Genomic DNA, 64,436 nt, shown 5'->3' with positions numbered 1-64,436 from the left:
TATTATCACCGCCGCTACCACCACCACCGCAACCAACCACCTCCACCATCATCGCAGCCACTGTCATCACCTCCACCACTACCACACTACTAGAAAAGTTGATTTTTTCGACGGAATTTTTCCGTCGAAAATGGTGATAATTCCGTCGAAAATTGTATTTTCGACGGAATTTTCGACAGAATTCAGGCCGTGGAATTTTCCTTCGTGGCTAACAAATTTTTCGACGGAATTAAAAATTCTGTCGAAAATTTTCGAAATTTTCTGAAAATTTTCGGAATTAAAAATTCTGTCGAAAATTTTCGACGAAAAATCCGTCGAAAAACATTGTCGAAAATTTTCAACGGAAAATGGATTCCGTTAAAAAATTTCGACGGAAAATCAATGAAATTCCGTCGAAAATTGTTGTAATGGTTTTCGACGGGAAATGAATACCGTCAAAAATTTTCGGCGGAAAATCAATGAAATTCCATCGAAAATTGTTGTAATTGTTTTTGACGAAAAATGAATTCCGTCAAAAATTTTCGACGGAAAATCAATGAAATTCCGTCAAAAATTGTTGTAATGGTTTTCGATGGAAAATGGATTCCGTCAAAAAATTTCGACAAAAAATCTATGAAATTTCGTCAAAAATTGTTGTAATTGTTTTCGACGGAAAATGAATTCCGTCGAAAAATTATAGATTTTTTTTTTAAATTCTCTTTACAAAATTAATACCAATTTCTATAATTTACTTGATAAAAAATATAATCAAAGTAAATAACATATCAAAATAAAATCTTCTTAAAAAATACAGTAAATGCACAAAAGTCCATATCATATATTAGGCTAAGTATCAAAAAAGACTTATACAATTAGCAAGTGGTGTACAATAAGTATATATTGTAACCTTAAAAAACTAACAAATAACAATTAACATATCAATACACAATGCAAAATTGACTTCATAATTGAATGAAATGGAGCCCAACTAGGAATGCCTTTTCTTCTCCTTGCATTTGAAGCAGGTGGAGGAGGCGTGGCCAAATACATGTCTTGTGTTGATCCAAAATGGGTCCAAGAGGTTTCTTAGGCAAATCTCACAAATATGAGCTACTGTTAATCACATATGTTTGAACTCCGGTTATGTCCAACACCTTCTGAATTTCTTCGACCCTCACTACACCGTGATACGAAGATCTTCTTATCTAATCAATATTAACAACACCACAGTTTAGATAGGAAAAATAAAATAAAAATGACCATATGTATAGAAATTGAATTATTATTCTCTAGAACATTATAAAATCAACCCCATTGTCTAAATGCATATCAAAACCCATAATAAGATATATGAGAAATGGAAAATAATTAAATGCTCGTGTATATATATATATATATATATATATATATATATATATATATATATATATATATATAATGGGCACCCAGTCCATTAATCAATACTTTATACTACTCGACCCACCTGAAAGACTTGATGACTTTTTCTTTTATTTTTAAAACAATGACTTGATGACCTTTGTGTCTTGAAGAACAACAATAAAACCAAAAAGCATCGCCATGGCAATCAAGGTAATGCATGTTACAATTTAAAAAATGAATGTATATTGTTCTCTCTTACCTATTATTAATATAAAAAAAGTTTCAATTTTATAAACCAATAAAACAGACTTTGGACCCTTGGATTAGCAAAGTTATTCTAGTTCTTTTTACTCCATTTTTAAAAAGCTTGTATCCAGGTGCAAAATCCTATCAATTCACTAGCCAGGTCCTGTAAACTTAGGCAAAATACACATTATAAACCGTTGTTTGCAAAATTAGAAGTCACTTAATTTCTACTCAAAAGTCAAACTTACTAGTCATGTTTGTAAAATAATCCACAACCATCATGCTTCTTTCCAATTCTCTTAATATAAATAGAAGAATATCCTAAGTCCTGCATGCTTCCTTTGTAAAAGCTATCAAACTCATCAACTTCCTGAAATGATTAATGATAACAAGAAAAAGATTATTCGAAAGAAAGTAATCAACAAACTGAAATGTAAGACACGTTTGAAGAGTCAAAAAATAATTTAAAAACATATGGTACCTGTAAGAAACAAATCAGCTATTTGGATACAAATCATTTAGGAAGTAATGAAAGGGATTTCTTAAAATAAATGGTAGCTGTAGGCAGAAAAAATCAGCTATTTAGATACAAATCATTTAGGAAGTAATCAAAGGGGTTTAAAATATATATATATATATATATATATATATATTCAAGGAATATAACTTATATTCATTATTAGGATGACAATAAAAGACAATAATGAATACATTATTATGATGACAATAAATATTAACGATATGCATATAAAACCGTACAAATAAAACTTAAGTTATTCATTGCTATACATATATATATATTTTGTGACTATACTAAAATAAAACAGCAATGAATTCTACAATTTATTTTGGCAAAACGTTTAAATTAAGAAACCATATATACATGGATATATAAAAGAAAAGGAAAATGCTTTCCACAATGATTTATCGCTGCACTATTCTACAGCCCAAAGGAAAATCAATTAACACATTCACTAAAAGACAAAACTCACATTCATATATAAATAAAACCAAAGCCAAATGCTTTACAGTAAGGTGAATTGATAGTTTTGTTTTTTCTTGGTTTAAGTACGTAGGCAGAGAATTCACATTACTCTTTTGCACTCCATTTAAGTTGAGTAACTCATTTTTCTTCTTGCATCATTGTCTTGATGTGTGTGCATGGTGGGTTTATTAATTTTAGTATTGATGGGTTTATTAATTTAAGGTGTTAATAATGCATGTTACAAAGTAAAGGTGGTAGGTTTGTTAATTTAAGGTGTTAATGAATGCATGTTACAAAGTAAAGGTGGTGGGTATGTTTTTTTTTTGTGTTTCACGGATGTTGTACAAATTTTACAATATTTTTATCTTGTTCCAAGTTAGTGTTGATACAAGTTTTATTATATATATATATTTGTGTCTTGTTCCTAGTTACTATTAACATGTAATAGTCAGTATGTCATCTTACAAGGATGTTCAAAATAGTGTAGGGAAAGTAAAAAGCAGAGTCAGACCACTTATCATATAAGCTTACATAAGATTTACTCGATAAATTTCATGTACAAGTCTTGTTACCATTTTTATTTGTTACAATCCTCATAAGGAAATTTATAAAACTATGTCTTCCCTTGAATAAAACAATGGCTTTAATTTCTGAAGTTGTAAAAAACTAGTAAAGAAACAACCCTAATTAGAAATAAAGAAGAACAGAAGAAAATATTGAAGATAATTCAATTAGAGTTAACATATCCAACACTGAGAAAAAGACAAATTTTACCAGGCCCAATGACCCCATGGCTGCTATTCCTAGGATTGATAATACATGTGCACATTATTCTCATATCCATAAATTTAATTATACAATATGATATTACCCTTAGTACTAATCAAAGAGTCCTAGTATATCAAGTTAATACATCACATAGTGGTCTTATGTAAAATTAATGTGCACTCCTCCTATTGCCTAGTTATATTAATTAACTCCTTCATACGATGAGTTTGAAGTAAATTTTAGTAATTGAATTAAATAAAAAAATTAAATGATAGGTTACAACAAGTACCAATGAAGACACCTCGTTAGCAGGCAATGCAGCATCATCAAGCAGATGGTTAAAAACATTGCACAAAGTAACTTCTCTTTCAGACAACAGACACATAAGACATGTAAACTAAAAAAACAAAAAAGATTAAAACCTCCTTCCCCATCCTTACTCGCTACAAAGGCGCAGATTCCTTGCAATGGCACTGAAGGAAGAACGAGATGCCTTTCCCATGAACCTAAATATATCAACCATGCAAGGATGAGATGAATCTCAATCCTCCAAAGCCCTGAAAAACAATTCAACCATAATCAACAATAGTAATGACTAATGAGGTTAGGCCAAACACCATACATCTCAAAGAAAATAATTTCTGATTATTAATAATAACTAACTAGAGAGAATCATAAGAGGTTTATAGTATACATTCCTCCCATGTGCGCTCTGATCAGAAAAACAACCTTGCACCTTCCAAGCCACAATGCATGAGATTAGTGTCTTCGATCCTTGCATCTATCTATGAAATTAAAAAAAAAATAGTTGTTTGTGTTGGGCTATGTGCTGGAGCAGAGAAGTAGCTCACAGACACAATCACAACAATGTAACAATGTCGCAGAAAGCCAAGTTATATGCCAAAGATAACATCTTAAAAACTTCACCAGTTCTTAAGTACTCAGGAGGGGTGAAAGCCAAGTTGGTGCTGTAACTCTTGCCATCTCTGCTGTTCTTCATGAGCCCGAAGCACGACAACCTAGGATTACCATCCCGTTGATACAACATAAGCACATATTTCACAAAAAGAAAGAAGCTAGGATTGATTAGAAAGGGAACTTCGAGCACATATTTCACAGAATTTTATGGGCTGTGCCTCCCCTGCACCAAATCAACCATAATTTTTTTTAATGGTGCACTGCGCATATGTTCGAATGTCGCAGGTTCTTAATTGTCTCAGGTTCTAACAATGTAACAATCCCCACAACAAAATACGTACATAAATAAAATAAATAAATAAATATAAAAATTAATAAATTAATTCAGTTTCATTTCTAATCTTCAAATGTGCAGGTTCTTAATTGTTCCCTGATACAATCGATGAGACTCCAAAAAAGATCTCAAATTTTTTATAATATCACGATTGGGTAAATAGTAAAACAAGAAATGAAGACAATTTTTCTTTCCATTTCATTTCCATTTTCCCATCTACCAAACCCTTGCGAGATAAAATTTAACCCAAAAAAAATAGGAGGGAGAGAGGGGAAAACCGTCTTCGGCATTATGTTGTATGGCCATAGCTCCAATTTCGCTAAAGCCAGACCAATCCATCCATGTAAGGCTGTTTCTGAACAGTATCAATGAACCCCACCAAAAAAGAAAAAGAAAAACACAATTAGAAAACAAAGCTGATCAGAAAAGTTGAGAGAGAGAGAAAAATCGAAAGGCATTGTACTACCTGGAGGCGAAGTGGTTGAAGGGGGATTGGGGTTTGGGAATGTCCATTGAGAGTTGAGAGAAACAGAGAGGAAGAAGATGATGAATGAGAATACTAAAGAGGAAGCAAGGGTGGATAACTTAGAAAAAAGCGGGATCTTTAGATTGTAAAAAATTGGTAGCGAGGGAAAGATTTGAGATAAGAAGGCAACGTACAAAGAGTAAAAAGTACCCAATAGAAACGCACACTTCAAAAAGACACAAATATATTTTTTTTTCATTTATTTGTTTAAAGATTTTCGACGGAATTCTTTTTCCGTCGAAAAGTCCGCAAAATATAATTTTTTTTTTTATTCAAAAGTTTTCGACAGAATCGAAATTTCGTCGAAAAGTCCATAAAATATAATTTCTTTCTCTTTTATTTTTTTCAAAAGTTTTCGACGGAATTACTTTTCCGTCGAAAAATCCAATAATTATAATTTCTTTTCCTTTTATTTTTTTTCAAAAGTTTTCGACGGAATTCTTTTTCCGTCGAAAAGTCCACAAAATATAATTTCATTTTCTTTTATTTTTTTCAAATGTTTTCGACGGAATCGAAATACCGTCGAAAAGTCCACAAAATATAATTTCTTTTCCTTTTATTTTTTTCAAAAGTTTTCGACGGAATCGAAATTCCGTCGAAAAGTGCACAAAATATAATTTCTTTTTCTTTTATTTTTTTCAAAAGTTTTCGACGGAATCGAAATTCCGTCGAAAAGTACACAAAATATAATTTATTTTTCTTTTATTTTTTCACAAGTTTTCGACGGAATTCCTTTTCCGTCGAAAATCTTCGACGGAATCGAAATTCCGTCGAAAAGTCCACAAAATATAATTTTTTTCTTTTATTTTTTCAAATGTTTTCGACGGAATCGAAATTCCGTCGAAAAGTCCACAAAATATAATTTATTTTTCTTTTATTTTTTCAAAAGTTTTCGACGGAATTCCTTTTCCGTCGAAAATCTTCGACGGAATTCCTTTTCCGTCGAAAATCATCGACGGAATCGAAATTCCGTCGAAAAGTCCACAAAATAAAATTTCTTTTTATTTTATTTTTTTTCAAAAGTTTTCGACGGACTCGAAATTCCGTCGAAAAGTCCACAAAATATAATTTTTTTTTCTTTTATTTTTTTCAAAAGTTTTCGACGGAATTGAAATTCCGTCGAAAAGTCCATAAAATATAATTTTTTTCTTTTATTTTTTCAAATGTTTTCGACGGAATCGAAATTCCGTCGAAAAGTCCACAAAATATAATTTATTTTTCTTTTTTTTCAAAAGTTTTCGACGGAATTCTTTTTCCGTCGAAAATCTTCGACGGAATTCCTTTTCCGTCGAAAATCATCGACAGAATCGAAATTCCGTCGAGAAGTCCACAAAATATAATTTCTTTTTCTTTTATTTTTTCAAATGTTTTCGACGGAATCTAAATTCCGTCGAAAAGTCCACAAAATATAATTTCTTTTTATTTTATTTTTTTCAAAAGTTTTCGACAGACTCGAAATTTCGTCGAAAAGTTCACAAAATATAATTTTTTTTTTCTTTTATTTTTTTCAAAAGTTTTCGACGGAATTTCAATTCCGTCGAAAAGTTCACAAAATATAATTTCTTTTTCTTTTATTTTTTCAAAAGTTTTCGACGGAATTTCTTTTCCGTCGAAAATCTTCGACGGAATCGAAATTCCGTCGAAAAGTCCACAAAATATAATTTCTTTTTCTTTTATTTTTTTCAAAAAATTTCGACGGAATTCCTTTTCCGTCGAAAATCTTCGACGGAATCGAAATTCCGTCGAAAAGTCCACAAAATATAATTTATTTTTATTTTTTTTTTCAAAAAATTTCGACGGAAGTCTTTTTCCGTGGAAAATCTTCGACGGAATATCTTTTTCCGTCATAAATTTTCGACGGAAAAGGAATTCGGTCGAAATTTTGGACGAAAAATAGATTCCGTGGAAAATTCCGTCAATAATTTCAACGGAATTTTTTTCCGTCAAAAAATTTCGTCGATAATAAAGACTTTTTTAACTGCCACTACCACCGCCACCACTACCACTACCACCATCATTGCTGCAGCCACTGCCGTTACCACCACCACCATGTCATCACCAACACCAACATCACCGCCACCATCATTGCTATCATTACCACCACCATCGCCGCAGCCACTGCCGTCAGTACCAGCTTAATAGGAATTATTTTTTATTATATTATTTGTTGTGTTATCAAACGCAATTTTCATTCTCAGAATAAAAATAGAACCTGTTATCAAACACATTTTTTTTTTCTCAGAAACTCTTCCAAGGCACAGAAATAAAAATTAATTGTTTCTTTTCAGAAACAGTGTCAGGGAACAGAATGGTTGTCATGCACACCCTGATAGACTGAAAATTAAAAGTGGACTTAATCAAGGGTCCACGTTTGATTACGACCTATGTATTATGTATGTATTAGTTTGAGAGCTCTTTAATGGCTTTCGTGTAAAATTTTGAAAAACGAATATGAATGATAAGGGAGATAAAAGTGCAAAAAGTAAAATAACTCCACTCCCTAGATGGAGCATTACAACCAATAGGTATATGACAGATGTTACATGAAGGATAGATCAATAATGGATTCAGATGTTTAGAAAGCTAGAGGGAAATATACACCATGCTTATGAGTTTTTGATAAACCTGAGGTTTATCTCCTTTTCTATTGATAAAATGTGATTTATTTCGATTTTCATGTGTTTAAATAGGAAAAAAGTGTGTATCATTTTAAAATACACAAACTTGTGTCATTTTACTTGAGAGAAATAGATAAATCATGAGAGAAAGAATGGGTGGAAAAAATTGTAAAGGTGTGGGTCTCACTTCTTTATGAGAGTGAAATGATATAAGGTGTGTCATTTACATATATTCATAATGTTTTTCTTCTTATTTTATTAAAAAAAAATTATAATTTACTCGTTTTTCCTTTTATTTTCATATCATGAATTTTCTTGGGATATAATGGACGTTGAATCGCGAGGCGAAAGGAGTGTTTTTATGCTAGCAAAGAAAATATATTACAATAACACACACATTATTCTCGTTTAAAAACATAACTAAGGAGACAAAAGAACATAGTATCAATTGGCTCATCTTGATATTGATCGTGTTCATGTGTATTCTAGAATTGAAGCAAGTGGACAAGGGATTGGAAACCAATCAATAGATGAGCCAATGGATGTTGGTTTAGAATCTTGATTGAATCAAGATTTAGTGAGTTGCCTAACTTTGGGTTTGATGTGGTTGAATCCATTAGTTGCTATGAATTTTATTAAGAGTGATTGATAGTAAGCTCACATAGTAATAGAGGTCACTGAACAGGACAAAAGCAGAAAGAATAGCTCAGATATTAAAACCACTTAAGAAAAAAAAAATTACATTTGGTTGCTGAGGATCTGATGAATAAGGACTAAGACAAATTGAAATCATCTGTTTGGATAGAGAAACCACGTACGTTGCACAGAACAAAATTTATAGACTAAAATCTGTTTCTCTGGTCCATATAGGAAGTAAACAACCAAATAACTTATGACTTGAATATTCTTTAATATTCCAAAAGTTTTCAGAAAACCAAAACACAATTTCAGGAAAAGCTTCGTAAAGAGAGTGAAAAATAACACTAAAATCCGTTCCTTCCCCAGGAAACTGAATTTATAAAACCAAGACAGTTGTTGTGTTTTAGTTACATAGCCCTTGTAACTTCAAACATTACAAGGCGAAGAGCCAATCTGACAAAGATAGATAGAAACATTTCAGACATGGATATTGGTAAGGGAAGTTGAAAAGACAATGCATTAATGTAGAAGTGTGGCAACAAAGACGGAGACGTTGAGAATGAGAGTTGAAAGACATTTAACCAACCAATGAGAGGAATTGAAAAGACAATGAAATTGAAGTTGAGAATGTTTAGATTTTACAGATGTGACTTTATGAGGAAGAGTTAACAAGGCAATTTGCTTCAGCTTATATACAACTAGAACACAACAAAGCTGTAAATTATGCTTATGTTTTAGGAGATTGGAAATTTACTGATGTACTTACTAGATTCCTGCTTATGGTTTGTGTTAGCTGGTATGGTTTTGATAATGGCAGTAGGCTCCCACTAATTTCATCCTTTGTATTTTATATGAAGTAAAAAGTCTGTTTTCTATTGTGAACATTTTGAGAATTGAAGTTATAATGTTCAGTTCAATATAATGTTAAACATTCTATTCTTCTCTTTACATGCATCCTAACTAGTAGGATAAATGAGAGAAGAAGGATATGGGTTTAAATAAATAGTCACATCACTTGCAACAATGAATCCCAACATATTGAGTTGTTCTGGAAATAGAAGATCGTAATTATACATATGATATGGTGTAATACTGTTTATATTACAACATTATTTAAGTACCGATCACAAGCATGCACGGAGGCCGCGGGAATCAAATGGATCGATTAAAAAATTACCAACTGTTCAAAATCTTTTTTTTTTAATGTAAATTGACAAACTTCAACATGCAAAACATTTAGATAGTAGATAACAGGAACATGAAAGTATATGAAACATCTGCTAGTACTACTTGATAGCTATAGTAAGGTGGCTCCTCTCCATCAAGTGTTGCGTGGTTGTAATGCAGTTGGCCTCCAAGGGAAGAATGTTTTGATCAAATTAAGTTCCTTGATGACATCAATCATATTCATTCTTTCCTTTGGTGATTCCATTGAACAAGCAAGTGCAATCCTAAAAAGAGAGAGTAAACATTTCTCTACATTAGGATGCGTAAAACCCAGGTTCTCATTTTCTAATTCATTGGGGTGAATAGTTGGGTCTACAATCTCCACAAAATTATTGGAAATTGTAACTTTAACATAATTGTGGAGAGTATGACCATCTTTAAACATTTCATCCGTGGGTCTCCTTGCAGTTAACATTTCTAAAATCAGAATTCCAAAACTATACATATCGCCTTCAATTGACATCTCAGAACCCATTCCATACTCTGAAATATAATATTGCAAATCCGTAAACGACATCACAGATATCAAAATATTAACCCAAAAGGAAGTAAAAGATCTAGAAACAAGAGCTAAAAATTAAAACTAAAATATTTAACAACTTAACAAAACAATATTAAGGTATACCTGGAGGAGCATAACCAATAGTTCCCTCTACTCCAATTGTGCTACTTTGCATCACAGAGACTCCAACACTTGAGAGCAATCTTGCTAGGCCAAAATCACTCACATGAGCTACCATGCAATCATCAAGAAGAACATTGCCAGGCTTCAAATCACAATGAATGAAAGCTTGCTCACATTCGTAGTGAAGATAATGAACTGCTGAAGCAACATCATTAATAATATTTAACCTTTCCTCAAGGTTCATTGATCTACGCTGATCTGCAATTTCTGTTGCAGGATGCAACCAACTTTCTAAGCTTCCATTTGTCATGTACTCAAAAACGAGAGCTTTAAATTCTTGACCTTTGAAATCTATGCTTGAACAACATGTTAAAATCTTAACCAGATTTCGATGCCTAACATTTTTGAGTGCATAACATTCAGCAATGAAACTCTTGTAAGCCCCCTTCTTTTGAAGATTTAGGACCTTTATAGCAACAATTGTGTCTTCTGACTCAATAGTTCCTTTGTACACAGAGCCAAAGCTTCCAGTTCCTATCAAGTTTCTTATTGAAAAACCATCGGTTCCATGGTGTAGATTTTGGTATGAAACATTGGCTAGCTGGTCAATTGTTAGTGAATCAGAAGATGGTTTCTTGCTTCTTTTCCTCGTCCAGCAGAAAGCGAGAATGAGTGACAATATGAGAAGAAAAGCAACTACACTAACTATTGCTGCTGCCAACCTGAAATTATGGTGTTTTGCATGTTGGTCACCTTTGATAGGGCATGGCGGTAGATGCAGCTCTGAAACACCTCCACAAAGCTTGTTGTTTCCAGTCACTACTAAGTCACTTGCATTTCGAAAGACACCTTTAGTTGGTACCTCACCATCCAACATATTAAATGATACATTTAAGTATTCTAAGAAAGCAATATTCTGCAAAACATCAGGAATTGATCCAAACAAATGATTTCGTGATAAGTCTAAATGTCGAAGACCTTTTAGTGAAGCCAAAGAGGATGGTATAATTCCATTGAAGGAATTCCCTTGTAAATAAAGGTACTCCAAGCTTAAGCATTCTCCAATAGTTCCGGGAATATTACCAGATAGATGATTCTCAGAGACATCCAGCTCATCAATATTTTTTAGTTGGCCCACTTCATCAGGTAGACTACCACTCAATGAGTTGTGTGACAAGTCTAGTAAACTTGTTAACGAAGAAATACTAAAAACCTCTAAAGGTATGATTCCTCTAAGATTGTTTCGGGAAAGATTTAAATATTGTAACTTTTGGCAGTTTCCTATACTTACAGGAATATTTCCTTCTAACAAATTTTCTTCTAAACCCAAATAATACAACATACTGAGGTTACCTATGTTGGATGGCATATCTCCTGACAACTTATTTCCATTCAAATCTAAAAGTTGCATATTCTGAAACTTTCCAAAAGTAGATGGAATATTCCCCTCAAAATGGTTATTTTCCATGGTCAAGAGAGTTAAGCTATTTAGATTTCCTAATTCTGCAGGAATGTGTCCTGATATTTGATTACCCCCAGCATATAGTTGACTGAGTTGGGTGGAAAAATTGCCCAAGTAATTTGGCAAACTACCTCCAAACTTATTGTGGTCTATACCTAATAGTTGCAACTTACTACAGTTTGTCAAGGATTTTAAAAACTCCAAATCCGTTGTTAAATTGTCACCTAGATTGTTCAAAGAAAAACTTAGTATCCGAAGACCTTGTAGGTTCCCTAGACTTGGAACTTGCCCTACAAAATGGTTTTCATTTATGTCAAATAATTGAAGGACAGAAGCATTTGAAATGGAAGTGGGGATTGGACCTGAGAGTTGATTCCCGCCAATTGCAAATACTTGGAGATTGGAAAGGGTGAGGAACATGTTGGGTGGAAGAGACCCATTAAATATATTTTGTGGAGCTGAGATTGCACTAAGAGATGACATATTATAAAAACAAGAAGGAAATATACCAGACAATTTATTTTCTCCCGCAGTTATAGCTGTCAAGTTTTTGAGACGACATATTTCTTGTGGAATATCTCCTCCTAAGTTATTATAAGTCATCCCAAGAAAAGTTAAGGATGAAAGATTCCCTATGAAGGGTGGGACTCCTCCAGTTAAATTGTTTTTTGTAACACTAAAATATTGAAGTTTTCGAAGAGAGGCAATTTCAATTGGTATTTTGCCAATAAGATTGTTCCCTGCCAATTGTAAGACTTTGAGATCAGAGCAACTTGTCAAGTTTGTAGGAATTACCCCAGTCAATGAGTTGTTGGTAAGATAGAGTTGTTGCAGTTGTAACAATCGACCCAATTCCTGCGGGATTTTTCCGTGAAAGCTGTTGTTTCCGAGGTTGAGGTTTATAAGAAAGGAGAGATTGCCAACTTGTGGAGATATGAGCCCATGCAATTGATAACCTTGTAGGTTCAACTTGGTAACTCTTTGGTGCATGGGACTGCATGTGATTCCACGCCAGTTGCAAAAGTGTGTAGAACTATTCCAAGAGGGCAAGATTCCATATGGGTCACTGGATATTGATTCTTTGAATCTGAGCAATGCCAAATGGTCAGTTTCGTTTCCTGATGGCGAGGCAGTGGTGTTTTGGCCAAACCAGAGTGAGTTCAAAGTAAAGAGAAGAAATAGGTGAAGGCATGTAGAGCAAAATGCAGGTAACATGAGATTGAGAGAAAAAGGCTCCATTTTTTGGTTGAGGAAGACGAGGTCACTGGAGTTTGATAATTGGGGGTGCAAACACAGAAGAGAGATATTACTTCCTTGTGTTACTCTATGCACTTAAATAATGGAGGCAATATAATTAACATATTAAGGTGACATCTTGAATTTGAATTTGATTGCCACTACCAGCCCTTAAAAATCAAGTCAACTGATCTGTCTCGTTTCCTAACACGCTAGAGGCTCTTATTATTTGGTCCAAACTACACCAGATTTTGTAATCAGGATAAGAATTGTCGGTGGACCAAGATGCGTTTGGCATGGAGTCAAAAGCGAAATCAAGGATATTTATTATGTGAAAATTTTAACTTCAAACTTCTTTCTATTTTGATCTACTCTAAGAAGATACTTTTTTTCGTGACCTTTCTGACAATGAACTTACTACCTATCTTTCTTTTATTTTTTTGTCCATGCAACATGACGGATGTGTGTCACTTGTTGATAACATCAACAAGGATTTGTAGTTTTCGTATAAAAAAAAAAAATTATCAATATCATGTTGTTTTATGAGGAGCAAACTTAACGTGGTCCGGGAGTAAAAGAAATTGGGTGGAACTGAGGTGTGAGAAAGAGAGAAAAGGTTCAGGAGAGAGAGAAAAGAAAAGAAAAAATTTAATTCGCGTGTCAATTTTTTAGTAAAAGGACCACGGTCGTCTTGGAGCATAATAAAAAATTCCTTTTATAAGATAAACATGAATTATTTTAATATATAACATATCATCATGTGTACATTGGTGGATAGTTCTTATCTAAAAAACATTGACAGATAATAATTAACAATGGGGTAGGTGTACTAATTTCAATAATGTGACTAACTCAACTTGACTATAATAGCAACTTGTATTAATTTATTTTTTTATTTCCTTTTCTTCACATCAACAGAGGCTGCTGCGAAATTTCCGTAGAGATTTATTTGGCATGTTATAAGGAAAAAAGAATAAATTAAATATGAATTTTGGAACATGCATGCGCCATCAATTTTCATTCAAGCAAAATAATCTTGTTCTTTTTTTTTTCATTTTCGCAATGATTCAATCAGCCTTATAACAATTATCCCGTGCATTTAGATATTTCTATAAAGTATAAATTAAACAATTAAGATAACATTAGTTTAATTAATAAATGATTATTTTATTATTGTAAAAAATTAATATTAGAAAATATAAGTGTTTGAAACTTTCAGCTTAGGAAAGTTCTACAAATTTGTTTAAACGATACAATATTGATTTACAGGTAATTTGTAAATATTTTATTATACCTAATGTTGACTGAAGAAACATGGGCATTGAGTACTGAAGAAATTAACGATTTTTAAGCATATATAAATAAAGAGACAGAGATGTTTATCTTTTTAAAAATTATTATATTTGGGATAATTAATTTAAGTTCAATTTAATAGTGATAAAAATATAATAAGAATAAAAAATTAAATAGGCAAACAACATAACCAGCCATATTATATATTTGGGATAAGTTATTCTGTCTACTCTTATTTTGCCTACTTTTGCCTACCTTTCTTAACACCATTAGATTACAAAAAAACGAAAACCACGAAAACCATAAAATATAACACCCCGTTCTAGAACCGGTTTGTTAACATTACTTTATGATATTAAGCGCGGTTACAATCACATTGGTTCAATTAGAAATTCAGATAAACTTTCTTTTTGAACAAAGCCGAATTTAAAACAACCAATTGCGTCACCATAACCATATGACATTGCAGAATAACTGAAACTAAGCTTAACATCATATTCTTATTTTATTAGACCACACGTTGTTAAGTGTCTTCATCTGTTTTATTATTATATAAATTATATACTTACTTTATAGTTCTCATCTCCTATTATATTATAGATTTCTTTGTTTGATTCGAGTGGGTTCAAACCGCACTCAAATCAGAGCTCTGTAGCTCGAGTTATGCCAGTTTTACTAAACTAAGTTTTTACTGATTTTTTGGGTTACGCGTTTTAGCGCCCACTTGAGCGTTTGAGCTCCAACTTGAGCGTTAAAACGTCCAAGGGCAGTGAATTTTTCTCCATTTCACGAACACAGCGCATTTTAGCGCCCTTATCAGCACTAAAACGCTCTCCAATTGGGCAACACATGCCCTCCCCTGTTTTCATGTAATTTCTTGAGGAAATTCCTCCCTCTTTCATCATTCTCTTAACACCTAATAAGCTAGGAATGACCAACAACATTCAACACATATTATGGCTCTTACATCCCTTCATTTATCTTTATTCCCTTAAATAATCCATGCACCAACCTATAAGTACAACAACATAATATCCTATTACATCAATGCTCTTCAAAATAATTACATGCCAAAGAACTTAGCTATCCAAAAACAAGATCATAGCGATTAGCCATATACACAAGACAATTACTATAACAATGATCATGGACTAAGTCCTTCATACTACATCACATGGCCTCAAAATAAATACATATAACAATTCTGAATGGCATGCAACTCAAAATATTCAGCTATCAGGTATAATCTACTCATGCTTCTTGCCTCAATCAACCTCACATCTACCAATACCTAAAATGATGCCCCACAATACGGGGTGAAATATACGAATATATCACAGTAAACCAGGGGTCCTTGGAGATCACTCCATCCTAAGGTTCACTTTCGGGGAACACATAATAATACCAACTTAACACATTCTTATCCATAAACATCACATGAACTTCCAAGGGAGATCCTCAAGGGTTATTTCTCTTAGGTGCTCACCACAAGGAGATCCGCATAGGGCTGTTTCCAAGGGAAGTCCACAATCTCACACTAAGGGCTTCCAAGAGAGATCCTCAAGGGCTGTTTCTCTTAGGCTCTTACCACATGGAGATCCACATAGGGCTGTTTTCAAGTGAAGTCCCTACCAATCATCCTCATCATAATACTAGCACTTCCAAGAGAGATCCACAACAGGGCTATCTTTCTTAGGCTCTCACCACAAGGAGATCCGCATAGGGCTGTTTCCAAGGGTAAGACAAACCACCTAAAGATCCTCATAGGGCTGTTTCCAGGGGAAGTCCTCATATCCATCATACTAGTTACATCCATTGGACTAATCCAAGGACTATTCAATCCCTTTTCTCATTCATCAGTTCCTACCTTATCTCGCAACTATCAACAAAACCTCAATCATAATGCTCAACCATTACCTCATTCATTATTTTTACATCTATCAACCATTCCTCAATTACTCTTAAACAATCAAACATCAATCAATAATCATTAATCAATCATAACATTTATCAATGCATGAGCATACAATTACTATCATCATTACATATCACACCTCATAACCATTCCTCCTCAGCGGAGTATGGTGGAACATTCAAGGGGATCAACTCCAAGGTCCAAAAGTTTACCTTGCTCTCGAACTTTCATCAAATCTTTCATTTCCTCAATTGAACACAACCACAAGGATTGGTCATTCCACTAGGTCCATTTGCTTCAATCCTAGCCATACAAGGGACACCATCAATCAAGGTTCAACAATGCAAGAAAACCCACACTTTCAAGCATAATTTCCCCCAAATAATGAAACTAAGCCAAATGACAAACTAACTTCATTTTTACCATTTAATTATCATTTTCAACAACTTTTACAAAGGGACAAAGCTTCAATCTTTCTCTAGCACACTCCATTGTTCATAAATTTCCTAAACAAAACCCCACATATGAGTTTCTTCAATCATACAACAAGGATTGGTATTCTTACCACAAATGCTACCTCAAAGGTGCAAGAAAGGATAATCAAGCCACCAAGTGAAGAGACTTCACTCCTAACTCTCTCCACACTCAAATTTTCGCCCCCAAAGCAAGGTGAGATCTCCCTCCACAATGGTTCCCAACAAGAATAGAGTAGTGGGCTTTGAAGAGGGATGAATTTAATGCAATATTGGCTTTGGAATGAGTTGATTTGGTGGAGAATCAAGGGAGTTAGGGTTTTGACTTCAATGGTTTTCTCTCCCTCTCACCCTCTCTGAAGCGTCGAAGAAGAAGAAGAAAAATGAGGAGACTTTTTCATGTTTTGCCACTTAAATAAGGAAGGTCATTTTAACTGGGTAAAAGTTTATCTATCTAATTAACTCTGTTCACTTCCAAACTTTACCCAAAGGTCTGGAATATTTTTCTAGAAATATTTTTACTTTTACCTTTATATTTTAGATACTTTTGCCTACACCCATTTTTATCCCTTAATTCTGAAGTGTCGAAAAAGAAGAAGAAAAATGAGAAGACTTTTTCATGTTTTGCCACTTAATTAAGGAAGGTCATTTTAACTGGATAAAAGTTTATCTATCTAATTAACTTTGTTCACTTTCAAACTTTACCCAAAGGTCTGGAATATTTTTTTAGAAATATTTTTACTTTTACCTTTATATTTTGGGTATTTTTGCCTACACCCCTTTTTATCCCTTAATTTTCACTGACTGCACTTTTTACCTAAAAAATAACCTTAATTCATTTCATTAGGTCTTTTACTTAATTCAACCCACTTATACTAGCTTAATTACTTAACTACATATAATTTACTAATTAATCAGGTTAGGGGTATTATAAAATGTTTAACGACTATGAAATAATAATAATAATTATTATTATTATTATTATTTTAGTGTTTAAAATTTCTAGTATAACATCGACAACCATAATTTATGATCTTTTGTTGTGTCCAGCCTTAAGCTTAAGTGTAAGATTCCTTTCCTCCACATCCTTCCTTCATTTTGTTGTGTGATTTTGCGCATTTTATGAAAAAAGTATTTCTCCAGTTACTGGAGATAAAATTATCTCCAGTAAGCTCAAAACGACGTAGTTTTAGGATTATAAAATTAAAAAATTATATAATAAAGACTAATATAACTCTGCAATATATTAAAATTACAAAAATACCTTGATTTTCGCTCCAAAATGATGTCATTTTGGGCTCACCGGAGATAACTTATCTCCATTGACCGGAGAAATCCTTTACCCTTCTACAAAATGATTCCAAGATATGAGATTATTAATTTGATCATAAAATAAAGGATATGCTTATCAAGTCATTTGATTAGTGATACCACAATAAAGATAGGTTCTAGCATTAAACAATGGGAAATGCTAATCTCGTTATAGAGAGAAACCACGTGGGACCCACCATTAAAAAAAAAAAAAAAAGAGTGAGTGAGATTTTTGAAGTTTACCTTAGTAAGATGAGAATAGTATTTCCCTTAAACAATTAACCTGCGTGTTAGAATCCAATTTTGTTTCCACATAAGTAGCTTTAATTTTTCATCATAAATCAAAATAAATACTAAATCTAATAATTAAAACTTGGAGCGGACATTTTAAAAATAATGGGTTTATATCAGATAATAATTAACTAAAGCATTTCACTTTTCATGTAACTAAAATCCAAAACTCCTAGACTACCTAATAATTTCCACAACCATGAGGAAAGGGAATGGGTAAAAAAGAAAACACTATTATTCTATCAAGATTTGCTCCTTTTGGAAAGACGCTGACTGAGGAGTTAAGAATGTTTAGATTTTATTTATGTGGCTTAAATACAAGGAACAAGGAAGAACTGACATGGCACCTCCAGAGTCCTGAGCTTGAGGAGAAATAAGAGAATTTCTCGGCAAGACAGTTATTGTGTTTTGAGTTATTTAGCCATTGTAACCTCATTCATGACAAAGATAGATAGAAACATTAAAGACATGGATAGTGGTAAGGGAAGTGAAAAGACAATGCATGAATGTAGAAATGTGGCAACAAAGCCAGAGATGTTGAGAATAAGAGTTCAAAGACATTTAACCAACCAATGAGAGGAATTGAAAAGACTACAAATGTGAAGTTAATAATGTTTAAATTCTGCTGATGTGACTTAAAAAAAAGATATGAGGAAGAGTTAACAGGGCAATTTGCTTCAGCTTATGTATATGTAATAGATCAGTAGAACTAGAATACAACAAACTGTAAATTATGCTTATGTTTTAGGAGATTGGAAATTGACTGATGTACTACCTGATTCCTGCTTATGATTTGAATTAGCTGGTATGGTTTTGATAATGACAGTAGGCTCCCACTAACTTCACCCTTTGTATTTTTTATGAAGTAAAAAGTCCATTTTCTATTGAATATTTTGAGAATTAAGTTATAGTGTTCAGTTTAATATAATGTTAAATATTCTATTGTTCTTTTTTCATGCATCCAAACTGGTAGGATGAATGGGAGAAGCAGAATACGAGTTTAAATAAATAGTCACATCACTTGACACAATTAGTCCCAGCATATTGGGTTTTTCTGGCAATAAAAAATGGGAATAATACACAGATGATGTGGAGTAATATTGTTTATATTGCAACATAATTTAAGTAACGATATCAAGCATGCAGGGAGGCTGGAATCAAATGGATATATTAAAAAATTATCAACTATTCAAGATCTATTTTTTTTAATGTAAATTGACAAACTTCTACATGAAAACATTCAGATAATAGATAACAAGAACAAGGACCTTACGAAACATCTGCTTGTATTAATTGATAGCAATATTAAGGTGGCTCCTCTCCATCATGTGTTTTGTGGTTGTAATGCAGCTTGCCTCCACTAAACCCCAGAAAGGAAGAAACTTTTGATCAAATTAAGCTCCTTGGTGACATCAATTATACTCATTCTTTCTTTTGGTGATTCCAATGAACAAGCAAGTGCAATCCTAAAAAGAGAGAGTAAACATTTCTCCATATTAGGATGTGTAAGATCAAGGTTCTTATTGTCAGTATCTCGTTCTAATTCATTCGGGAGAATAGTTGGGTCCACAATCTCCACAAGATTATTTGAAATTGAAATTTTAACATAATTGTGGAGAGTATGACCATCTTTAAACATTTCATTTGTGGGTCTTCTTCCAGTTAACATTTCTAAAACCAGAATTCCGAAGCTATACATATCACCTTCAATTGACAGCCCAAGACCCATTCCATACTCTGAAATACATAATGCAAATCAGTTAATGTTATTAAAGTGATCAAAATATTAACCCAAATGGAAATAAAACGTCCTAAGAAGAATTTCATAACTTAACCAAACAATATCATGTTATACCTGGAGGAGCATAACCAACAGTCCCCTTAATTCCAATTGTGCTACTTTGCATCAGAGAAACTCCAACACTTGGGAGCAATCTTGCTAGGCCAAAATCACTCACATGAGCTACCATGCAATCATCAAGAAGAACATTGCTAGGCTTCAAATCACAATGAATGACAGCTTGCTCACATTCGTAATGAAGATAATGAAATGCTGAAGCGACATCAATAATAATATTTAACCTTTCCTCTAAGTTCAGTGATCTAGGTTGATCTGCAACTTCTATTTCTGGATGCAACCAACTTTCTAAGCTTCTATTTGACATATACTCAAAAACTAGAGCTTTAAATTCTTGACCTTTGAAATCTGTGCTAGAACAACATGTTAATATCCTAATCAGATTTCGATGCCTAATATTTTTTAGTGCATTACATTCAGCAATAAAACTCTTATGAACTCCCTTCTTTTGTAGGTTTAGGACCTTTATGGCAACAACTCTGTCTTCTGGCTCAATAGTTCCTTTGTACACAGAGCCAAAACTTCCAGATCCTATCAAGTTTCTTGTTGAAAACCCATCAGTTCCACGGTGTAGGTTTTGGTATGAAACCTTGGCCAACTGGTCAATTGTTGGTGAATTAGAAGATGGTTTCTTGCTTTTTTTCCTCATCCGGTAGAAAGTGAGAATAGATGACAATATGAGAAGAAAAGCAACTACGCTAATTGTCGCTGCTATCAACTTGAAATTGTGATGTTTTGCATGTTTCTCACCTTTGACAGGGCATGGCGGTAGATGTAGCTCTGAAACACCTCCACAAAGCTTATTATTTCTTGTCAATGCTATCTGGCTTGGATTTCGAAAAACACCTTCAGTTGGTATCTCACCCTCCAACAGGTTAAAAGATACATTCAAGTATTCTAAGAAAGAAATATTCTGGAGACCTTTAGGAATGGATCCATACAAGCGGTTTCGTGATAAGTCTAAATGTCGAAGAACTTTTAGTGAAGGCAAAGAGGTGGGTATGATTCCATGAAAGAAATTTCCCTGCAAATAAAGGTACTCCAAACTTGTGCATTCTCCAATGGTTTCAGGAATATTGCCAGATAGATTATTCTCAGAGACATTCAATGCATCAATATTCTTTAGCAAACCCACTTCATCGGGTAGATTGCCACTCAAAGAGTTTTGTGACAAGTCTAGTAAGTTTGTTAAAGAGGAAAGGCTAAAAACCTCTAAGGGTATGGTTCCTGTAAGTTTGTTTTGAGAAAGGTCCAGGTATTGTAAATTTTGACAGTTTCCTATACTTGGATGAATATTTCCTTCTAATATATTGTGTCCTAAACGCAAATGAAACAACTGACTGAGGTTGCCTATGAAGGTTGGTATATTTCCTGACAGGTTGTTTCCATACAATTCTAAATATTGCAACTTTTGAAACTTTCCAAAAGCTGATGGAATAACCCCTTCAAAGTGGTTAAGTCCCATGCTCAAGAGAATTAAACTAACTAGATTTCCTAATTCCATAGGAATTTTCCCTGATATCTGATTACCCCCTAGATATAGTTGACTGAGTTGGGAGGATAAATTGCCCAAGGAATTTGGCAAACTACCTCCAAAATTATTGTTGGATATATCAAGCATATACAACTTACTACAGTTTGTCAATGATTTTAAAAACTCTAAATCCCTAGTTGAATTGTCACCTAGATTGTTGAGAGACGAACCTAGGAATTTAAGATCTTGTAACTTCCCCAAACTTGGAACTTGTCCCTTGAAATGGTTTCCCTGAATATCAAGTAATTGAAGGACAGAAGCATTTGCAACGGAAATGGGGATTGGACCTGAGATTTGATTGCCACCAATTAAAAATACTTGGAGATTTGGGAGGGTGTGAAACATGTAGGGTGGAAGAGAGCCATTAAATTGATTCCCATCAACAGAGATTATAGTGAGAGATGACATATTGTAAAGACAAGAGGGAAATGTACCAGATAGTTTGTTGACACCTACGGCTATCTTTGTCAAGTTTTTGAGACTGCATAATTCTTGTGGAATATCTCCCTCTAAGTTATTATAATTCGCTGAGAAACCAGTTAGGGATGAAAGATTCCCTATGAATGGTGGGATTCCTCCACTTAAATTGTTTCTCCCAATGGACAATTGCTGAAGTTTCTGGAGGGAGCCCATTTCAATTGGTATTTTGCCAATTAGATTGTTTCCTCGCAATTGTAAGCCTCTGAGATTAGTGCAACTTGTCAAGTTTGTAGGAATTTCCCCTGTCAACGAGTTATTGGTGAGAGAAAGTTGCTGCAGTTTTAACAATAGACCCAATTCTTGTGGGATTTTCCCGTAGAAGCTATTGTCTTCGAGATTGAGGTTTCTCAAAGAAGAGAGATTGCCAACTTGTGGAGATATGAATCCATACAAGTGATAACCTTGTAGGTTCAACTCAGTGACTCTTTGATACATGGGGCTGCATGTGATTCCATGCCAATTGCAGAAGTGGGTAGAACTATTCCAAGAAACCAAGATACCATATGGGTCATTGGATATTGATTCCTTGAATTTGAGCAATGCCAAATGATCAGTCTCATTTCCTGATGCAGAGGCAGTTGTGTTTGGGCTAAACCAGAGTGAGTTCAAATTAAAGAGAAGAAATAGGTGAAGGCATGTGGAGCAAAATTCATGTATCATGAGAAAGGTTTTCATTTTTTGGTTGAGGAAGACGAGGCCACTGGAGTTTGATAATTGGGTGGAAACATAGAAGAAGGATGTTACTTCCTTGTGTTACTCTATGCCCTTAAATACCAGAGGCAACATAATGGGAAACTAGCACCCCTTATAAGTCAAATCAATTGATCTACGCCCAGTCTATATTTGCTGCATTCACATAGACTTGGGTGTGAAGAGAAGAAAAAGGACAATAAAGATGCAAACAGATATGGGCCCGATCAATGGGAATTTAATAACCAACAACCCCTGAGTTGGTACATTGACAGGGATGACTTGTATTATTACGGTGGAATTTCTTCTAGATTGAAAAGCTATCTAATATCAAACGTTTAGATTAGATGCATTGTGAACAATTGAGTGACTTAGCAATTGAGAAAGTATCTGGTACAAACTCAGAGACTTCAAGTTGGAACATTTGGCTCAAAAGTAAGTAGAACATCACATGTTAATCAAATAATACAGCAATTCAATCAAAACATAGCATGTCACACAGGAATTAAATTAAGTTTATGTTCTCAAATTAATTTTATGATAATTTATTAAGTAGTTGAGTGTATTAATATGAAGATATATAAGAATTTCTTTATGTTTAATGAATAAAACTTGGCCTATTCTCTCTTCTGTCTTGATATCCCTCTGATTTTTTCCCTCTAGTTTTGGTTACTAGTCAGCGGTCAATGCTCCCAGTAAGAGTGTAAGGAAATTGAAGGGAGGGAGAGAGGAAAAAGATAGGAAGGAAAATAAAGAGTATTCCCTTTTCTATATTTGAGAATTAAAAATCCCCCTCAAACTACCTAAATTTGAAAAACTTTAATTTAAAGAATTTTGCAAAAATCTCCAACTATCTTCATCCATTTTTCTAAACTCGCGAATAAAAAGAACGGGTCAATAAAACATTTCTCTTCTTTCGCTATTCCCAAAAAGAAAAAAAGATGACTCTTACGAAGCATTTGATACACGATAATTTTTTTTACTGGAAAAAAAATATTACCGAAAAGTATGTGAAATTTTTTTTTATCGGATAAGTAACAAAAAAGTGTTTGGTTGACCAAAATTTTTCTGAGATTATTTGATTAAGTTTTCTGAGTTGATGTTTAGTTGATTGTAAAATAATAATAGGAATATGGGGTTATTTTACAAAAATAACCCCACCTTTACATTTTCATTCAAAAAGAGTTGTTCACAGATGATATAATCAAGAAGGTTATTTTGGTCCATTTTTTCGCACTTCATTTTTTACTTCCCTGGGCAACGTATCCCACACTATCGATGGACAACCTGGGTTGCATGCCGTACAGGATTTGTCACATAAAAACAAAAAATCAGATAGAAAGCTAGCTATTTTTTTGGTGTCAAACACAGCTTTTCCCTTTTCCCAATGTCGTTTTCCCTGGCACCCAAATAAAATCGGCGTACCAAACACACTCTTAAACAAAGCCCTAAATGTTTGTGCACGTCTGCTTCAACTTGACTAATATTTTGGGGAATAGATCCTATCATGTGAAAATGTGTTTATATGGTCATATTATTTGATCACAATCACTCATTTAAAAATTATACACTTTTCTCTCTCTTATCTCATCATCAATGAATGGTTGTGATCAAATAACATGATCTCAGGACCACTTTTTCATATGCCCAATATTTTATGTTTTTACCTTGATATTCATGTCTTTTGGGGTGGAAGACCGGAGAGAATTTATAGTGGATCGGGACTACCATTTTTTAGGTGGTCCCTTAGTGTAAATGGGAGGGTAAAATTGGAAAAGAAGAAAAATAGCAGGGGTAAAAAGTGAAAGAAAAATTAGTGTTGTGAGAGGGAGCACCAAATCATTGGATGGTCCTAGAGCATAATAAATATTTCTGGAAGATTGGGAAATATTTTATATGGTCCAGGACCACTGAATCTTTTGGTGCTCCCTCTCACAACATTAATTTTTTCTTTTCTTTTTTATCCTGTTATTTTTCCTCTTTTGCAATTTTACCCTCCTATTTACACTAAGAGACCACTTAAAAAATGATAGTCCTGGTTCACAATAAATAATCTCGAAGACCGGAAGGTAAAGTTTACTGTTCATGCTACGTAGACTAGCTAATTAATATTTCGGCGTTGGGAAGTCATTTATGTCATTATGTGGGCTCAAAGCATATTTGGTGGACTCATTTTTTTTTGGTATTTTACTTTGATTAGACAATCGTTTCTTTTTTTTTCTTTTTTTTTTGTAAATAACAATCGTTTCTTTTGGGGTTGTGGAAAATTGGAAGATGAGATTTTCTCATAATGCTATGTAAACCAACTGATATTGCTGTAGACTACAGAGAAGAGTCATTTATGTCATCATTTCTACGTTAGTGATTATCGAGCAATATTGACGAGCTTGTATTATGTGGCCATTGGCATAAAAACGGGGTGAAAATTTTGGTGCGTGCCGTGCATAACAAAATTGCTTACCGTCTGAGATAACATCTTCTAGTCGGAGCAAGTACAGCAATTCAATGAAGACATAGGAAGTCACACTGGAAAATTAAATAAAATTTATGTTGTCAAAATAATTTATTATAAAAGTTTAGTAGCTGAATGAATTAATATGAAAATGCATAAGAATTTCTTCGTGATTAATGAATAAAACTTGGCCTTTCTCACTCTTTGTAGAAAAATGGAACAGGTAGACTGATAATGTAAAAAAATGGAACATGCAAACTGATAACTCATCTGTATTTTACTTCCTTTGTACAGAAGTAATTATATACACTAATATTGGGTTTCAATCAAGCCACAAATCATGGATTTGATATCTCCTATCAATCAATTCTATTTACAATCAATTCCTATAATTGCTAACAAAATCAAAATCAGATTGATTACAAATACTATTAAATGTATACAACTCAACAGTAATCAAAGAGGAAATCTCTCTCTGTCAACACTCCAATCTTGCCTCTTTTATTTGAGGTAATCAGGGTGGAAATCTCTCCTTGTCAACACTCCCCCGCAAGTTGGGTCATATATGTCTATCATGCATAACTTGTCAATCATCATATGGAAGTTTCTTCCAGATATTTCCTTAGTGAGTATGCCAGCAAGTTGGTCTTCCGACTTCACGAATGGGAATTGAATTATTCGATGGTCCAACTTTTCCTTAATGAAATGACGATCTATTTCAACGTGTTTAGTGCGATCATGTTAAACCGGATTCTGAGCAATCTGTATGGCAACTTTGTTGTCATAGAATAAGTTCATGGATTCTTTGCATTCAATTCCTAGCTCTTCCAAGACTTTCTTTATCCACAGTAATTCACATAAGCCTTGTGTCATTCCTCGAAATTCTGCCTCTGCACTGGATCGAGCAATAACCTTCTGCCTTTTACTCCTCCAAGTAACCAGATTTCCTTCTACAAATGTAAGGTATCCAGAGGTGGATTTTCTTGTTGATTGATCTCCTCCCAATCTGTGTCGTTATATCCTTCTATGGTATAGGCTCCATTTTTGGTGTACAACAACCCTCATCATGGTGCGCTCTTTAGATACCTCAAGATTATGTAAACTGCGTTCTTATGTTCCTCATCTGGAGCATGCATAAATTGGCTAACCACACTTACTTTATATGCAATATATGGTCTGGTGTGAGTGAGATAGATAAATTTTCCTACTAGCCGCTGGTATCGACCTTTATCACACATACGTTCTCCGGTGGATATTCTAAGCTGATGGTTCATCTCCATTGGAGTTTCAACCTGTTTGTAGTCTAACATACTAGTTTCTGCTAACAAGTCTAACACATACTTTCGTTGAGAGAGTGAAATTCCCTGCTTGGATCGTGACACTTCGATGCCAAGGAAGTAGCGTAAATGTCTTATATATTTTATTTCAAACTTGGTTGCCACATATCGTTGCAAATTCTCCATTTCTTCCGAGTCATTTCTTGTTAGGATCATGTCATCTACATATACAATCAAAACTGTCACTTTCATGTCCCTGTGTTTGATGAATAAAGTATGATTAGAATTACTTTGCTTGTACCCAACTGACTTCATAGCCTCGGTGAACTTGCTAAAACAAGCTCTAGGAGATTGTTTCAATCCATACAGTGATTTCTTCAACTTACATATTTTTCCTTTATGTGCGAGACCTTGTTTAACCCCTGGAGGAATTTTCATTTACACCTCTTCTTCCAAGTCATTATTTAGGAAGGCATTTTTTACATCAAACTGTAGTAGCGGCCAGTCTCGATTAGCTGCAATTGATATTAGTATACGAACAGTATTAAGTTTTGCTACTGGAGCGAAAGTCTCCTGATAATTGACTACATATTTTTGTGTATACCCTTTTGCCACTAGTCTTGCCTTATACCTATCAATGCTTCCATCTTCTTTGAGTTTTATCGTACACACCTATTTACATCCAACTGTCTTTTTTCCTTTAGTTAGTGAGACTAGTTCCCAAGTTAAATTCTTTTGCAGTGCTTTCATTTCCTCATTCATAGCCTCTTTCCATTTTGAATCTTCCAATTCATCCTGTACGCTACTAGGAATAGATACTTTGGATAATTGATCAACAATTAGAGCATAAGAATCCATCAATCAACTAGTAGAGGTATAATTATTTATGGAATATTTGGCACAAGAATAAAGATCAGGTATAATTGATCTCACAGGGTAACGGGGCAAGGAATCATGGTTAGTGATATTACCTGGTTCATTCTGTGAAGACTCTTCAGGTGGTGGTGTTAACACGGGTTCTTCAATACTGGCATTGACCGCGTTAGGCTCTATAGCATTTTGGACAGCATCAGGCACAACAATGTCTGGATTTGTCGTTTGGGAATTTAATTCTTCTTTTGTGGCTTCCAACTCTATGAATTATGTTCCATCTTGGGTTATTATAGGTTTGCTACTTGACAAGCGTAGTCTCTTCACATGAAGTGTCCCCCTGAAGAGATGAGTTGAAAGTACCAGTGGAATAGTAGGGTTCGGATTCTCGGAATGATACATCTAGGGTCACATGCATTTTCTGTGTGATAGGGTCATAACACCTATATCCCTTCTGGAAATCAAAGTAGCCAACAAAGACACAATGTTTGGCACACGGATCCAGTTTGTTGTGCAAAACCTTGGGGATGTGGCCATACATAGCACAACCGAAGATGCGAGGTTTCAGGTTAGGTAGATGAGGGAAACTTAAAAAAAAGTTCAACCGTTGTTGAGGAGTTTGGAAGTCCAAGACTCGAGAGGGAGTCCGATTAATAAGGTAAGCAGCAGATTTAAGTGTGTCTCCCCAATAGAACTATGGCATGTTGTTGCCAAAAAAAGAGGCACGAATCACCTGCATGAGTTGGCAGTTTTTACTTTCTGCAAGTCCATTCTGCTCTGGAGTGTACGTGCAGGAGGTGTGGTGACAAATGCCATGCTGACGAAAGAAAAAATCAAATGATGCCTCCATAAATTCTGAGGTATTGTCTGACTGCCAAACACGAATCGTTTGTTGGAAGTCTTTAAAAGACGCGCATGCATCACTTTTCTTACGGAGCAAAGATACCCATGTAAATTGAGTACATTCATCAATGAAAGTAATAAAATAATGGGTCTTAGAAAAAGATGGGATTTTTACATGCCCCCAAATATCATAGTGAATTACAAGAAAAGGTTCCAAAAATTTTGTTAAACTAGATAAATAAGAACTACGATAACTTTTAGTCAGTTCACAAACGTCACAATGAAATTCATTAACATCAATTTGAGAAAACAAATTGGTATAAATCTTCTTAAGATAACCAAAAGAAAGATGTCCAAGGAGCCGGTGCCATAACCAGATATATGCTTGGTCACTAGTGCTTCGATGGGTCTGAAGTGCAGGTGAGAATTATCTACCACCATCCGTGGTCAAGTCCAAGTAGTAAAGATTGTCCCATTTAACACCAAAACCAAGAGTCTTCCTGGCTAGAATGTCCTAAAGCACACAAAAGGAAGGCCAAAAAGTCACAGTACAATGAAGAGATTGAGTAATTTGACTAACAGATGAGAGGTTATATGATAAATTAGGGACAACTAAAACAGTAGCAAGGGTTAAGGAGTCAGATAACACTACTAGTCCTTCACCCGTGATCCGAGAAGTGCTTTCATTGGCAGTAAAGATAACTGACTGAGGTGAAGGAAGAACATATTGTAGATTTGTTTTATCACTAGTCATGTGGTCGGATGCCCCCGTATCAATAACCCAAGTATTATTCATAGAGGCGGTAGATAATGCATTAACTTTACGCGACCCACTTGGGTGAGCCACATTTGCAGTGGGAAAAACAAAATGCTCTTGTTGTACGATAATGGGATTCGAGGGTACAATGATTAAAGGTTGTGTGGAATAGGGTGTTTCAATGGTTGCAGGGGTGCCCTACTCTGGAAGAAGGTTGGCCGGCCATTACGTTTTAGCTCTGATACCAAGTAGAAAAATGAAACAGGTATACTGATAATGTAGAAAAATAGAACATATAGACTGATAATTCATCTGTATTTTTCTTTCTTTATATAGAGGTAATTATATACACTAATTTTGGGCTTCAATCAGGCCACAAATCATGGAATTGATATCTCCTATCAATCAATTCTATTTACAATCAATTCCTATAATTGCTAACAAAATCAAAACCAGATTAATTACAAATACTATTAAATGTATACAGCTCAATAGTAATCAAGGAGAAAATCTCTCTCTGTCAATAGTTCAATCTTGACTCTTTTATTTGAGGTAATCAAGGATGAAATCTCTCCTTGTCAACACTCTTCGGTCATTGTCTATATGGTTTCTTTGTAGTTTTGCTTACTAGTCAGTGGTCATGCCCTGGTTAATACGTTCTATACGTAGTGAAGTCTTGATAAATTTTAATGTATTGCTTCTAATAAAAGTCAATGCTTGTCTGCTTCACATGATTAGTCTTTTTTGTGTTTTACATACAATCGTTTATTTTGGGGTGGAAGACAGATAGATGAGATTTTATCCTAATGCTATGTGAACCAGCTGATATTGCTACAACAGGAAGACATTTATGTCAGTATATGGACTTAAAAGCATATTGGATACCTTACCGCCACAAGGTATCAGTCCCATCTTAGTTTTGAATGAGAGAAAGTGGAAGGAAACAAAACTAAATTATCATCGGTTTTGATGAAATTTATTAACTTGTGTAAAATTGATCTAGCATATATGTAAGAGAACTCAAGCGAGGTGATCCAAATATACAAATAAGATATGATAAACAAAAATGAAAGATGTTCAATACTAGCACAAATAGAAATCCAAATTGCTAACTGTGAACAAAAATAAGTCACTAACATCCAAACAGAATTTTTTCCGGTTCAAAAATAAACCTAGAATCAATTTGTTAGAAAAGATGTCCCTTCCTCACTAGATGTAGATCTTTGTTAACATCCACCATATTCATTCTTTCTATGAACTATTCGACTGAACAAACAAGTCCAATCTTAAACAACTTGGGAAAGCAGCTAGAAAATGCCAAAGGGATCATATTTCATGAGGTTCGTTGGCTATTGATTTTCTGATGCACCCGAACTGACTGACTTTGATTGGGATTTTCTATGATTGGGATTTTCTATAATTTATTCCATAATTTAGGACTTTTCATTAATTGTTAATTATTTCCCTTTTTGTTATTTTTAGATTATGTTTGAGTGTGTGTTGGTTGTGCGTTATCTCCTTTGATTGCGCATGATTATAGTTATTTACTTTTTTGTTAATTTATTTTTCCTATTTAAAGGGTTGGAGAACCCTATTGTTATTAGGTTATTTTTTGATTAAATAAAATTAAGAAAAGAGAAATAGTATTTTCTCGCAATTCTTGTTTCATTTTTTCATTCTGTTTAGCCAATAGGTTAATGCTCTCTTTTCTTAATTTTATTTAACCAAGAAATAACCTAATAACAATAGGGTTTTCCAAGCCTTTAAATAGGAAAAATAAAATAACAAAAAAGTAAATAACTATAATCATGCGCAATCAAAAGAGATAACGCACAATCAACGCACACTCAAACATAATCTAAAAATAACAAAAAGAGAAATAATTAACAATTAATGAAAATTCCTAAACTATGAAATAAATTAGAGAAAAGCCCAATCCAAGTCAGTCATCTCGGGTGCATCATCCTACTCCGCTAGGAAAAGATCGCCCTCGACTCTGCTTCATCTTCATTGATATCAACTTCTTCAGGTGGCAATTCTTCTGGTACAATATCACCAAATTTCCTAATTAAGATTAGGACTTGTGAATGCAATTCTTTGATATGCTTGATACGTTCATCTGCATTCGTATTAAACTACTTGGGAACTAGAAATGTTACGAGTTCTAAGAGAGTAAGTGGGCAAAACCTATAAACTATTCCAAAAGGACTATTGTCTGCAGTTTGGTTCAATGATCGCATATGTGATCCGTCATTGGAAAATTTTTCCTAATGTACCAACAAGTCTCATTGTCCTTCACGATCTCCAATTAAATTTCTATCAAAAGGTAAATCTTTATCTCCATGGAGTATGAGGTTGTTATGCCCGTTGTCCCCAAATTCATAATACTACTCGCAAACTAAAGACTTCTTTAATGAAGGATCAGTCTGCATGATATCTTTTGATCGAACTTCATATTTGTCAAATATATTAGAATTTTTAAAAACTAACTTTCCACCTAAATCACTACAAGAGATTTCTTCCACCTCTGGATTCTCATCGTCTTGCTCCCAATCATACTTATCATAGATAGGGAACTCGTCATAAACGGGAGCATCCATAACAGGATTCTCATCATCTTGCTCTTCATTAGATTCATCATAGATCAGGACCTTCTGGTCTTCTGTCAAGTCTCTGATGTCAAAGACCCTTTCGACGGTATGTGACCCGTCGATAAACTCATATGGCTGAGTGGGGCCCTCGAATTCCGAGATCTTAATCTTCACCCTAATATTAGCAAAAAAAGGATTGATTTCGAGGTTGACTTCATCCTCGTTGCTCCTGGTTCCAGTTTCATATGGGTTTTCGCTCATTTCCTCCTCATGAGATGATTTTTCAGATTCCTTTCCTTCATCTGACTCGTTCAACTATGTTTGGGAAAACAGTTGTTCGAGCTCCTAAATTCGTCTACCTTGTTCTGCCAATGTAACAGTCATTGCTACAATTATGGTGTCTCGCACGTCGATGTATGGTTGTTCACCGTCGCCTTAAAGGTGTTAACATGCCCTCTATTGCTATCGTCGCCTCGACCCCGACGTCCCCGACCTCGGCCTCGACCGCCATTGATCTGTTCAGCCATTTATTTGACAACCAAAGCTCTGATTACCAAATAATGCCGAAGCAGTAACCTATTGGCTAAACAGAAATAAAAAATGAAACAAGAATTGCGAGAAAACACTATTTTTTCTTTTCTTAATTTTATTTAACCTAATAACAATAGGTTCTCCAAGCCTTTAAATAAGCAAAATAAAATAACAAAAAAGTAAATAACTATAATCATTGAGCAATCAAAAGAGATAACGCACAATCAACGCACACTCAAACATAATCTAAAAATGACAAAAGGGGGGATAATTAACAATTTATGAAAAGTCCTAAACTATGGAATAAATTATAGAAAAGCCCAATCGAAGTCAGTCGGGTGCATCATTTTCTAATTATACTTTACTTGAGCAACGCCAAACAATCAATCTCGTTTCTTAATGCAGAGTTTCATTTTCTTTGAAGAAGAGACACTACAAAAAATTAGATGATTTGTGGAGGTTATTTACTGGAGTTCAATAAAACCTCCATAAAATATATAAATTTTAGCGTTTCAAGAGAACGCCACTACGCATAGTTTCAGTTTCTATGCTCGAGGAAAAAATAATGAAAGGGTCTAAATTTATTAAACAGACATCAAAATTAGTTATATTTTAGCGCCATTATCATTTTCGCCTCGCTTAGATCTCAAAATTGTTAGCTCTCACTCTCTTCTTTTCCACACTCCCTCCTCAAAACCTTCCATTGTGTTTCATGGATCCAGAAACTCATTCAGATGTATTGCCTTATTGCCTTATTCTACTTCTCTCTCCTAGGGTTTCCACTCACACATTTCGTCCTTCTTCACTCCCATGATTTTGAGCTTTGTGTTCTCTCCCTCCCAACTCATTCTGCAACTGTACACGCTGCGGTCACCGGAATTTCACAGGTTGTTGGTAACTCTGCTGCGAGATTGCTCTCGAATTCTATGTACGCCATGATGCTTTTCCCCAATTTTGGATTTGGCAAGAGAGAATGCAGAGCTTGAAGCTATTTTTTCTTGATTAGGTATTTTTCACTTCTTCCTCATTAGATTTGGTTTCCCGGTTCATCAATATTTTTGGGACTATACAACCTTGGCATGAGGGGCGATGCTTATTTCCTATTTAGGTTGATGCATCTCATTTCTATTTTATTTTATTTTTGGTCCATGTCACTCTTTTCTATTCATGCTTGGTTTTGGTGTACTGAGTAGTGCTACAAGAACACAATTGATTCTAATCTACTGAACTTGTGTTGATTTTCATTTTTGAAAGGCTTTAGAGGTAGCAATTGTTGTCCAAAATTGCTGTCAAAGTCATTCCAAAATCAAAGGTCTCATCATTAGTTTTGTTGGATGCTTCATTCTTTGAGTTTCTGATTTAACACTTGTTCTTTCCCATTTTTAATTTTAATTTTAATTTTTATCTTTTTTAGTCTTCTTATTTTTATTGTTTTAAATTGAGTTGTGGTCTAGCTAATGAAAGTGGGTCTAATGGGGTTTCTCAGCAAGACTTGCAAACAAACAGCAATATGTAAGTTAATGCATTGTTTTTCATCTCTGATTGACTTATTTAGTAATTCCTCCCTCTCAGATAACTTGTTTCTCTTGACTGCATGTGTGCGTTATGTGTAGATGTTGTTATCTAGAAATGGTGCATTCTGTTTTTGGGCTAGATAGTTGAAGAAACAACCACATAAAGGATACTATAAGGCAAACTATGTTGTTTTGCTATTTTGATCGGGATGCTTTGTGTGTGTGTTTTTGGGGTGCTGTGTGTACTAGCTGCATGGGATAAGGTTGTAGCCAAGTAAGAATCAGCCTCTTTTAGGCTCTGTACATATTTGTTTTTGCTTACTTTCTAGTATTGCCCTCACCGCTACTATCGCTAGCCGAAGTCTAATGGGGATAGTTTTTTTTTTTACACAAGACTGTTTCAGTCAAAAGTTCCCTTGGGCATTTTTATTATAAGTTTCTCCAAACACAAAATAAGCTAACCCAAACACACAAAGGGAAATGGAACCATCGAATAAAAGAAAGAAAATCAATAAATTAATCTTATTTTAAGTCAATAATCAAAAATGGAAATAAGTGGCACATGGTAATAAAGTATCTGATTAGATCAGCCTTTATTAATTAATTATATTTACTAGTCCAAATATTAAGAATAGTGTATATTTATAGTGTTACATTTATTTATTTATTGGAGTGAGGATGGTACAACTTGACAACTAAAATAGAGGGAGGATGTTTCTTTTGCATCAGGGTATTGACAGCTGGGCGTCAGCTTTCAAAGAGTTTGGAGTTACAATCGCTAAATGATTTCGGCTTTTCCAAAAGATATGTGAGCTGTTTGCAGGTACACTATTAATTCTAATTCAGAGCTTCTGTGAGTGTTGATTAATATAGAGAAAACTTGATTTATTTTTTATTCTAAATTTAATCAAACCTTTTTATCATTGCCTACTACAATTGTTGACAAATTTATGAGGTTGTCAATAGCATGAAAGATCTAATAGATCACAGGTATGATAACCTTGTGTATGTTCTCGTGACTTCATGCGATGGATGGTGGTAAAAGATGTAGCTTTATATTTTTGGTCATTTACTATCACTTCATTCATGATGGATTAATGTTGGTATTGCCGTATTGGATTCTTGTGACATGATGCGATGAAAGGTAGTAAAAGATCTAATAGATTCTTGTTTAGACTTATAACTTGATGTTATTTTTATGGTATTTATTTACTTCTTTTCTTCTCTAGGTTCCCTTGTTACCATTGCATTAAATATTGACTAGCGAGAATAATAATAATTATTATTATTATTTATAGAAAGTATTTCAAGAAATTTACCCCCAACTTTGTGTAAAATCTCCATGGTTTTCAAAGGTGAATTGTAAAAATCCTCCTTTTCCGTTTTTTTTTAATTCCGTCAGTTTTCTTAATAATTTTCTGACCGTGTGTCTTGTTTGCTAATCCTACAGTAGAAGATGACTGTCAGAACACCACATTCAAAGATAGATAGAAGTCCCGTGTCTACCCCAGGAGGGCCAAGAGCTAGGGAAGAGAAGATTGTGGTAACAGTAAGGTTAAGGCCTTTGAACAAAAGGGAGCATTTGGCTAAAGATCAGGTGGCATGGGATTGCCTTGATGATCATATGATCGTGTATAAACCACCAGCACATGAACATGCACCTCAACCAACCTCTTTTACTTTTGGTATCAAATCCTGACTAGTTTTCTTGCTCATTTATCAATTCAAAGTTCTATTTTTCTTATTTTTTTAATATCAGCAATTCCTTTTGTGAGATAATTTCATCAGATTTTAAATATTTTTTCATGTTACTTTTCTCTGTGCAGATAAGGTTTTTGGTCCTGCTTGTTTGACTGAGACAGTATATGATGGAGTAAAGAATGTTGCATTGTCTACATTGATGGGCATTAATGGTACTGTATATATTTGAACTGTTTGAACCAATTCTCATTAGAGCAGCTGTAACTGGTGGAGGTCTAAAATGTTTTTTATTTTAATCTCTAACATACGCTTGATCCGAAAGCGCTTTGCGCTTGAAGTGTGAACAATGAGGGTGTCAAGAATTAAGTTTGCATTGTTATATGCTGAGTTTGTTTTATTAATATCAATGAAGGGAGGATTGATAAGTTTATATATTCAATTTTTTTGTGTAATTTTTTTTTCTTATTGGACGGTCGGAGACTTTGATAGAGCAATGTCATTATATGTATGACATATGATTTAATACTATAGGAATAAATTGAGCTGATATTGATTGATATGATTTGGTATTTCCTCAGGTGTTGAATTTTGAGATTGGAACATCAAATATTACCTTTTCGTTCCTTGAAGATCTTTGGATTCAGATCAAGTGTGTCATGCTTTTAAGATGGAGATATCTGTATATTGTGTCTACTTAGTAATTTACCCTAGTGTTGTATATTCTGGCAGCCGTTCAGAAGAAGCAGGAGCTAGCTGAGCAGATCAAGGATATCTCAAAAAATATAGAGGTTGTATGCACTCATTCTTGTATTGAATCAGCTACTGACAATGTCATGATCCTCTTTTAACTTTTTTTCTTTTCTTTTTCTTCCTGTCTTTCAAGAACCAGTGATTTTGGTATTCTTGCTACATTGCTGAAGATAATAAAGTCCTGATCCTCTTTGCCAAAGATGCTCGTGGAAGTGTATGTAAATTATTTTGTAGTTGGTTTTGGATTTTATCTCATGATATCAAGCTGCTATGTAATGGCTTCTTCCAGTTTGTTTGGTGAACAGAAAACGAGATTAGAATATTAGTCATCTTTTATGATACTATGTCACATCATATCAGTTTGCTTTTATTTTAAATTATTGAAGGCTATAACAATATGATATAGTTTTTAATTTTGGCCTGCATGAGTAGTTTTTAATTTCATTTATACATCTCTTTGATCTTTTTATCTTTGAAAACCAAGTTCTATTTAGATATGTATTCAAATATTTGGAATGAATTTTTTTTTATCCTTTTGAATCTACCTGGATTTTTTAACATAAATGTAAAATTTTAAATGATTTTTTTTTTAATTTTCAACAAATTTGTGGGGGTTTTAAACCTCCAGAAACTAAAATATTTGTGGGGGTCTGGAGCCTCCAAAAAATATTTCAACAAATTGTGGCATTGCACAAAAAACCCCCACAAAATATGTTGTGGCGTAGGCAAAACTGGGGGTCATTGAGGATGCCACAAATGTACTTTGTTGAGGTCAAAGACCCCCACAATATAAAAATATGACCCCCACAAAATGCTTGAATTTTTGTAGTGAGAAAGCCAAGAATGTAAATGCTTTACTAATCGGTATTCTAAAATGATGATGCTGATATGAGAACCCAATTTTGAATTAATATGGAGTTAGGATGAAACTAATTTTGCATTTGAACTATGCCCTGTGGTTGAAAATTCCTCAATTAAAGGAAAAGGCAACAAATTTAGAACACGTGCATTCAAACAGTGATAGGTGGGTTGAAAGTGGATTTGATCTCTACATTGTCAAATTGTTCCACATTTTTTACCTACACTTAATTAAATTGTTTGATCCTTGTATAATTCTTCTAATAGTTGTTATTGAATTCACTTATTTCTCTTACAAGTTCTTGCCCATGGATAGACTGAAAGGCAACAGCATAGATGTGGACTTAATTTTAATACATTATGATAAAATAGTTCATTGGAAATCACATGTTGGGCTTTGAGCCCCATTATGGTAATCAGGGGCGGAGACAGGGGGAACCCCCCCCCCCCCCCCCCCCCCCCCACCAAAAATGAAGAAAAAGATTTATTGCAGTTGAAGGCCAAACATAGAACTGTTGTTACTGTTAGATGTGTTTCTTTTGGAAGTTCTGGTTTGAGATCCAAGTTGAAATCTACCTCTAGTTCACCTAATGTGTATGTGTTATGTGTAACATTTTCTGCATTTTTTTTTAATTTTCATATGCTATGTTTTGGTTAATGAAAGCTTTGGCCTTTTTGCCACCCTTTTGCTCTCTTTTCATTTGCATGGTTGTGTTCCTCTTTGCGTAGTGGTTTCATATAGAGAAAATTGGTTTGCTTTAGCTTAAAAGATTCACTTTTTGGGGCAACTTTGTTGCAGTCTTTTATTTTATTTTTTAAAAAAAATGTAGTTAAAAGCATTGTTTTAGTTAAGGCACTTTTTTTTTTAATTATTGCTTTAAACTACTGTTTATGTCTGCTGGACCAGACCAGTAGTACATTTTTCAGTCTTTCAAATGTTGTTAAATGTCAATATTTTGGTAAGAAATTACCTAAATGAGTTCCTCCTACGAGGTCAATAGGTAAAAAAAATACTGATATTATGCAAGACAAAAAATTAATTTTTGCCTCCCCTCTAATCCTGGCTCCGCCACTGATGTAATGTGCTTGAAAATTTATTAGGTTCAATTAATTAGGTTCACAAGGGACATCTTTAATATGAAAGACGAGGTTTCTCACTGTCACCTTTCCCACAATAAATATTTATCACTTTATAAGATATGGATGATTTTGATTGATCATTCTTTCATAATTGCATCACCACAAAACTTAAGACTCTAGAATAAACAATGGGTAAATCAAAAATTATATTTGATATAACATAACTTTCCTACACACACAATTGAGAAAAGAGAGAAGAGAGGAGAGAGAAAAATCAGGGGATAAGGCCCACATACAATTGTGTGTGTAAAAAAATTATGTTACATCATATAACATAACTTTTGATTTATGCATAAACAATTCATCTCAACTTTTTTTTACAAAAAAAAAAAAAAAAAAAAAACCCTCCAGCAAGAAGAGGCAAAGGAAACAAAACATCTGCTAGTATTAATTGATAACAACAATATAGTTGTGCCTTTACACCATGTGTCCTATGGTTGTGATGCAGTTTGCCTTCACTAAGCCTCGCAAGGAAAGAAACTTTTAATTAGATTAAGCTCTCTAGTAACATCAATCATACTCATTCTTTCTTTTGGTGATTCCACTGAACAAGCAAGTGCAATCCTAAAAAGTGAAAGTAAACATTTTTCTACATTAGGATATGTAAGGCCAAAGTTCTTATTGTTAGCAGCCTCCTCAAACTCATTGCAGAGAATAATTGGGTCCACAATCTGCAAAAGGTGATTTGGAATTGAAGTTTGAACATAATTATATAGATTATGATCATCTTTAAATATTTCATCTGTGGGCCTTTTTCCAGTTAACATCTCTAAAACTAGAATCCCGAAGCTATACATGTCACCTTCAATTGACACCTCAGAACTCATTCCATACTCTGAAATATAATGCAAATCAGTTAATGTTATTAAAGTTATCTCCTAACATAAAAGGAAATATAAGGTACTGAAAGAAGAACTAAAACTAGAAACAAAAATATTTCACAACTTAACCGAACATTAGAATGTTATACCTGGAGGAGCATAACCAACTGTCCCTTTTATTCCAACTGTGCTACTTTGCATTAGAGAGACTCCAATACTTGAAAGCAATCTTGCTAAGCCAAAATCACTCACATGAGCTACCATGTAATCATCAAGAAGAATATTGCTGGGCTTTAAATCACAATGAATGACAGCTTGATCACATTCGTAGTGAAGATAATGAAATGCTGAAGCAACATCAGTAATAATGTTTAACATTTGCTCAAGGCTTAGTGATATAGGCTGATCTACAATTTCTGTTGCAGGATGCAACCAACTTTCTAAGCTTTCATTTTTCATGTACTCAAAAACCAGAGCTTTAAATTCTTGACCTTTGTAGTCTGTGCTGGAACAACATGTTAAAATCTTAACCAGATTTCGATGCCTAATATTTTTGAGTGCATTACATTCAGCAATGAAACTCTTGTGAGCTCCCTTCTTTTGAAGGTTTAGGACCTTTATGGCAACAACTCTGTCTTCTGGCTCGATAGTTCCTTTGTACACAGAGCCAAAACTTCCAGATCCTATCAAGTTTCTTACTGAAAATCCATCGGTTCCACGGTGTAGGTTTTGGTATGAAACCTTGGCCAACTGATCAATTGTTGGTGAATCAGAAGATGGTTTCCTGCTTCTTTTTCTCATCCAGTAGAAAGTGAGAATGAATGACAGTATGAGAAGAAAAGAAACTACACTAATTATTGCTGCTATCAACCTGAAATTGTGGTGTTTTGCATGTTTATCACCTTTGACAGGGCATGGCAGTAGATGCAGCTCTGAAACACCTCCACAAAGTTTGTTGTTTCCAGTCACTACTAACTCGCTTGCATTTTGAAAGACACCTTTTGTTGGTACCTCACCATCCAACATGTTAAATGATACATTTAAGTATTCCAAGAAAGAAATATTCTGCAAAACATCAGGAATTGATCCAGACAAGTGATTTCGTGATAGGTCTAAATGTCGAAGACCTTTTAGTGCAGCCAAAGAGGATGGGATGATTCCATGGAAGGAATTCCCCTGCAAATAAAGGTACTCCAAGATTAAGCATTCTCCAATGGTTCCAGGAATATTACCAGATAGATGATTCTCAGAGACATTTAGCACATCAATATTTTTCAATTGGCCCACTTCATCTGGTAGACTACCACTCAATGAGTTGTGTGACAAGTCTAGTAAATTTGTTAAAGAGGAAAGACTAAAAACCTCTAAGGGTATGGTTCCTCTAAGATTGTTTTGGGAAAGGTCTAAGTATTGTAACTTTTGACAGTTTCCTATACTTGGAGGAATAGTTCCTTCTAACAAATTTTGTGCCAGACCCAAAAAATATAACTGATTGAGGTTGCCTAAGAAGGCTGGTATATCTCCTGATAACTTGTTTCCACTCAATTCTAATATTTGCATCTTCCGAAAATTTCCAAAAGCAGGTGGAATAATACCTTCAAAATGGTTAGCTTCCATACCCAAGAGAGTTAAATTAATTAGATTTCCTAATTCTGCAGGAATTTTTCCTGTCATTTGATTGCCCCCAAGATACAGTAGATTGAGTTGGGTGGATAAATTACCCAAGGAATTTGTCAAACGACCTCCAAAATTATTGTAAGATAAAGATAACTCTTGCAACTTAATACAATTGCTTAGTGATTTTAAAAATTCCAAATCCTTAATTGAATTGTTACCTAGATTGTTCAATTCTATAGATAGGACCAAAAGATCTTGTAGTTTTCCTAGACTTGGAACTTGTCCTACGAAATGGTTATGACCAATATCAAACATTTGAAGGACAGATGCATTTGTGATTGAAGTTGGGATTGAACCCGAAAATTGATTTTGAAAAATGCCAAAATCAAGGAGATTGGGAAGGGTGCTGAACATGTTCGGTGGCAGAGAGCCATTAAATTGATTTACTGCAGCTGAGATTATAGTAAGAGATGACATATTGTAAAGACAAAAAGGAAATGTACCCGACAATTTGTTCATATGCACTGATGCAAGTGTCAAGTTCTTCAGGCGGCAGATTTCTCTTGGAATATGTCCCTCTAAGTTATTTTCAGGCACCGAGAAATCGGTTAGTGCTGAAAGATTCCCTATGAATGGTGGAATTTCTCCGGTTAAATTATTTCCCCCAACATACAATAGCTCAAGCTTATGGAGAGAACCAATTTGAATTGGTATTTTGCCAATCAGATTGTTATCATATAAGGATAAGTCTTTGAGACTAGAGCAACCTGTCAAGTTTGTAGGAATTTCCCCGGTCAACGAGTTATTCACGAGGGAAAGTATTTGCAATTGTAACAATCGACCCAATTCTTGTGGTATTTTTCCATAGAAGCTGTTGTTTCCGAGGTTGAGATATATCAAAAAAGAGAGATTGCCAACTTGTGGAGATATAGAACCATGCAGTTGATAACCTTGTAAGTGCAACTGAGTAACTCTTTGATGCATGGGGTTGCATATGATTCCATGCCACTTGCAAAAATGGGTAGAACTATTCCAAGAGACCAAGATACCATATGGGTCATTGGATATTGATTCCTTGAATTCAAGCAATGCCAAATGGTCAGTCTGGTTTCCTGATTGAGAGGCAGTTGTGTTTGGGCTAAACCAGAGTGAGTTCAAAGTAATTATCAGAAGAAATAGGGGAAGGCATGTAGAACCAAATTCATGTATAATGAGAGAAAAGGGCTTCATTTTATGGTTGCGGAAGACGAGGCCACTAGATGGTGTGTTTTCTTCTGCTAAATAGCTATGTTGGAAACACAAAAGAGGCTTATTCCTTCCTTCTCTTACTCTATGCGTTTAAATACTGGAGGCAACAAAATCAACACATAATGTGACCTAGTGAATTCGAGTTTTTATTGCCACCACAAAAAATATAAATAAATAAATAAGAGCAATCCATCTCAAGTCAATTGATATATCTCGCTACCTAACACAGAAGCTCTAGTGTTTGGTCCAAACCATGCCAAAGTTTATAGTCAAGATAAGAATAGTGTGTGGACCAAGAGGCATGTAACATGGAGCCAAAAGCTAGCACAGACTTTAAAAAAAAAATTGATCACTTCCGACGAAACTGTAAGTCAGTGCATGTTTGCTTCACCTTGATTACTATTTTGTGTATTTTACCTTGACAATCGTTTTTGTCGGTGGAAGACTAGGTTTACAGTTCATACTATTTGGACCAGCTATTTTTGTTACGTTTTGAGTCATCAAGTGGACCAAAAGCATATTGGATATCTTACCACCACTTGGTATTGGTTCTATACTTAGCTTGGAATGAGAGAATGTGGGGAGAAAGGACACTATATTATCCTCTCTTTGGATGAAATTTAATATGTAAATTGATCCAGAACATATATAAAGCAACTCTTGTGAAGTGATCCAACTATACGAAAAAAATAGGATTTACAAACGCGAAAGATGTTCAATGCAAGCACAAATAGAAAACCAAAGTGCTAGATATGAACAGGAATAAGTTACATTGAAACAGAGATCATTCTGGTTCACTGAGTAACATAACTAGGGGAGGGGGGGCCTATAATCAATTTTCTCACTTTCTTAGGATATAAATTGGTAGAAAGGAGGCAGCCCTACATCGTCCTTCGTTGTATATGGTTAGTCACTACTCAGTTAACTGATTCTGCTAGCAACAAATCCCTTCCTCATTAGATGTAGTTCTTTAGTAACATCTACCGTATCCATTTTTTCTATGGGTGATTCCACTTAACAAACAAGCCAAATCTTAAGCAGAAGGGGCCAAGATAGTGTAAGGTTTGCTGGCTATTAATTTTTCTGCAACATGACGGGCATGTGTTATATATACATAATGTTGACAATATTTTTTGTTTTCATTCTTTAAACACAAATTTGAAAATATGATGTTTTGTTTTCATTTTCTTTCTTTCTTTTTCTTTTTTTTTCTTTAGAGTTTTTCTCTCATAACCTAGTAGTGAAAATATTCTTCAGGAAAAAATTATAAAATATCTTCATCTAATACTCATGTATATTTCACCTAATGTATGTAGTACAGAAATTATCATGAAAATTGCTTATAAACTAGTTTCAAATAAAAATCAGAATTCCATCCCCTTTGCAGCATTGCATTTACTTACCTGTGAAGAGAAGAAAAAGGGTAACAACATTCAAAGTAAACCGGGTCCATCAATGGAAATTTAGTAAATAGGGGCCCGATCAATCAGTTAGGGTTGGCAAAAATGAGTCAATCCATTGGGTTAGCTTGTAACCCGTCAAAAATGAGTCGGATTGGATTGGCAAAAATGAGCTGCCAACTCGATCCGAGCCAGCTCGGGAAAAAACGACCCAACCTGTGGGTCAAATGGGCCAGCTCGCGAGTTGAGTTATTTTTTTTTTTTTAAATACAAATCCTTCTAAGCTTCACTGAATTATATTTCCCCGTTGATAAGCAGTTTTGTCACCTAATCCATATTTATATGGTAATTATGTCTTCCTAAAGTATTAAAAACATGCACTCCAGTTTCCCTTTTTATATTGTTAGGCTGTGGTGGCTCTGTTTGGTTCAAATATCTTATCCACTTGGTAGCAAATGGTTCTGATTGTTTCTCGATGTTGGTACAAATTTATTGTGAAAAAAATTCAAAACTAGAATATTTTGCTTTTGCTTCTCATTTTGTAACCCTTTTCTATTTTGCTTTTTTTTATAAACTATTATGTAAGACAATTGTATTGTTTAAGCTGATAGAAGCCACATAGTTGGTGCATTATACTACAGGTTCATTTAAATAGGCTGAAAATGAGCCAACCCGTGAGCCATTTTTTCAAGCCAACCCACGAGTCATATTTTCGAACCAACCCTAACTCAGCTCGGGTCGGGTTGAGTTGAGTTTTCTGGCTCTCTTTTTTTCGAGCCAACCCTAACTCGGCTCGTTTTTTCAGGTTGGCCCATTTTACCAACCCTACAATCAGAGTTATCAAACTCGAATCGATTATGGACTCAGTCGGGGTACTGGATCACCGATTCAATCAGTGTGCTACTGGTTCAACTGCATGAATAAAATATATATAATAAATATAAAATTAAAAACATTTAAGCTAATAATTAGAGATAGTTTAGAGGTAAGCGGTATAAGTTACAATCCACATAGTCTAGGTTCGAATCATATTAATAATTTTTAAGTATTTTGTCCAAAATTTCACAAAACTGATTTTTTTAAAAAAAAAATTGGTACCGATTCAATACCGGGTCAAATGATATCCGGTCCAATACTTGGACCGAATTGGTTGAGAGTCCGGTTTACGGGTCAACCGGTCAAACCAGCCCGATCGGATCTCCTTTTATAACACTGCGACCAATGCTTGTCTGCTTCACCATGACTAGTATTTTTTTTTTGTAATTTACCTTGACTTGACAATCGTTTCTTTTGAGGTTGTGGAAAATGGAAGATGAGGTGTTATGTGGACCAGCTATTAAGAAGAGTCCTTCACGTCACCATTTCTAAAAGTGGGAATGGTAATCGACTACCAGTAGTCTACCACTATATATTAGTCAGCCTGTATTTTGTGGTGATTGGTGTGAAAAATTTGGTGTGCGCATCACAAAATTGCTTACCCACTAAGACAATATCTTCAAGGTGGAGCTTTTGACACAAAAGTAGCTAGGTAGAATGTCACATCTTAATCAACAATAGCAATTCAATGAAAACACAAAAAATGATCACACTGAAATTAAATTTAAAACTTGGACTTTCCTCCCTCTTCAGTCTTTGTCTCTGTGGTTTTTCTCTAGTTTTGCTTATCAGGCAGTAGTCATGCCCTACTTTATACGTTCTATACGAAGTCTTGATAAATTTTTATGTATTGCTTCTAATAAAAGTCAATGCTTGTCAGCTTCACCATGACTAGTCTTTTTTGTATTTTACCTTGACAATCGTTTCTTTTGGGGTGGAAAAATGGAAGATGAGGTTTTTTCGTTTTTCCTAATGCTATGTAGACCAGCTGATATTGTTACAACAACGAGTCATTCATGTAAGTAGGTGATCTAAAAGCAAATTGGATACCTTACCACCACAAGGTATCAATCCCATAATTAATTTGGAATGAGAGAAAGTGGAAGGAAAGAAAACTGAATTATCCTCGGTTTTGATGAAATTTATTAACTTGTGTAAATTGATCGAGCATGTGTATAAGGGAACTCAAGTGAGGTGATCCAACTATATACAAATAATATATGATAAACAAAAGTGAAAGATGTTCAATACTATAGCACAAACAGAAAACCAAAGTTCTAACTGTGAACAAAAATAAGTCACTTACATCCAAAGAGAATTTTTTCTGGTTTAAAAAGTGATATAATATTTGTTAGAAAAGATGTCCCTTCCTCGCTAGATGCAATTCTTTGGTAACATCCACCATATTCATTCTTTCTATGAGTTAACTATTCGAATCTTAACAACTTGGGAAAGCAGCTAGAATATCCATATTTCGTGAGGTTCGTTGGCTATTGATTATCTAATTATACTTGACTTGAACAATGCCAAACAATAAATCTCGTTTCTTAATGCAGAGGTAGCTCCGTTCCATTAATGCCAAACAAGCTTGTGGACATAAATTTTCATTCATGGCAGCTAAAGGTTTCATTTTCTTTGAAGAAGAGAGAGCAAGAATGTATATGCTTTACCAATCGAGATTCTAAAATGATGATGCTGATATGAGAACCCAATGTTGAGTTAATACGGAGTTAGGATGAAACTAATTCGCATTTGAACGACAATGCCCTGTGGTTGAAAATTCTTCAGTTAAAGGAAAATGCAACAAATTAAGAAATATGTTGGACCAACACTTCAAAAAGTGAAGTCTGGTATCCGACACTCCCGATACTCTGATACTTTCCGTCATCTATAATATTTAAAATTTCATTAAATATCATAAAAAAATTGATCGATGTTTTACCAAATTGATATAATAAAAATTAAAAATAGATATCAAATAAATCTCACTGGATTGTATAAGAGATTTTCAATTTAAAAATACAATAATAAATATTTACATCTTATGTTTCTCTACAAAATTGATAGGTATTATTGATAATTAATATTTATTACACTTATTTGTGCTCTTGATTAATAGTTTTAGGATTTTTTTATCACTTTATTGTTAGAATAAAGGACTTTTGGGTTGATTTAATTAGTTGGTCTCTTAATTGAATTTAATTTGTTTTTATCATAAATTTCCAGATTTACGTTGCTGCAGTATTTTGACCATAACTCTTGCTACATGTGTCCGATTAATTCAATTCTTGTCGTATTTTGTAGATAATTCAGAGGGCTACAAATATTATGAGATATGAAAGCCCAATTCGAACAAGAAGTTAGTCGAAGTTGGAGCCCAAGTTGGACGTTAAATGCTGGAATTTATTTAATTAGTTAGACTTGTAAATTTAATTAAGAACCCAATGCACATGAGGTCCAAGGCCATTGCTTTTATTTTATTTTATTTCATTTTTTTTATTATCATGGGCTAAATTTAGTGGAGCCCTAACCTGTTTTGAATATCGGTTAAAAAGGCGAGTTTAGGTAACTTTTTGGCAATCTTCGTTTGGGGAATTGTACGATTGACAGTTCGTTGGAGATTCATTTTTACCTTCTTTCTGTTCTTCATCTTCTTCTTTTGAATTTTCATTTTTACTTAGCCATGCTAGGCTAAGCCCTTCTTAATCAATCCAAGGTTTGAGGATTCCATGGTTTAATCCGGAGGACCTACGCCTCCCCTTTAACCGAATTTGTTTCCTCTTCCCAATTCAGATTTAACATCTGTGATTATGGGTGTTGAATATGAGATACTTAATTGCATTATTGGGAAGAGATTAATCGTTAGATTTAACGGTTAGATTGATTAACCCAATGATCTCAAGTCGAACGGGCAGAAACTATGCAATTGCATGAGTAGACGCGTCATATTTGACCAAACGCTAAACGATTACCTAGAGAGGGGTTTCTAAACGATTGCAAGAATCTCGATTCGTTTAGGATGAACCACGAAATTAGTAATCATTCTTCCAATGACGGATGTCCATGGAATCCCAACTTTGGGTTGATTGTTTTAATTATGATTTTAATCTCAATTTTTACATTTTGTTTTATTTTTATTCGAACTGAAGAAAAATCCCCCCTTTTATTTCCAATTTTTAATTAGCGATTTAAACCCTTGAAATTTCCTTGAGAGACGACTTAGGTTTTCCCCTTTACTACAAAATATTTACAAACCTGATTAATTTTATTTGCGCGAGTTCGACAGCTTGCATCAATTATAAGTTTAGTTTCATTTTTTTGTTAAATTATTGAATATTAAATATAATATACGCTACATAAATTAAAAATATTATTTAATATCAAAATGTGTTCTAACGTGTCAAAATCTAACATTTTTAGATATAATGTGTCAGAGTGTCGTATCGTGTCATGTCTCATATCGATGTCGGTGCAACATACTTAATTACGTACATTCAAACAGTGTGATAGGTGGGTTGAAACTTGAAAATGGATAGGTAGGTTGAAACTTGAAAGTGGATTTTATCTCTACATTGTCAAATAGTTCCACATTTTTAGGCTACCCTTAATCAAATTGTTTGATCCTTGTATAATTATTGTAAGGTATAACTGTGTCATATTAGATTAAACGATGTCGTTTTGGTGTATATGTTTGATATTAGTCTTGAGGCATGATATATGATCTTGCATTTTACAGTTTTTATCCTTTCTCTTGAGAGGCATATTTAGCCTAATATTTTGTATATGTTTGATATTAGTCTCAACATGCATATCTATACTGGCATGGAACCATAGTTTAGTATATGATGTATTTCAATTATTCGTCTTGTGTTCGTTATGCAAAAGTATGTATGTTTAAGTCTAATGAGTTTTAGCACAGAGTCAAACTCTAGGAATCCATGGATGGATTCTAATATGTTGATATCTTATCTGTCTGGACTTTTCTGCTTTACAGGGATTGTTCAAGATATGGGAATTGATCTCCGAAAAATACAGCCATTATGTTATCCGTTTGCCACTATCCGAAATGGTACAAGTTACCATATTTGGATAGTATTTTGACTATTAATTATAGTCATCGAAAAAAATATGAGTTCTGTGCAGTTATGGGACTATACAGATTATAAATATTGGAAAAAAAATTATGCATGAAAATACATAAAGATAAATAAATGAAAAAGTTGATTCACCTGTTTACACAAGGTAACAGTGATACCTATATGTCAAGTCTTTCGCTAAAGTAATTAATTTATGATGCATTTTTGTATTATATATATGTTGACAAATCGACTGCAGACGGAATGTCACAGAAAGGCCACAACATAGATGTGGACTTAATTTTCTCATATCACTGCATTCCTCAAGCCATTAACTTGGACTAAACTCAACCATATGTGATTAGAACATTAGTCGACCGACCATAAATTAAGTCAAGTCAATTGATCTATCTCGTTTCCTAAATTGAGGTTCTAATGTTTGGTCCAAACCACGTCAAGTTTATAATCAAGATAAGAATTAATTGTGTTTGGACCAACACCCATGGAGCCAAAATCTTTTTAAATCTTTGATCATCTTAAAAGATTAAATGTGATGTCGAAATTTGAACTTCAAACTTTCTTCAATTTTATTTTAGTCTAAGAAGATGAGGCCACTATCTTTCACCACCTTCCTTATTTGCCACCTATCAGGCAATCACCTTATTGGCAATGAATTTGCTACCTATCTTCTTCTTTTTTCAACATGATGAGTCTGTAACTAGTTGATAATATTGACAAAGATTTGTAGTTTTCATTTTTGAAAAACAAACTTGATAATATATGAGATGAACACCAATTTTTTTATACATAATTAATCATTATATGTATATTAGTCAATTCTTCTTGTTTAAGATTTTTTTTTTTTTTTTTAATCTCATGACATCGTTCTATCATATTTTTGAAATAAAAAATTCAAAGATATCGCTTTAGTATTTATAGCTCTTACAGTGGCAAAATGCAAACATTGGTCTTGGGACACCCAAATAAATTTCTCCAAATCAGCAGGGAAAATAATCCTTATACGCACAGAGTTGTTTCATGCACGGGGACGGATTCTCTTTTAAGATTGAGATCATCTACATTTTTTCCCCCTTTTTTGAACTTTAATCAATCTTAAATAAGAAAAATGTTTGATTATATATAGTAAAAGAAAATTGAAAACATAATTTGTAATAAAGGGTGAGATTGAGAACTGCGCCACATGCAATTCAGCCTTGAACTCTTGATGATCAAGATCCAGCTACTTTAATACGTTGGATACTCTGGCTTTGGGAGCAATGTTGTACTAGTGTTAATGTGCTCTGTCGTGGTTTGGTTGATACACAATCATTTACACATTGTGCAGAGTTTTTTATTTTAAGTTCAAACCCCGCAATGAAAACAATTATTATTGTTATGTGACTAGTATTTTTGGGTTAAACGCAGACTTACCTAAATGTTTGCTAATAGGCTATTTCCTAAATTCAAGACCTGCAACTCTACTTACAAACCGTATCCTCTGTATAAAGATCGAATGCTACGTGAGGTATTGCGTGTGGTGGTAAGTGGTAACAACGAAAAGATAATAGGTTCTGTTCACCAATGGTCAGATTAAAATTAAAATAATGCAACCCCCAAGGATAGCTCAGTTGGCAGCTGAGCTCCCAAGGGATTGATTGGTGCAGGGATCAAACCCTGCCTCAAGCAGTTTCTTGGAAAATTTTTGGGGGCCAGAGGATAGGCCAAAAAATCTTCGGTTGGGAGATTAGTCTCGTCTTTTCTCCGGTTGCGAAGCTTAGTACACCCACTCTTACAATGAGGGGCTAGCCCAAACGGTTCGTACCCCAAGGGCATAGTGCCCGGAGAAGGTTGAATGGGGATACCTCCTGGCAATGTACCCAAAAAAAAAAAAAATTAAAATAATGCTATTATTTAAAAATAACGGTTTTATTAAAATGTCAATGAGGCTTCAATGCAGTTAGGTGGTAGTTGTAGACTTGTAGTACATACTAAACCCAACACTCATGGTTTTATTAAAATGTCAATGAGGCTTCAATGCAGTTAGATGGCTGTTGTAGTACATACTAAACCCAACACTCATTTTCTTGAAAACTCTTTCATGAAATCAATTAGGTGATACGAGAGTCAGTGTGAGTTAGATGGCTGTTGTAGTACATACTAAACCCAACACTCATTTTCTTGAAAACTCTTTCATGAAATCAATTAGGTGATACGAGAGTCAGTGTGGTAGTAATAGTTGTACCGTGCTCGAATCGAGCTAGTCAGATAATCTCCGGGATGATAAAATATGTCATGACCCGCGAGTTGTCTCGTGACATGACACATCAAAACGTCTGTCATGTCGACTGTTGAATAAAACAGGTTGTGTTCAGGTTTGGAAAATAACACGAATTGTTATTGTGTCATGTCACGAGTTGACCTCACCATCAACTCACAAAATTGTTTTTTTGTACAAAAATAAATAAAAATTTAAATTTTAGAAATATTGCAAGTCAGGGATCAATCCATGTATTTTCAAGTCTTCTTGGTATTATTAAAAAAAAATATTTTAATTTTTGCATATCAACTTGTGTGACTTGTGGCAAATCATTTCTGGGTTTTAATTTTTAACCGATGAACAAAAACGTATTATGTTCAGATTGGATGATTTAACCAACAAATCAGATTTTGACACAACATGAAACTGATCGTGTACAGATTTTGTGACCCATGTTAGTGTAATGGATTACACTCTAAATTTCAGTTGACTTTAAGCCATTTACAACAGTTATTATGATGGTTTTGTTATTGTTACTTGCCAATTTTTATCTGTGTTGGCAATTTCTGGGCATGGTGCTAACTTGGCAATCTATCTACAGGAACAGTGATCAATTTGTCACATTTTTAAAAAAAAAATTACACAACTATCACACAAACAGGAAAATTTTTCAAAGTGTCATACAATTGTTAATGTGGCACCTTTCTGGTGCACCGTTCCCTACTGAGAGTAGCGAACTACGTGATAAAAAATGTTAGTTTGCTTTGATCATTTTCAGGACACATGGCAGGCACAGAGAAGTTCGCTACTGGGCACAGCAAACTACGTGCAACGTTCAAGTAAAAATAGTCGTTGGGTCACGTGTCTGATGTGGACAATTCGTTATCCTGTACAACGAACTAAGACCAAGTCAGAAAACAAACAAGTACGTGTCATTCACCTTATTCATTCATTTTTCTTTTATTTTCTCTCTCACCCTTGTTCTCTCCCGCCCATGTTTGCTTTCTGTATATATTGTATGTGTCATACAAGGACGTGTCACCCTTTTTCATTCATTTTTCTTTTATTTTCTCTCTCATCCTTTTTCTCTTCCGCCTATGTTTTCTCTCACCCTTTTTTATTCATTTTTCTTTTATTTTCTCTTTCTCTCCCGCCTATGTTTGCTTTGTGACTGGGCTTAGTTCGCTACATAGGGTAGCGAATTTGTCCACTTCAGACACGTGGACCAATGGCTATTTTGTTATGATCACTACACGTAGTTTGCTGTGACTAGTAGCAAACTTCTCTATGCCTGCCACGTGTCCTTGAAATACTCAGAGTAGACTCACATTTTTTACCACAAAATTTGCTACTACCAGTAGCGAACTAGGTGGCCATCAGAAAGATGCCTGTTGCAATCTCGGCAAGTATATCGGTCATACAAGTAATAAAGTGATGAGAAAGATATTGTTTTCACGAGGATTAATTGCACCAAGCACTATTCTCACTATTCTCCTTAATTTGGACATATCAAAATAATTGGAAGAGTAATTTTTAATTAAAATAAAAATAAAGACAATTGCAATTAAAATAAAATTCAGACAAGAATTCAGAAAATTAAAACGGAGTTTAAGAATTCAATAGTGGAGAGTGCAGCTAGGGAATATTTCACCTTCTAATTATTTCAATAACAGAGTTTAAATCAATTGCAATAATAATTCATCTCAATTATTTCAAACAATTCATCTTCTTCTAATTAATTGGTTGGTTAAATCCTAATGTCTTAGTGCCTTTAACCCAATTAGAACCTAATGTCTTAGTAATTCCTTTCAGATTAAGCATTAAGCTCGATAAATTATAAAAGTTTGTAATTCCTACAAGCCTATATCTAGATCATGCAAGAACTAGTGTTTTGCCCATGTTAGAATTAAAATTCCAATATGTCTATTGTGAACCCTAACTCTCAAATCCCTATATGAATGATATATTCATACGAGAATGTATAAAATAATTCCAAGATAAAACACAAACAAGTTGAGACAATTTATTAAAGAAACAACTTAAACCAAAATAAGTATTCACGTCGAATCCATAACCTAACTACAAAAGAAACTTAACCAGACATAGCTGGTTTAAACAAAACAAAGAAAAAAAAGAAAAAAAAAAGAGGTCATGGAAAAGAAGAAGAGAATTCTATGATTACTTAATTTCTTCAAGCTCATTCACTCTCTGAAATCTCCAGCTTTTGCTCTGTAAAACGCTCTTGTTCTAGAATTCCTTATGCAAAAGACCCCTCAATTAGGTTTCTTTTCCCTTTTTATATGATTCCCGAAATTTCCATCAAATCTTTGCACACAATCCTTCCTCAAATGCAATTTTATATCCACTTAAGTCAATCACGTGCTTCTGGCGCCAGTAGCGCCACTTTTGCGCTACTGGCGCAGACAAAATAAGGCTTTATTCTGGCACTAGCTCTAGTAGCGCTACCGGCATGGAAGATTCGAACTTTCTAACGCTTCTAGCACTAGTCCCGCACTACTGGCGTGGTGAAACAGTGGCTTCACCATATTCTGGCGTTTCTAGCGCATACTTGGCGCTCTTGGCGCGTAAGACTTTGATTTTCCTTTCTTTTGCTCTTGTGATTTGATCTTTTTTCATGTAATTTTACCTACAAAATACAAGGTTTTTCCATGAGAAGAGTCTGAGAATGGGTTAACAGTTGTTACAAGAATAGGCTTTTTCAACTCAATTTAAATTAAATCCTTGCTCATTTTAGCTTATAATTAAAACAATATATGTTGGAGGCATATCAATGCCACATCATCAAACAAAATTCCTACATGCTGTAGCGAACTTATACGCGTTGCATTTTGAGAAATTTTACTGTTCGCGCGTGACAGTTGATTAAAAAAATTTGAAAAATATAGCACTTAGTTCAATGTTCCTCTATCTATGGCTATGTCGTTTTTTCCTTTGATGATATATGGAGAGGCTTTTATCTGCCAGATTTTGTTTGTTTTTATGTAAGTGTTTGCATTGAACTGACCAAGGTCCAATGCTTTAGTGTTCTTTGTTAGTCTTGGATCTAAAGTTCTACTTGTGCTTTCGTTGCCTGGGTCCATTGCTCCTCTATTAGCACTTAGCAGTTAGCACATGTAATATGTGAGATCGTGCCCTGTTTTCGTTTGTTGGCGCCCAAGCCGAGTGTGTGGATTAAAAAACTTTTTTAAATTAAAAATAGATAAAAACACAAAATTTGAGATATATAGTTTTCTTCTTCTCCTGGATCAACAAAAATTAAAACATCTCAAGTTTTTTGTGTGTGTATGTGTATGTGTGTGTGTTTTTTTTTTTTTTTTTATCTTGGTCTAAGAGTAAAAGAGAAAAAGAAAACTTCTCAAGTTTTGTATTTTTTTATTTTTTATCTTTTTCAACTTAAATGAAATTAAAAATTGATAGTTTCAATTTAATTACATATAAATGGTTAAAATATTTCCACTGTTAATAAATTAACCCCGCGGTAATAGAAAAACATATTATAATAGTTTTTAGAATTTGAGAACTAATTAAGACGAACTAAAGTTAAAAATACTGTAATAATTTAAAAAATTATTTTATGGTTTTTCATTTATACTTAGTTTATTTATTGTTTCCGTATTTTTTTTATAATTTTGACACTATTTTATGCATATGTATATAATTTATATATAATTAACACAAAATCGTTCTATAAGGTAATAATAATAAAAAGAAAACAAAATACTTTATATCCATAGATAAAGATTTCTAATTGCCTTCAGACTAAAAATAATCTCAAATTAACGCATAAGAAAGTTGAATATAAAATATAAAATTATCAAAACAGCAACGTGAACTGCAGCTCCATGGAAAAAGTATCCAATTTGTAGGTGGCATTATGTTTCCTGAAATTCATTTTAATATTGTGATAAAATGGTTTCCCGAAAATCACATTTTGGGCTTTGAGCCCAAATATGATGGTGTGCTCCAGCGTGTGTTAAGCCCTGTTGTTAAGGTCTATAATAGTCGCAACTAGACTGTCTTTCATGAAAAAGCAAGTCTACCCACCACTCTATAAATATTTGTTTCTTCATAAGATATGGATAATTTTGTTATTGTCTCATCAAATAATACAAGGGAGAAAGAGAGGAAGATCTTATGCGGTACAATCTCTTGATGATCTTAGGACATGGACTATTGAAGTTTGTTTATTAACTTGGTGTTCTAAATTCATGCGTCTATGATCTAAGGCATACTTTTTCTGTGTTTAAATTTCCTACATATGGTTACACTTATTGGAAAACTTATCTATATAAGGCTGTATTTATGGTTACATTTGGCACGATTGTATTGCACGAAATGGGTTATGCTTGGCGTTTTTTTGTCATAAGGAAAAATGATCTTGACTCATTCTTAGGCATTGATGCTACTTTTATAAAAATGATGTTTCATTATCATCCTAATCACATAGATGCAACCGGTTATCATCCAGCACTTTCTTTTATAAAGAGCTGAAATATGTTGCTATTGACGCATGATCTTGAACTTGGAATAGATTTTGGTTCAAGATTTTTACCAAAATGACGTCTTGTGCATCTACGATTTTTACTTTCTTTTTGCATCTTGAGCTGAAATCAACCTATTTTTGTAAGTATAATTTATTTCAGTGTTATGATAGTCTTTCTCATAATAATTTTTTAATATTTTAACCCAAAACGATGGCATTTTGAGCTCAATGTAGATAGACCGTAGAAAAATCGAACCCTTATTTTATATAAGAAAAAAGTTTTTTTGCGTCTTGTGCATTTTTTTATTGAAATATATTTATATTTAATCAATTATATAGACAGACTCATGTTATTTTTTATTTTTTTTTGGAGTTACCCAACCCTAATTATCTCTTTGAGACGAGTTGGCTCCCTCCGGTATCCCCACGAGCTTCGACTCTTTGAGCCGGCTATGGGACTAATTCGGAGTGCGGGGGAACAGTGATGGCTAAAGGTTCAGCCACCTCCCCAAGAATGCATTCAGCGGGAATCGAACACATATCCAACCCCACTAACTGAGCGCCAAGTTACCAACTGAGCTGCACCCATTGGGTACAGACTCATGTTATTTTATTAAGGTATGATGATTTATATGTTTACCTTTCTATGTTTTTAATTCATGATATGAAGAATTTCTATTTTATAGTTCTCTAATGTTAAATAACAATAAGACATAAATATAATATACACTTTTATAATTTATTTATTGATTTGTTTAAAACTTTTTCCTCTAAAAATTTAGGATAGAGTCATTATCATTTATTTGGCTATTAAAATTTATGACTTTTTAAATTTAAATTATAACAGAACATTACTTGTTTACTTATCATACATAAAAATTAATACATACAATTTGTATATACAATGGGATTAATTTATAGAATTCATCATTTTTTCTTTATTATTTTGAAATTAAATGTTAACAAATTAAGGAGATTAGATTCATAACATGTTGCATGTCACGCTAAATTATAATTTATTTATTTTTTTGGTACATTAAACATACATCAAAACATTATAAAACATCATAACATGTTGCATATCACGCTAAATTATAATTTAAGCATACATCAAAACATTAAGTTTCTAAATATTAAATTAAACATACATTAAAATACTTTTAAAAAAAAAGCATAGCAAGGGCTAACTAGTTTAGAAAAAAAACACAACAAGAAGATGAAAAGGGCTTTTTGACCCTTTTGCCCCTAATTAAATAATTAATAACCAATTTGCCCCTCCCCAGAACTATCCACCATCCTGCCCCCATTTAGTCGATTAAGTTGCACTTTTAATCGACTAAATGGGCTAAACTCAGAAATCATGAAACGCGAATTTTAGTCGACTAAAAACTCACCTTGATCGACTACATTGTTTGCACTTTTAGTCGACTAAGCACATTATTTAGTCGACTAAATGTCGCAGATCAGGTTTTTTAAAAACCCCCTCATTTCGCAAAGGGGGTTATTTTCAAACCCTAATCGACTAAATCGCTCCATTCCGTCCCCTCTCTCCAACCAAGTCCGAATCTCAACCCTTGAAGGTGCGATTGAAGCTTCCTTAGTTCACACTTGCAAAATCGACATTTAGGTAACGTATTCTGACTTGCATTTGGTTTTAAGTTTAGTTTTTTTTTTGTTTTCTCCATGCATTTGATTTCTGTTTGCGGTTTTGTGGATTTAGGTTAGGGGTAGGGTGCTAAGTTTGATGTGAGGGTGAGGGTTAGGGTTGATGTGGTGCCTTAGGCTTAGGGTTAGGGTTATATTAGGGTTAGGGTTAGGGTTAAGGTTTATGTTGTTGTTTTGTTTGGGTTGTAGTGTTAGGGCAAGGAATGGGTTTTTGTGATGTGCTAGGGGTAGGGTTAGGGTTAGGGTTAGGGTTTCTGTTTTAGGGTTAGGGTTAGGGTTTCTGTTTTCTGTTTTATTTTAGGATTAGGTTTTGTTTTTTATATTGAATTTTAAATTTTTTGATATTGTTATTGTTCATTGATTTTTGTTTCCACTTGCATTGTAGGTACAGTTGTTCCATGGCTGGCCATAGAAGATCGTCTAGCACTGGAAATGAGAGACGACAGAAGCTACGACAAGATCGTCCGTCTTCGTCAAGGCCACAAGAGGAAGACCCCTCTGCTGTTGACCTCCCATTCGGATACTTGTTCTAGAATGACCCGGTGGTTCATGAATCTTTTGTCCGTGACTTTGTTAACCGACCGATTTGTGGGGCCAAATCATTTGATACAGCCTTTTTTGAACAAGAAGGTTTTAACATTGTGAGGTGGTTGGAGGAATCACATCTTAGAACCTTGGCTGAACTGTCGTGTTCATATTCTGAGCTGCATGTACGGGCCTTCTACCATAACCTCAGCTACCATCAGGGTGAGCTGAGGTCTAGGGTCTACGGGGTGGAGATCATCATGACGGCTCCGGTATGGTTGGAGTTACTGGGGTATAACTTTGATTCTGCGCAGACTGTGGAATATGACGCAGACAGCAGGACCATACTTCCAGGATATACACGCGGTGATGCCGTGCAGGAGCAGAGAAGAGTCTGTGGGCAACACATTGCCTATACGGTGGGGTTGCTTACTGTGGAGTCCCGCATACTACACCATGTCATCACCCACATTCTGTTTCCGCGAGCGTTCAATCATTCCAGGGTGTTGGAGCATGACATTCCCATCATGTGGGCTATCCGACATGGTACTTCGGTGAACTGGAGGCACTACATCTGTTGGATGATGTATAAGGCCAAACACAAGGGTGCACTTCCATTTGCTTGTCTTGTTCAGAGGATATTGGAGCATTTTGATGTTCCCATGGGTAATGTGACCTTGAAGAAGACCACAGGGTATAATCATAAGTTTGGAAAACGTCTACTGGAGCAGTGCAAGATGACAAAGAACCCCCAAACAGGAGTGTGGCAGTTCACAGATGCGGCTGATGTTGAGGTTCCTGATGTTGCTCCAGTTGTAGACATGGTTGAGCCCGAGGTGGAGGATGATGATGACGATGATGATGAGGGTGACCAGCAGGAGATAGCTGAGCCTGAGGGTGGGTTTTCATTACGTGATGTCATGAAGGGCATAAACGCCACGCTGAAGAAAATAGGAAAAATGGCGCTGAAACACAAAAAATGGAGGAAGAGTCACGTGCAGAAGGGAAATGAAAGATTTACACATATACAGGGACGGTTCAAGGGTGTTGAAGATAGGCTTGCTCGTCTAGAGCTTGGACGAGGACAGCAGATTGAGGATGTTGCAGGGCAGGGGGCTGATGTGTCAGATGAGGATGACGAGGAGACGGCGTCCGAGGAGGATGAGGATTAGATTTAGGGTTTATGTTTCTATTTTACGTTTGTAGTGTATGTTGTTATGTAATTGACTTCGGTCTTCCTATTTGACATTTGTAGTTTATGTAATATTATGGTTATGAAATGAACTATTTGATGTTCCCATCATGTTGTGAACCGTTTACGTAATTATTGCTATTTTCTTGTTTACAAATGAAGGAACAAATATCTTTTACCTTCTTGTTTTCAATTTGTGTCTAATCACAGTCCAACGGGTCTAAAATGTCCAATGAAATTCAGAACAGGTGCTCATAACAGAGTTAAATGAAGAACACAAGTTTCGGATACCCTAACCCAAGATTTATGCAATACATGTACATTCGTGGTTTATAACCTGTACAATACTATTTTGTACCTGAAAGTGTGTTCCCCAAGTCATTATATGTGTGTACATTGATATTCGATCGATTCCGTGCCAAAAAAATGCGTGCAAAACAGAATGGGGTGTCAAAACCAGTTATTTAGTCGAGCAACCTGTACTGGTTTAGTCGACTAAACTGTGTAGTCGACTAAACCAGTACAGGTTGCTCGACTAAATAACTAGTTTTGACACCCCATTCTGTTTTGCACGCATTTTTTTGGCACGGAACCGATCGAATATCAATGTACACGCATATAATGACTTGGGGTACACACTTTCAGGTACAAAATAGTATTGTACAGGATTCGTATGCGATTGGGTACGTATTACCCCAAACCGTTTGTTTACGCAGCGGAATAACACTCTCAGGTTCACCATCGTCTTCACTGTCCATATCCTCGTCATGCTCATCCTCATCCTCGTCTATTTCCCTTAGTGGTATCTGACTTAAGACAGGTGCAGGTGCAGATAAACCGAACACTCTGTCTTCTTGACTTTGACTTCTTCCATGCACAGGTGCAGATGAAGATTGACCACAATCTATTCCAACATATATCTCAATAAAGTTTTGAAATTTTCGGTCCACAATTGCATCTATGACACAGTCCACATCTTCATCGTCACATATATCATTACCAATGTAGAATATAGCATCCTTACCAACTGTAGACTCTACCCTGGCGATCATCCGTTGAACGCCATGGCAGCCGTGTAGCCCCAATTTTTGGTGAATCCTCTCCTTCAGCTCATTGTACGTAGTGCCCCGTTTGATTTTCAACATTTTCGTTTTTCCTTCAAATTGAACACCGTTGGGGCCTTCATAATGCTTTCCATCATAGTAAATCATGGTAACATACATGTTTGGACTTGAGCTCATCTTTCACACGAATTTTGGGGGTAGGAATCAGATTTTAGGGTTTTGGGTTCGGATTTGGGGGAAACAATTGAGAAATAAAGGAAAATGACAATGATTTCACAATTACTATGCCTTAGAGGTGGTGGGATGAAATGGAAGGGTGATTGGAAGGTTCACAGCTGACAAACAAGAGAAAGAGACCAAGAGAGGAGTTTTGATTTCGAATATAATGAAAATGAGACCAAGAGAGGTCTGGATATAGGGTTTTTCGCGACATTTAGTCGACTAAATAATGTGCTTAGTCGACTAAAAGTGCAAACAATGTAGTCGATTAAGGTGAGTTTTTAGTCGACTAAAATTCGCGTTTCATGATTTCTGAGTTTAGCCCATTTAGTCGATTAAAATTGCAACTTAATCGACTAAATGGGGGCAGGATGGTGGATAGTTCTGGGGGAGGGGAAAATTGGTTATTAATTATTTAATTAGGGGCAAAAGGGTCAAAAAGCCAGATGAAAAGGGTATGAAACTTATTAATTGGCAGCAATAGTAGGATGACACATTTCCATCATATGTTTTGGGGCTGTAATACAGCTGCCACCACTAAATCTTAGAAGGGAAGGAACTTTTGATTTGATTAAGCTACCTCGTGACATCAATTATATTCATTTTTTTTTTGGTGATTTCACTGAACAAGCAAGTGCAATCCTAAAAAGTGAAATTAAACATTTCTCTACGTTAGGATGCATAAGGCCTACGATCTCGTTGTCAATTACCCTCACTAATTCATTGGGAAGAATAATCGGGTCCACAATCTGCAAAAGGTTACTCGGAATTGAAATTTTAACATAATTAAGGAGATTATGACCATTCTTAAACATTTCATCAGTATGTCTCCTTCTAGTTAATATTTCTAAGACCACGATTCTGAAACTATACACATCGCCTTCAATTGACACCTCCGAACTCATTGCATACTCTGAAATATAATGCAAATAAATTAATGTCATTATAGTTATCATCAAAAATTTAAACCAAAAGAAAATAAAAGGTCAATAAAAGAAGTGCTAAAACATGAAATTAAAAGCTTTCACAACTTAACACTTATAATACCTAGAGGAGCATAACCAATGGTTTCCTTTATTCCATTTGTACTACTTTGCATTAGAAAGACTACAACATTTGAGAGCAACCTTGCTAAGCCAAAATCACTCATGTGAGCTACTATGTAATCATCAAGAAGAATAATGCTAGGCTTTAAATCACAATCAATGAAAACATGCTCACATTCGTGATGAAGATAATGAAATGTTGAAGCAACATCGATAATAATATTTAACCTTTCCTCAAGGTTCAATGATCTAGGCTGATCTACGATTTTTGTTATGAGATGCAACCAACTTTCTAAGCTTTCATTTGACATGTACTCAAAAACTAGAGCTTTAAATTCTTGACCATTGAAATTTGTGCTAGAACATGTTAAAATCTTAACCAGATAACGATGCCTAATATTTTTTAGTGTATTACATTCAACCATGAAACTCTTGTGAGCTTTTTTCTTTTGAAGGCTTAGGACCTTTATGGCAACAACTTTATCTTCTGGCTCAATATTTTCTTTGCACACATAGTCAAAACTTCCAAATCCTATCAAGTTTCTTATCAAAACCCATTGGTTGCATGATATAGGTTTTGGTATGAAACTTTGGCCAGCTTATCAATTGTTTTGGAATCATGAGTTAGTTTATTGTTTCTTTTTTCATCCCGTAGATAATTAGAATGAATGATAATATGAGAAGAAAAGCAACTACACTAACCATCACTGCTATCAACTTGAAAGTGTGGTGTTTTGCATGTTTCTCACCTTTAACAAAGCATGGTGGTAGATGTAGTTCCGAAATACCTCCACAAAGCTTTTTGTTTCCAATCAATGCTATTTTGCTTGCATTTTGAAAAACACCTTCAGTTGGTACTTCATCATCCAACATGTTAAAAGACACATTCAAGTATCCAAGAAAGAAACATTTTGCAGACCTTGAGGAATTGAACCAGACAAGTGATTTTAGGATAGTCTAAATGCAGAAAACCTTTCAGCGAAGGTAAAGAGGTTGGTATGATTCCGCGGAAAGAGTTCCCTTGTAAATAAAGGTACTCCAAACTTGTACATTCTCCAATGGTTTTAGGAATATTACCAGATAGATGATTCTTAGAGGCATTCAACACATCAATATTTTTTAGTAGACCCACTTCATTTGATAGACTGGAGTTGTCAAAGAGGATAGACTAAAAATCTCTGAGGATATAGTTCCTCTAAGGTTGTTTTGTAAAATGTCTAGGTATCGTAAATTTTGATAGTTTCCTTTATTTGGAGGAATATTTTCTTCAAACATATTTTGTCCTAAACCCAAATGAAATAATAGACTGAGGTTGCCTATTGAAGCTAGTATATCTCCTGACAGTTTGTTCCCCTATAAATGTAAAAGTTTCGTATTTTGAAACTTCCCAAAATAATATGGAATAATCCCTTCAAAGTGGTTAACTTCCATGGTCAAGACAATTAAGCTAATTAGATTTTCTAATTCTGCAGGAATTTTGCCTGATATCTGACTACCCCTGAGATATAATTGACTAAGTTAGTTGGATAAATTGCCCAAGGAATTTGGCAAAAACCCTCCAAAATCATTGGAGGATATATCAAGCATAGTCAACTTACTAGAATTTGTCAATGATATTAAAAACCCCAAATCCTTAGTTGAATTGTCACCTAGATTGTTCCCAGACAAACCTAGGAAAAACAGATCTTTTAGCTTCCTCAGACTTGGAACTTCTCCCATGAAATGGTTATGACTGATATTAAGTATTCGAAGGATAAGAGCATTTGCAATGGAAGTAGGGATTGGATATGAGATTTGATTCCCACCAATTTCTAATACTTGGAGATTGGGAAGGGTAAGGAACATGCTGGGTGGAAGAGAGCCATTAAATATATTCTCTGAAACTGATATTAAAGTAAGAGATGACATATTATAAAGACAAGAAGGAAATATACCAGACAATTTGTTGGCACTCACTGCTACGATTGTCAAGTTTTTGAGGTGGCATATTTCTTGAGGAATATCTCCCTCTAAGTTATTAAAACTCACTGAAAGTTCAGTTAAGGATGATAGATTCCCTATGAATCATGGGAGTCCTCCAATTTAATTATTTCTTGCAACGTAGAAAAATTGAAGCTTCATAAGAGATGCAAGGTGATTTGGTATTTTGCCAACCATATTGTTCCCAGATAAGAATAAGACTTCGAGATCAGAGCAATTTGTCAAGTTTGTAGGAATTTCCCAAATCAACGAGTTATTGCTGAGATAAAGTATATGTAGTTGTAACAATCGACCCAATTCTTGTAGAATTTTCCCATAAAAGTTGTTTGCAAGGTTGAGGTTTATAAGAAAAGAGAGATTGCCAACTTGTGGAAATATAAACCCATGCAACTGATAACCTTGTAGATTCAACACAGTAAGTCTTTGATTAATGGAGCTGCATGTGATTCCATGCCAGTTACAGAAGTGGATAGAACTATTTCAAGAACCTAGGATTCCATATGGGTCGTCACTGAATATTGATTCCTTGAATTCCAGCAGCGCCAAGCGGTCAGTCTCATTTTCTGATGCAGGAGAAGTTGCATTTGTGCCAAACCAGAGTGAGTTCAAAGTGAAAAGAATAAACAAGTGAAAGCCTACAGACCAAATTGCAGGCAACATGAGAGAAAATGGCTTCATTTGGTTAAGGATGATGAAGTTACTACACCGTGGGTTAACGTTTTTGTTAAAATTTTAATCCTAAGATTTGTACATCTCTTTATTACTTTCTTCCTCCTTAATTGAGGTATATATACAAGTATCAATAACAATACCTACTGAAAAATAGTTAACAACTTCTATAAATCAGAACAACCTAACAAATTAATCTTATCCAATTACAACAATATTTTAACAAACTAAATTCTATCTTCAACACTCCCTCTCAAGTTGGTGCATGAATATCTACCATGCCCAACTTGTTAATAGCTTCTTCAAAAACTTTTCCAGAAACAGCTTTAGTCAACACATCAGCAAGTTGTTCTTGAGACCGTACATAGGAATCTCAATTATGTGATTGTCAAGCTTCTCCTTTATAAAATGTCTATCTACTTCAACATGCTTAGTTCTGTCATGCTGAACCAGATTGCAAGCTATTTCTATTGCAGCTTTGTTGTCACAGAAAAGGTTCATTGGCTGATTATATATAATTCCCAATTCAGCTAATATGTTTTTAATCCACAACAGTTCACAGACACCACAAGCCATGCCTCTGAATTCGGCTTCAGCACTTGATTTAGCCACTACCTTTTGTTTCTTGCTCCTCCATGTGACTAAATTTCCTTCTACAAAAGTAAAGTACCCAGAAGTTGATTGCCTTGTAGTTTTATCACCAGCCCAATCTAAGTCTGTATAGCCTTCAATGCATGGTCTACCATTTTTTGAAAATAGCAGCCCTTTTCCTGGAGACCCTTTGAGATATTTTAAGATTCGGTACACAGCTCTCATATGTTCCTCACTAGGAGAATGCATAAATCTGCTTACAATGCTTCCAGAATATGCAATATCAGGTCTAGTATGTGACAAGTATATTAATTTACCTACCAACCTTTGATATCTGCCCTTATCTGCGTCAATCTGATTTAGATAAACATCAAGTGAGTGATTCATCTCCATCGAAGTATCTGCTGGCTTGCTGCCCAACAATCCAGTTTCAGAGAGAATATCCAAAATATATTTTCTTTGAGATAAGAAAATTCCTTGTTTGGACCTTGAAATTTCTATTCCGAGAAAGTATCTTAGTGGACCAAGATCCTTCTTCTCAAATTCAGAAGCCAGTTTCTTCTCCAGAGATTTCATTTCTGCTACATCATACCCAGTTAACACCATATCATCTA

At 34.5% G+C, this 64,436-nt stretch overlaps 3 protein-coding genes and 1 pseudogene across 4 annotated transcripts; all 4 read right to left on the bottom strand.

Moving 5' to 3' along the window:
* Nucleotides 1-9,714: 9,714 nt before the first annotated feature.
* LOC133302005 (probable LRR receptor-like serine/threonine-protein kinase At3g47570) lies at nucleotides 9,715-12,946 on the bottom strand. Its single transcript, XM_061501712.1, has 2 exons — nucleotides 10,246-12,946; nucleotides 9,715-10,103 (listed from the first exon to the last, which is right to left on the bottom strand). The coding sequence occupies exons 1-2, from the start codon at nucleotides 12,944-12,946 to the stop codon at nucleotides 9,715-9,717; spliced, it is 3,090 nt and encodes a 1,029-aa protein (XP_061357696.1).
* Nucleotides 12,947-16,333: 3,387 nt separating this feature from the next.
* On the bottom strand, nucleotides 16,334-22,766 carry LOC133302003 (probable LRR receptor-like serine/threonine-protein kinase At3g47570). 2 transcript variants are annotated; one of them, XM_061501710.1, is made up of 5 exons: nucleotides 20,082-22,766; nucleotides 19,495-19,963; nucleotides 18,179-18,218; nucleotides 17,889-17,971; nucleotides 16,334-16,454 (listed from the first exon to the last, which is right to left on the bottom strand). In XM_061501710.1, the coding sequence occupies exons 1-2, from the start codon at nucleotides 22,756-22,758 to the stop codon at nucleotides 19,587-19,589; spliced, it is 3,054 nt and encodes a 1,017-aa protein (XP_061357694.1). In that variant the 5' UTR covers nucleotides 22,759-22,766; the 3' UTR covers nucleotides 16,334-16,454; nucleotides 17,889-17,971; nucleotides 18,179-18,218; nucleotides 19,495-19,586. The 2 variants fall into 2 exon arrangements, with proteins under 2 accessions (XP_061357694.1, XP_061357695.1); XM_061501711.1 differs by lacking the exon at nucleotides 17,889-17,971.
* A 15,513-nt stretch (nucleotides 22,767-38,279) lies between these two features.
* Nucleotides 38,280-41,850, bottom strand: LOC133302002 (probable LRR receptor-like serine/threonine-protein kinase At3g47570). Its single transcript, XM_061501709.1, has 2 exons — nucleotides 39,043-41,850; nucleotides 38,280-38,907 (listed from the first exon to the last, which is right to left on the bottom strand). The coding sequence occupies exons 1-2, from the start codon at nucleotides 41,738-41,740 to the stop codon at nucleotides 38,531-38,533; spliced, it is 3,075 nt and encodes a 1,024-aa protein (XP_061357693.1). The 5' UTR covers nucleotides 41,741-41,850; the 3' UTR covers nucleotides 38,280-38,530.
* Nucleotides 41,851-60,112: 18,262 nt separating this feature from the next.
* Nucleotides 60,113-63,240, bottom strand: LOC133302004 (probable LRR receptor-like serine/threonine-protein kinase At3g47570; annotated as a pseudogene).
* Nucleotides 63,241-64,436: the final 1,196 nt, after the last annotated feature.

This window comes from Gastrolobium bilobum, unplaced genomic scaffold, assembly GCF_033153095.1.
Source record: "Gastrolobium bilobum isolate Gb01-03AN ecotype WA unplaced genomic scaffold, APGP_CSIRO_Gbil_v1 utg4255, whole genome shotgun sequence".
NCBI lineage: Eukaryota > Viridiplantae > Streptophyta > Magnoliopsida > Fabales > Fabaceae > Gastrolobium > Gastrolobium bilobum.
The sequence above is the reverse complement of the archived record's forward strand: the minus strand, read 5'-3'. Positions and strand labels throughout refer to the sequence as shown.

Excerpts from the sequence above, each read along its gene's own strand:
- LOC133302005 (XM_061501712.1), bottom strand. The coding sequence starts at position 12,946 with ATGGAGCCTTTTTCTCTCAATCTCATGTTACCTGCATTTTGCTCTACA. Across the intron at positions 10,104-10,245 it reads TATTGGTTATGCTCCTCCAG|AGTATGGAATGGGTTCTGAG; the intron begins GTATACCTTAAT and ends ATTATATTTCAG.
- LOC133302003 (XM_061501710.1), bottom strand. The coding sequence starts at position 22,758 with ATGATACATGAATTTTGCTCCACATGCCTTCACCTATTTCTTCTCTTT. Across the intron at positions 19,964-20,081 it reads TGTTGGTTATGCTCCTCCAG|AGTATGGAATGGGTCTTGGG; the intron begins GTATAACATGAT and ends TATGTATTTCAG.
- LOC133302002 (XM_061501709.1), bottom strand. The coding sequence starts at position 41,740 with ATGAAGCCCTTTTCTCTCATTATACATGAATTTGGTTCTACATGCCTT. Across the intron at positions 38,908-39,042 it reads AGTTGGTTATGCTCCTCCAG|AGTATGGAATGAGTTCTGAG; the intron begins GTATAACATTCT and ends ATTATATTTCAG.